The sequence below is a fragment of the Homo sapiens genome, chromosome 5 (assembly GCF_000001405.40).
Source record: "Homo sapiens chromosome 5, GRCh38.p14 Primary Assembly".
NCBI classification, from domain to species: domain Eukaryota; kingdom Metazoa; phylum Chordata; class Mammalia; order Primates; family Hominidae; genus Homo; species Homo sapiens.
Window position 1 is genome coordinate 98313037 of NC_000005.10, and position 72089 is coordinate 98385125.

Below are 72089 nucleotides of genomic sequence, written 5' to 3' on the forward strand. Positions count from 1 at the left end.
CCATTGAGAATAGACTGAAAGGAGTCTAGATGGAAGAAGGAATACCAGTCAGGAGATACAGTTATGATTCATGAGCAGGATGATGGCACTTGGGCCAGGGGATGTCAGTGGAGGTGGCAAGAAGTGTGATATGGTTTGCATCTGTGTCCCCACCCAAAACTCATGTTCAGTTGTAATCCTCAGTGTTGTAAGTGGGGCCTGGTAAGAAGAGATTGGATCATGGGGGCAGTTTCTAATGATTTCACACCACACCACTGGGGACTGTTCTCATGATATTGAGTGAGAAGTTATCCCCAGATCTGGTTGTTTAAAAGTGTGCAGCACCTCCCCACTCTCTCTCTTGCTCCTGCTCCCAGCCATGTGAAGTGCCAGTCCTCCTTCACCTTCCCCCATGATTGAAAGTTTCCAGAGGCCTCCCCAGCCATGCTACCTGTACAGCCTGAGGAATTGTGAGCCCATTAAACCTCTTTTCTTCATAAATTACCCACTCTCTGGCGTTTCTTTATAGCAATGTGAGAACCAGACATATTTTGTAGGCACCGATGGCACATTCAATGTGAAAAATGAGTGCCAGAGAAAGTTCAAGAATGACACCAAGATTATCTGAGAATACATGGGAACCTAAAACTTATTTTGATTGACATTAAATGGTCAATCACCTGCCCAGGCCCAAGGATCTCACCAAACAGAATCATCCAAAATACATGTTAGCATGTTACATGTTTTAATTTATGAAGAAGCACAAAGCAGAACCAGGTAATGCTATGGGCAGTACAAACTCAACGCACACAAATAGAGAAGATAATGGCTACAGAGAGGATTTGTGATGAAGCAGCATGATTAGTAATCTTTGCCTCTAAATGCAATTTCCAACACTGCCACCTTGACAGGCTAAACATCTGGCTAAAATTAACTCTTCTACTTCTAATTATTTCCCCTCAGATTGGACTTTCTCTACTCTCCTCTTCCCAGCAGTCCATAACTATGCCTAGCAATTATTAACAAAATATGCTTTATTGAAACTTTGTACATGTTCCAGCCCATATTATGCAAAAAACAAAAAAATCTCACTATGCTTGTTCTAGACTGAGTGTTAACCTTAAGGAGAGCTTATAACTAAAATAGTCACTTTTTCAATTGTATGATTTAGGCCAATCATTTAAATGGTATATGTAAAATAAAATAAAATGACTTGTAAAGTGGTTTAGACTACAATTGAGTGGTAGGAAGTATTCAGACAGGTTGGGTTTAAAGGTATTTTAGGGGGGCAAATTTTATGCTCCTTTTATCCTAACTGCTTGAGTAAACTCACCAACATCTTATAATAACATTCTATTTCCTGTCTCCATGTGAAGATTTATCACAATGAATCTGGTGAGATAATCCCTGTAATAGTAGAAGTCATTATGAAGTAATTGCATTGAAATGTGCTATGGAATGATGAGTACATATTTCTCTTTCTTGCCAACAAGTATATGAGTCTGTCATTGACTGAAAGACAGTAAAGCAATTCTCCTTTCTCCCCTCAACACAGCCTCTTTTGATTGGGAAAAAAAATTACAAAAAAAATGTGGTTCAGACTTCCCTGGCACATAATGCTGGCAGCATTGAGATGCAGAACTCTTTCCCATAGTAGGAGATGTACCATCTCCTTTACACTGCTTTTGCCTGTTTAACACTCTGCTGGTTATTAATGACATATTTGAGATCATAGTGACCTCTTTCAGCCTCCTCAAGCAGATGTAGCCCGGCGATGATAAAAACAAAATATCAAGTATAGCAGTATAATTCTATTTTGCAAACAAAATAGCTGGGTATTAACTACTTCAAAAGACTCTGTAGCCAGAACCCTCTCTCTGAAAAAAATAATGCCTTCATGTGGTATGATTAGTGAAAAAGTAGCATTGCTCTAAAATGAGATTAATTCCTAATTTCAACATCATTCACAACTTTCTTTTCAAGCTGCCTGAGGCCTGAAATTTTGTTTTTTTTAATCAATCTGTTGTTACTTTTTGTTATTATTCTTGAATGTTCACTCCTGAAGCCAGAATTACATTTGTGTCTCTGGGGTTTGAAATTGATTCAAAATTGACTGAAAGACAGCAACACAATTCTCCTTTCTCCCCTCGACACAGCCTCTTCTGATTGGGAAAAAAAAAAAATTACAAAAAAAATTTGGTTCAAACTTCCCTGGCACACAATGCTGGCAGTATTGAGATACAGGACTCTTTCCCATAGTAGGAGATGTACCATCTCCTTTACACTGCTTTTGCCTGTTTAACACTCTGCTGTTTAACACTCAATTCAAAATAGCTCTTTTCTACCATTTCCAAGCATGTTTTACTAAAACACGATATTGATATTCTCCTTGAGGGTATTGAATCTCTCCTCTCCAAGTTAAAGTGAAAATGGGGAATGGGACTGATGTTGACCCACTGATTCCTCTTAATGTCCATCTGTCTCACTTTTATTTACAAACATGAATCATGAATCAAAAACATTTGTGAAATAACAGTTTCTATATATGTTCCCTGGTTTGAAGTTCCCAAATAAAATATTTAATAGATATGCACTGGGCTCTTATTAAATGTATGACATTATGCTACATACTGTGGGGAGTGCTAAAAATTATTAAACTGTCCCCTGTCTCCTGCCAATCTGCTGGGAAGCCTGAGAAAGATAAGTCAACAATTATATTGCAAAGGATATCTACAGGTAAAAGTCTATCTACAGGTATAAGTGGGATGAAATCCAGAAAGAATGTTACAAGGGTGCTTTCATTATGCTGCATTAATCTATAACTTACTTATTCATGAAGAGTATGGTGGTGGTGGTGGTGGTGGTGGTGGTGATGATGATGATTACATTAAAGCATTATTATTATTCTAACCCAGTAGAATCATAGCTTATTTAAAAAGCATTATAATATTTGATCCACTTTCACATTTGATGGACAAAATAGTTCTTTGACCCCCTCAGCACATATGTTACTATCTTTATTTGGCAGATGAAGAAACTGAGTCACAGTAAATTATTTGAGAAAAATGTCTACTAGCAGAAACTAAGTTTCCTGAATCCTAGTCTCTATATTTTTTAGGTAGATGGCTACAAAAATCCCCCAGGACTCAAACTGCTCCCCTTTTACATTTCTTCTGTAAATTTTTTTAAGATACTTTTTCATAATTTATTAGGTTATTTATATCTATATATATTTTTTATTTTACTTTCAGTTCTAGGGTACATGTGCACAACGTGCAGGTTTGTTACATATGTATACATGTGCCATGTTGGTGTGCCGCACCCATTAACTTGTCATTTACATTAGGTACATCTCCTAATGCTTTCCCTCCCCACTCCCCCCACCCCACAACAGGCCCCAGTGTGTGATGTTCCCCTTCCTGTGTCCAAGTGTTCTCATTGTTCAATTCCCTAGGGAACCAGAACAAAGATTAAAAATTCTTCTGTAAATTTTTAATCTTTGTTATGGTTCCCTGGAAAACAGACTGAGGTAGATATACACATACAAAAGGGCTGGTGGGGGGTGCCCTTGGGAACAACATCCGTAAGGGAGGGAGAGAAGCAGAATTAGGCAGGGGGAAATATTGATTTTAAATGCAGTTGCCCCAAGGAGTCTTGACATTCTTTCTTCAGTTATCTCTGTTGAAGCAAGAGGATTGTACCTTGAATACAGCATGTCTTATACGGACAGTGTAACCTTGGACCTGGAAACTCGCTTTAGCTAGTGCAATTCCCAAAGAGGTATTCAGCTGTCTATAGCCTGCAGCCAGTTAGCAACTTAGCTGAGAAGTGAGTGATCCTTCCAAAGTGGCAGTCTAGGTGGTACATCACAGCCTCTGATACATGTGTCTTCACCATTTCCACACATGGCCCCCACAGTTATGCAGGGGCTTCTCATTGCCTCAGTATGAGAATCTGAAAATGACACATTACTTCTACTCACAGCTTATTGGCCAGAATTCGTCACATGTCTCCACAAAACAACTGGGAAGTGTGTGCTCCCATGTGCCCTGGAAAGAGGGTAGAACTTCTCATCATTACCAGAAGTATATCCACTTACTGTTTTAGAATACCAGGATAAATTACACTAAAACATCAAAATATCAGCCAATCAATCAAAAAGTACTTGCTGATTACATTCTATGTAACAGTGCTACATTAGGAGTTTTGATAAGTAGTATTTAGCAGAATGACAAAGTATTAAAAATCCAGATGGGAGAAAAGAAGATCAAATCTGTAACCCAAGGTAGTACATACTTGAGAGTTAAATTGTGACTATTGATGCTAAATTCTATAAAAATGCAGGAAAGAAGAACAAAAAGGGGAGAAGTTGGAAGAGACTTCATGAAAAAGATGAAAATTGAGTTGTGTCCTGAAATTTTAAAATCCTATGGAAAGAAGAGAAATTTGCCTCCACAATTACAATCAGATATTACCTCACGACCACTCTCGGAAATTTTTAGAAGGTCCTTCTTTCTGAAAGTCTCACATTCTCAAGAATATGCTGCCACAATTAATGCAAAGTAGCTCTTTAACATGAGGGAGGGCTGATAAATCAGGAAACATTCTCTCACAAACTGAGAAACAGTTTGCTGAATAGTACAGATGAGTGAGGTGAAAATGTGCCCAGGGCAGAAAGCACTGTGCTAGAATGGCCTGCTGAACTGTGCTCCTCCTGTTTCAAGACCTACACTAAATGGCCTAACTTCATCGCTGCCTGTAGCTCACCTCCCCAGTTAGCACACCTCCATGATTTTACCTATGGTGTAATTTCTGACATTGCTATAATTCCTCCTTTCCACTTTCCCAAAAACCCCAAAAGAATGAGCAATTTGAACTTTTTAATATAATTGACTCAGTATATGTAGTAAACTTTCACTTACCTACTTTTGTTGATTCAAGAAGTGAAAATATAAACCCACTGTTTCAGGTGTGTCACCTGTTCTCTAACTTAAGCTTCACAATCACCAAAGGTGGACAATTTTATCCCAATTTTATATATTAGGACATAGAGGTTTAGTGAAGTTAAATCACTTTTTCCAAAGTTACAGTTTGTTAAATTGCTTCCCCTAAGTGTAACTCAAACCTCATCTGTCTGATTCTAAAATTCATCATCTTTTCACTACAACTTTTCACTTTGCTTAAAGTCAATAATTATGTTAAGGTCAGCCCCTACACAGAATTCCAGCTTTATTTTTTACATAAGGTGAATCCCTTTTTGAATTTTAAAGTAATACAATTGCCAAAGTTTCTTACACAGAATTTCCTAATGTGTCTGCACTATATGGTCCTAAACCACAGACTCTCAGAAACTGCATTATGGAAGCTCAAACATAATTCACTCTGTGGTTGTCAACATTTGCTCCACACTGGTAATCTGTAAGAAATTAAGCTAAGACCACCCAATTTGTTGAACTGATCCTTCAGTTGTTTCTGACCTGGGCCATCTCCACAGCAAGAGCCATAAGGTAAAACATGTTGTGTTCCATTCTCACCCTGCTAGACAATGCTGTGCCTTTTGAACATTTTAAAAAACATGTGTTCTAAAAGCATCTGTCAGCATTGCTATGCAACAGCAGTTTCCAATGGACCATGCTTGAGATGAATGGAAACTCAGGATATGTCTATCACATATAGCAAGGCACTAGAGATTAATGAGACCAGATGTTCCTGGAAGTCTTGGGGAAGAAACAATGGAATGCTTCTCTGCTCTTGGTATTGATTTATTTTTCCCTCCCATGTTTTCTGGAATAAACTGAATAATGTAATCTAATATATAAGCAAAGCTACAATATATAATTCAGAATGTGTTACATTTGAGTTTCTAGGTGACCATATAGAAACTCTGGGACCCCAGTGGGAAATTTCAGTAACCTCTTTTATCAGTTCAATAAATAGATAGATAAATAAATAAATAAATAAATAAAATGAATACTGAACAGTAAATAAAAGGGTTTAAGAAGAGAAATGACCCATGCTACACTCCGCGAAAATGTAAAATTTTAGAAGAAGTTCTCTATTTGTGGGTGAAGTATTAAAAAAAAAAAAAAAGGACTACAAAGGAATTTGAATTTTAACCTAAAGTAAAAAATTACCAACTCAAGTCCTGAGCTTTGCTTTTGCTTGGAGAGCTGCTTTGGTAAATGCCCTTGGATGAGAGCTTGTCTTTGAGAAGATGGTGTTTCATGAAATCAGTGAGAAGCATCTCATTCCTAAAGTCCCAGTTCTATCCAAAGTAAAGAGGTACCCAAAGGGCTGAGTCAGGGAAGCCATCACTTCGCTTGCCTTTCAGTCCTCTGCATATCTCAAAAGCCAAAGGGAAGACTGAGTGGATGCGGAGGAAATGCAATCACTCCTCTCACCATGCTGATCGAAATCCCCTCTGTGGTAATCACCAGGTAGCTGCTGGGGAAAAGAGCATTTAATCTAAATGTAAAACAGAATGTACTGTTGATGGTCCAGGTTTCAGTCCACTGATGAGAAACATATCATCTTCTTACCTTTTTCTTCCCTGGAAATGAATCAATGTGTTCAGCTTTGAAACTCATCAGCACACTCCTGTGTTCACTTTCCCCACAAATAGGTAAGAAGTCTGTAATTTTGACTGAGAATGAAAACCCTGCTGACATGATGATTTGTGGCAGATAATGCAACTGATTCCATAGAGATCGCTTGAGATCACAAGTGATGTGAACAATCAATCTGAAAAATAAAATTTATTCAGGTACAGTACTACTAATCAAATCCATACTCAAAACAGCTCATGCACAAGACGACCCTAACCACAGGTAACCAGTTCAAACAACGTCACTCTTTTGTTGATAGTGTCATTATGATAGTTGCATCAAAATGGAGAAGTGGGCCTAGGAAAAAGCTAAATTTTCAATGTGAAAAGGTTTGGGGGAACTATTAGGTATTCGAAAGAGAAACATAATCTGCAATTCAGAAAGCAGCTTCATAGGAACTCCACATTCACAACAATGCTAAGAAATTAATCTACTTTTTCGGGAAACTTAATTTCATATCTAAAATGTTGCTTTATCATGATATCATGAGAATTAAGCCAGTAGAAACCTTTTATATTCCCTCTCATCTTAATAATTGCAGTTTTCTTTGGAGGAACTCTTCTCCAGTCATGACACTTCCTTTCACAGAGCTTCATTGCTACAAGCCTGGCCCCTTTCTATCTATTTGAGATGTACTGACTGGTACAGTTAAAAAGAATAAACTAGGCACACTCTGCTCAGCACTTGCTTTCTCTTGAGTTGAATGGCCTATGGATGGCTGATGATTTCTTCTGATTCTGATGCTAGTACTCTTATCTGGGCCAAGCCCTCTAAGTGCAAGGGACTAACCTGAACAAAAACAGTTTGCATGACTGTGAAAACACTCCTTTCTGTGCATCATGTTCTGTCTCTCTCTCTCCCACACCACACGCACACACACACACACACACACACACAGAGTGTCTATTGTCTCTGTTTCTCTGTGTGTGTGTTCATCCCTGATCTCACTGGTTTTCTCACAGGCAGCTGGAATTCTCTGCAACGGCTCCAGGGTGAGGGATGTCATGTAAAATGGAGAACCCTGTCCTGATCCAGCACTTCTGTGACTAATGAAAGCTATCCAGTCCTGGGGATCAGTATTAGGAAGCTCATTTTCTTTTCACACTAAGTTACATATTATAACTTACCTCTATCGATTATGTAGGTGATACTTAGATTTCTTGTCTGCCTTAGTTCTTGTCTTATTTCCCAATTCATTACCTGTTAGAAAAGAATACCTTTTCATTAGAAACTCCAAATCTCAGGAGCTACACCTTTGATTAAAAAAAATTATATAAAAATGTTCGATAAGAAATTTGAGCATTTGGTGCATGATACTTTATTATGTGTGGTCACATGCGTCAGTTCTCTAGATTTGCTTTGTTTTTCTGCACTTCAGGCCATCACTTCAAGAGAACACTATGAATAGGTGCTGGATCTAATGACCTTTCAATGGAATGGCCACTTAATTCAATCCAGGAAATGTTTGAGAGTCAAGTAGATCAAGGGAGACATTTAATGACATGGGGACAAGCATGGTACCCCAGGGATATTCCAGGAATTGAGACCCTATTGTACCTTCAAACCTGAGATTGTATGAATTCTCCACTATTTGTTGCTTTGTTTTCTCTTTCTCTCCTTCTAATAAAGTTCTAAACCATCTGCATAGCTTAAATGAAAAGCTCTATTAGCAAAGTTTGTAATTAACTCTTAAAGCTCTTTCAAGTAGATTAAAATAGCTGAACCATGTGTATGACCATGTTTTTGCTTATGTCTCTGTCTTTTCTTTATAAAAATTCCTAAAAGTGAGTATTTTACTTCCTAAGGGGAGCATTTGAAAGGTTGGAGTCCCTATGTGACATCAGGATAATTGAGGCCCAAATTTCCTTGTGATCAACACTATCTGGAAAGCTGCCTCAGTTCTCCAGTTCCTTTTGAAGTTGACATCACCGCTGTGTGTGGTATTTCGAACATCTGTTCCCATGATTCCCAAGGAACAAGTGTCATGAATCACTGCTTCCCAAAAGAGTTACATTTTGCTGAAAGTTGACTTCAATTTTACTTGTGGTCTTAAAAGTCTCAAAAGATATATTAAAAATTCACTTCCAGAGTGTTTGTAGCAAACAATTATTGCTTGTTTTGTGGTGCAAGACTGATACGTTACTTCAGGGAAGCAAAAACAATGGGGATTTTCTAGGCAGTGGCATATTCTTTTATTCTCTCTTCCCTCCCACAACACTCAATATTTCTTGGAAAATTCCCAGGGAGTCTGAAACTCCTAAAAGTTATCTTCTACTATCAATGAGGATACAATTATCCCCTCTAAAAAAAGTAAGATATCTTTTAAAAAGAAAAACTCATTATATTTTCATGTCCCTGAGAAAGTTTACCTCATTTCATGAAAATTAAGAGTTATAACCCTGCCTAAAGGTTGGGAATCTAATAATTTCCTCTACTTTTTACGTGAGACAGAAATATCTTGGATTAAAATGTTGTCTTTATATTGAATTAAAATAGCAAAACCAATGAACCAAGTTAGCTTGCTTAAGTTCTGAGGATCTGAAATGGTCTGGGATGAAACAGCAATACCTTCTTTAAAATTATATCCCTTTTCTCTGAAATAATTTATATTACAAATAAATTATAGGCAACATCATTTAAACTATCTAGCATCAAACTGTTATCTGACGCGTGAGTATATCAAAATTTAAAATAAGATATTAAAGAATTTGTTTCTGCTCATTGCTTTCCATATTTCTGTCTGGAACAGGATTATTATTTTTATTTGCTCATTGATACCACTTCATATTTTTCCTAATTTTTAAGGATAATTATAAATAGAAAGTAAAACTTACCAACTTAAGTTTCATATAAACCTTTTCATTTTAGAATAGTTTTATACTTATATAAAAGATGTAAAGATAGGACAAAATATTCCTGTATATGCTAACTCAATTTCCTCTGGTGTTATCATCTTACATTATTATGGTCCATTTGGCAATAATAACCCATATTGGCACATCATTAGTAACTAAACTCCATATTTTATTTGGATTTCATTAATTTTTCTCTAACGCCCTTTATTTCTGTTCCAGAATCTCATTTAGGATACTACGTGGCATTTGGTCCTCATGTCTCCTTATCCTCCTCTGATCTGTGACAGTCTCTCAGACAGTTTCCTTGATTTTGATGATGTTGACAGTTTGGAAGGGTATTGGTCACATACTTTGTAGAATGTTCCTCAATTTGGGGTTTGTCTAATATTTTTATTGACTATAGTTTTGGGTTTTTGAAAGGAAGACCACAAAAGTGAAATGCCATTCTCATCACATCATATTAATGTACATACCATCATCATAAGTTATCACTGATAACATGAGCCTTGATTACCATGCTGAGGTAGTATTTGTAAGGTTTCTATACTGTAAAGTTACCATTTCCTCTTTTCATACTCTACACTTTGGAAGTAAGTCACTAAGCATATCCTCCACTCAAGGGATGGAGAGTTAAGCTCCACCATCTTGGGGTGTGGTGTACATAGACAAATTATTTGAGGTTCTTTTCAGGAGATTTGTCTCTTTGCTTCATTTATTTATTCTTCAATTATTTATTTATGTAAGTGTGGACTCAGGCATATTTATTTTATAATTTGGGTTATAATCCAATAAAATATTATCTACTCTTTTTGCTCAAATTGTTTTTCATCTTTTACCATTGTAAGCTCCATCAGTTGTCTCTTGTGTCACTTTGGCATATCCTCATCATTTTGTTTAGAGCACTTCCTTACTTTCTCACACAACAAGATGCATCAGGCTCATCTTGTACATTCCCTACCACAGCCCTGGAATCAGCCATTTCTCCAAGGAGCCCTGGTTTCTTTTATTGGAGGATAACTTTAGAAACCAAGATCTTAGGATTTGGTGAGCTCAATACTAATGTCATGTCACTGTTTCCAGGCCCTCTTAGAAGACAGAGCTAAGACATGTACAGGTACGTGCAAAGCAATGCACACATGCATATCTATAATTACTTCTTTATTAATTTGTATCTATATTAAGCTAAAAATGAGTTCATACTAATCTCTTTGACTTTATTCCAGCACCATGTGGTTCATTCTAGTCTTATTCACTTACTTATCTGTAACTTCTCACTCCAGCAGTGAGAAACCTGGCTCCCACCATTATTATCCTGTTACATAGTTGATTATACATGTATGGCAGTTTCAGAATGGTTAACCTACAGCCCTTGAGAATGAAATTTTATCAACTACAGAACAGTGTTCATATATATTTCCTTTTGTATTTAGCCTTAAGGTTTTCAGTCAAACTACAGGTCTCCAAAGTTAGTTAGGCCACAGCCTTTTTCCTTTCCTTCAATAAGGTTGAATAATACATGCGTAATGCCATTAGAGTCTTCTGGCACAGTCTGCATTCCAACTTGGGATCCCTGGTAAATTTTGTTTTTGTTTTTGTTTTTGTTTGTAAAGATTCAGGTGCATTCTTATGTGCTGCAAAGTTCTAAGGGTCTTCAGATATGCACAGTGGCATTTAGCCATCACAATATTACCAGTCCCAATACCTTTAAAAAAATCCTGTGCTTCCTAATTATAAAGAAAAAGTAAAATTTTTATCTGTTTACATTTTTAACACTCTTATTTTTTCCATTTATTATAAGCTCTTTATTTATAACTAAATCAAATTAAAAGCAATTTGTGCACACTCTTAAGAGCTTTTATTACTCCATTTTCTTTATTTTGTTTTTATGTGACTTTAAATTCCAGGATACATGGCAAAATGTGTAGGTTTTTTACACAGATATACATACGCCATGGTGGTTTGTTACACCTATCAACCCATCATCTAAGTTTTAAGCCCCACATGCATTGGTATTTGTCCTAATGCTCTCCCTCCCCTTGGCCCCCACCCCACAACAGGCCCCATTGTGTGTTTTTCCCCTCCCTGTGTCCATGTATTCTCATTGTTAAACTCCCACTTATGAGTGAGAACATGTGGTGTTTGGTTTTCTGTTCCTGTGTTAATTTGCTGAGAATGATGGTTTCCAGCTTCATCCATGTCCCTGCAAAGGACATGAGTGTATTCTTTTTCCCTTTTTTTTTTTTTTTGTTGTTGAGATGGAGTCTCACTGTGTCACCCAGGCTAGATTGCAATGGCACAATCTTGGCCCACTGCAACCTCTGCCTCCCAAGTTCAAGTGATTCTCCTGCCTCAGCCTCCGGAGTACCTGGGATTACAGGTGCCCACCACCACATCCAGCTAATTTTTATATTTTTAGTAGAGACAGGGTTTCACCAGGTTGGCCAGGCTGGTCTCAAACTCCTGACCTCATGTGATCCACCCACCTTGGCCTCCCAAAGTGCTGGGATTACAGGTGTGAGCCACCGCACCCTGCCAGAGCTTATTCTTTTTTATGGCTGCATAATATTCCATGGTGAATATGTGTCACATTTTCTTTATCTAGTCTATCATTGATGGGGTTTTGGGTTGGTCCTAAGTCTTTGCTATTGTAAATAGTGCTGCAATAAACCTAAGTTTGCATGTGACTTTATAGCAGAATGATTTATAATCCTTTGGGTATACACCCAGTAATGGGATTGCTGGGTCAAATGGTATTTCTGGTTCTAGGTCCTTGAGGAATCACCACACTGTCTTCCACAGTGGTTGAACTAATTTACACTCCCACCAACAGTGTAAAAGCGTTCCAATTTCTCCACATCCTTGCCAGCATCTGTTTCCTGACTTTTTAATGATAGGCATTCCAACTGGGGTGAGATCTCATTGTGGTTTTTATTTGTGTTTCTCTAATGACCAGTGATGATGAGCTTTTTTTCATATGTTTGTTGGCAGCATAAATGTCTTCTTTTGAGAAGCATCTGTTCATATCCTTCGCCCACGTTTTAATGGGGTTTTTTTTTTCTCATAAATTTGTTTAAGTTCCTTGTAGATTCTAGATATTAGACTATTCCTATCAAGCTACCATTGATTTTCTTCACAGAATTAGAAAAAAAATTACTTTAAACTTCATATGGAACAAAAAAGAGCCCATATAGCCAAGACAATCCTAAGCACAAAGAACAAAACTGGTGGCATCATGCTACCTGACTTCAAACTATACTGCAAGGGTACAGCAACCAAAACAGCATTTACTGGAACAAAAACAGCTATATAGACCAATGGAACAGATCCAAGGCCTCAGAAATGACACCACACATCTACAGCCATCTGAACTTTGACAAACCTGACAAAAACAAACAATGGGGAAAGGATTCCCTATATGATAAATAGTGCTTGGAAAACTGGTAGCCATAAGCAGGAAACTGCTACTAGACCCCTTCCTTATACGTTATACAAAAATTAACTCAACATGGATTACAGACTTAAATGTAAAACCCAAAACCATAAAAATCCTAGAAGAAAACCTAGGCAATACCATTCAGGCCATAGGCATGGGAAAAGACTTCATGTCTAAAACACCAAAAGCAATTGCAACAAAAGCCAAAATTGACAAATTGGGTCTAATTAAACTAAAGAGCTTCTGCACAGCAAAAGAAACTATCATCAGAGTGAACAGGCAACCTACAGAATGGGAGCAAATTTTTTGCAATCTACCCATATTACTCAATTTTCATACAGCTATAAAGAAATCTCTGAGACTGAGTAATTTATTAAGAAAAAGAGGTTTAATGGACTCATAGTTCCATATGGCTGCAGAGGCCTCAAAATCATGGCAGAAGGTGAAGGTGAAGCAAAGGCACATCTTACATGACACCAGGCAAGACAGCATGTGCAGGGGACCTGCTCTTTATAAAACCATCAGAACTTGTGAGACTTATTCACTATCACAAGAACGTCATGGGAAAATCTGCCCCCATGATTCAGTTACCTTCTGCCAGGTCCCTCCCATGACACTTGGGGATTATGGGAGCTACAATTCAAAATAAGATTTGGGTGGTGACACAGCCAAAGCATATTAGAGCTATAGATATAAAAATATCATTGATACTTCACTGAAGAAAAAATTAGAAAATATTCCAAAAAGAAAGCAAAGATACAATAACAAGGGCATCCTATTCTCTTTTCCAACCTAACAAGAATGGAAAATGACTACAAGTGAAAATTGAGAGCTATCATCCCAATTTCCCATCTTTGTATCTTTGTCTTGACTTCCGTAATTTTTTTTTTTGACAGGGTCTCACCCTTGCTGAGGCTGAATGCAGTGGCATGATCAATGGCTCATTGCAGCCTCAGCTTCCCAGGCTCAAACCATCCTTCCACCCTCTGTCTTTGAGTAGCTGGGACCGCAGGCACCTGCCACCACACCTGGCAAGTTTTTGTATTTTTTGTAGGGGTTTCACCTTGTTGCCCAGGCTGGTCTTAAGTTCCTGTGCTCAAGTGATCTGCCCACCTTGGCCTCTTAAAGTACTGGGATTACAGGCATGAGTCACAAATGCTGGGATTACAGACATAGGCCACTGTGCCCCATTGCCTTCTGTATTTCTAATGCCAATCTTTTCTTCCATCTTCTTTACTACTAGAAAGCAGGCCATTAACTAATGGAAGCAGAGACAGAAAGGAGTCAGTATTTCTATAGATCTTTAGGCAGGAAAAGAAATGAGGCTGAAATGATGATATTGTTTGTTTTTGTGTCCCCACCTAAATCTCATCTCAAATTGTAATACATATAATCCCCACGTGTTGAGAGTCCTGCCCTCAAAACATGGGGATGATTGGATCATGGGGGCAGCTTCCCCCATGCTGTTCTTGTGATAGTGAGTGAGTTCTCAAAAGATCCGATGGTTTTATAAGGGGCTCATCCTCCTTTGCTCATTTGCTCTCTCTCATCTGCCACCATGTAAGACATGCCTTTGCTTCTCTCTCCTTCCACCATGATTGTAAGTTTCCTGAGGCCTCCTAAACCATGCGGAAGTGTGAGTCAATTAAACCTCTTTCCTTTATAAATTATGTAGTCGCAGGTACACCTTTATAGCAGTGTGAGAACTGACTAATACAAATGGAGTATAGGCACAGGGATGGCTTCTCTCATCTTCTGTTAAAGTCACCTGAAAACAAGAGAAACAGATATCACTTTGCACAATACTATTGACCTATCCAATTATGAATCTGCATCCCAAAGAGAGTTGAAACTAATCTGAAAACAACTTGCTTGATTTCTTTAGCATCCCCACAATCATATTCACAGCAAAAAGTCTTCTGTGTATAGATGTAAAGATATTTTCACGGATTCAGTGAAATTTGCTTTGGAGCACTGGAATTGTTTTACATTTACCACTGAGAAAGTTAGAGGAATAGCACATTTTACAATCAGTCTTTCAGTTCTCAGAGGGCCTCTTATCCTAAAAAAGTTCCCATGACTGACTCTCAACATGTTTTTAAAAACCTTTTACCTCTATATGTGGCTGTGGTCATGTAGTTGATTTTTTTTTTGAGATTAAAAACACATAAACACAATCAGTCAAGCAGATGGATTTATATTGCTGTTTGTATTCCTACCATCAATGCATGAAAGTTCAAGTTGCTCCATATGCTCATCAACACTTTTTATTGGCCTTTTTTCATTTTAGCCATTCCAGTGGGTATGTAGGGATAACTCATATTTCAATATTTGAATTTCTCTGATGACTAATGATGCTAAACACTTTTCTATGTCTATTGGTCAGTCATGTATTTTCTTTTCTGAAGTTTCTGTTTAAACATTTTTTTAAACTTTTAACTGACTTGTATTTCTATTAATGAGTTGTAAGAGTACTTTATATATTTTAAATATGAATAATTTATCAAATATATGTTTTGAAATATCTTCTCCCAACCTATGGCTTATCTTTTCATATTGTTAATGGTGTCTTTTGTGAGCAGAAGCCTTTTATTTTTATAAGTTTACAATATTTTGTAAAAGACATAGGCATAGAAACAAAAAAACAGATGAGTGGTTGCCAGAAGCTGTGGCTAGGGATGGGAAACTGATTGCATATGGACATAAGGGAACTTATTATTGTGATAAAAAATATTTCATATCTTAAATGAACTCAAACAAATTTACAAGAAAAAAACAAACAACCCCATCAAAAAGTGGGCAAAGGACATGAACAGACACTTCTCAAAAGAAGACACTTATGCAGCCAAAAAACACATGAAAAAATGCTCACCATCACTGGCCATCAGAGAAATGCAAATCAAAACCACAATGAGATACCATCTCACACCAGTTAGAATGGCGATCATTCAAAAGTCAGGAAACAACAGGTGCTGGAGAGGATGTGGAGAAATAGGAATACTTTTACACTGTTGGTGGGACTGTAAACTAGTTCAACCATTGTGGAAGTCAGTGTGGCGATTCCTCAGGGATCTAGAACTAGAAATACTATTTGACTCAGCCATCCCATTACTGGGTATATACCCAAAGGACTATAAATCATGCTGCTATAAAGACACATGCACACGTATGTTTACTGCGGCACTATTCACAATAGCAAAGACTTGGAACCAACCCAAATGTCCAACAATGACAGACTGGATTAAGAAAATGTGGCACATATACACCATGGAATACTATGCAGCCATAAAAAATGATGAGTTCATGTCCTTTGTAGGGACATTTATGAAATTGGAAATCATCACTCTCAGTAAACTATTGCAAGGACAAAAAACCAAACACTGCATATTCTCACTTATAGGTGGGAATTGAACAATGAGAACACATGGACACAGGAAGGGGAACATCACACTCTGGGGACTGTTGTGGGGTGGGGGGAGGGGGGAGGGACAGCATTAGCAGATATACCTAATGCTAAATGACGAGCTAATGGGTGCAGCACACCAGCATGGCACATGTATACATATGTAACTAACCTGCACATTGTGCACATGTACCCTAAAACTTAAAGTACAATAATAATAAAATAAAATAAATTTCATATCTTAATTATGATAATGGTCACACAACTATATATATTTGTCAAAACTCATCAACTGTAACCTTTAAAAAGGTGATCTTGTTTATTGTACGTAAAGCATAACTCTATAGGCCTAATTTAAAGTAAAATAAAATCGCTTTGAAATCCTCCCATGTAAACAGAATAGTCTCCCCTGATGTGCTCCTTACATTTGGGAATGAAAAACAGAAACATTTAAAAAATGAGAGTGGGGCAGGAATTTATTATCACAATCTTAGTACTGCCTTCCAAACATGGGACTCTAAGATAGAGGCAAGCAATTGAGGTCAGAGAATCCAATTTGAAGAAATTGAGAAAAAAAAAGAAGAAGAAAGAGAGAGACAGAGAGAAAAAAGAAAAAGAGAGAGAGAGGCAGGGAGGGTGGGAGGGAGGGAGGGAGGGAGGGAGGAAGGAAGGAAGGAAGGAAAGAAGGAAGGAAGGAAAAGAAAGACTGACTATATAAGTTAGCTGTTTAAATTCACAATATTATCACACATGTTCTTGTAATTCCTTACATTAAGTCACTTAACAAACTCAGACATTTTAACTGCTAAACTTCATTGTATGCTCTTTCATATCCTGTGATCCTAAGGGAAGTCTTTGTGCAGGAAATCTTTCTTATAGTTGATCTAAATAACTATTAGATTATAGCCTAAATAAATCATGTTTTTCAAATGCTGGATGCATTGTTTCTCTTATTTAGCGCCAGCCTTGGATGAACTGTATCTTCAACAAATGAAATTTTGTGCAAACTGTCACTTCACTGTCCAAAAGGATTTGGCTCTTTTAGAAAGCAGTTTCTGACCTCAAGATTACAGTCTACATTGCTTATATCCTTTTTTCCCTAAAATACAGAAGGCATCCGGGAGCATGAAAGGAGGTATTTTGTGTATATTGCTCAAACCAATCATTTTGGGTTATCAGCTTCTCATGTACTGCATACTGTACTGCATCTGAGCTAAGAATTTGAAGAGATCAGCCAGTATTCTGATGGAAACTTTGAAATGACAGAGATAAGATAAAGAACATACTGTATACTGTATAGGGAAAATATCATTGGACAAAAGAAAATTAGAAGTACAATATGGTACAAATAGTGCTAGTACTTAGTTATATCATTTTTACTTTTATACTCAATGCACCTGAAAAAATACTTTACCAAAAAAGTACCAACAGAAAAAGAAAGACATGGATGATTATCTAGATGAATCCATCAGGCAATTACATATGTAGAAGCTACACACTTAGCTTTGCCTAATAAACCTTATTTTACTCAGAGAAGTGCCTATGAGCCATAAACACTCCCTTTTCAGTTGGGCAGCTATCTCAGATAATTCCTTGTGATGATTGAGAAAGTATTAGATTAACCTGTGGTACTAAACATAGACAGATTCTCTCTCCAAAAACCTATGTTCCTATCCCAAGCATCAGAGTGGCTCTTGCCATTAGCCCCTTTCATTTCTGGCATTTCTTCCTCATACCAACGCTCACAGTCAGTACTTCCATCCCCCTGCCCCAGGCCTTCCAAACTTTACATTGCAGATATGGGACAGGAAACATGTTGATAAATCAGGAGTACTTTGCAGGGTGACTATCTTCTTCCTGCTAGAGGAAGAGCTGAAAAAAAAAATACTAATTTTCTTCCTCTTTATTTCTTCTAAAAAAAATGGGCTACATGTGCAGAATGTGCAGCTTTGTTACATAGGTATACATGTGCCATGGTGGTTTGCTGCACCTATTGAATCATCCTCTAAGTTCCCTCCCCTAACCCCCAACAGGCCCTGGTGTGTCTGTTCCCCTCTCAGTGTCCGTGTGTTCTCAATGTTCAACTCCCACTTATGAGTGAGAACAGGCGGTGTTTGGTTTTCTGTTCCTGTGTTATTTTGCTGAGGATGATGGCTTCCACCTTCACCCATGTCTCTGCAAAGGACATAATCTCATTCCATTTTGTGGCTGCAAAGTATTCCATGGTGTTTATGTACCACATTTTCTTTATCCAGTCTATCATTGATGGGCATGTGGGTTAGTTCTATGTCTTTGGTATTGTAAATAGTGCTGCAGTAAACATATGTGTGCATGTGTCTTTGTAGTAGAACGATTTATATTCCTTTGAGTATATACCCAGTAACGGGATTGCTGGGTCAAATGACACTTCTGGTTCTAGATCCTTGAGGAATTGCCATATTGTCTTCCACAATGGTTGAACTAATTTACACTCCCACCAACAGTGTAAAAGTGTTCCTATTTCCCACAGCCTCACTAGCAGAATCTATTGTTTCCTGACTTGTTAATAATCGTCCTTCTGACTGACATGAGATGGTATCTCATTGTGGTTTTGATTTGCATTTGTCTTTTGACCAGTGATGCTGAGCTATTTTTCATGTGTTTCTTGGCCACATAAATGTCTTCTTTTGAGAAGTGTCTGTTCATATCCTTCGCCCACTTTATGATGGGGTTGTTTGTGTTTGTCGTTTCCTTTTTTTTTTTTTTTTTTTTTTGATGGAGTTTCCCTCTGTCGCCCAGGCTGGAGCACAGTGGCGGGATGTTGGCTCACTGCAAGCTCCGCCTCCCCGGTTCACGCCAATTCTCCTGCCTCAGCCGCCGGAGTAGCTGGGACTACAGGCGCCCGCCACCACACCTGGCTAATTTTTTTGTATTTTTAGTAGAGATGGGGTTTCACCGTGTTAGCCAGGATGGTCTCCATCTCTTGACCTCGTGATCCACCCTTCTCGGCCTCCAAAAGTGCTGGGATTACAGGTGTGAGCCACTGAGTCCGGCCAAAGTTCCTTGTAAATTCTGGAAATTAGTCCTTTGTGAGATGGGTAGATTGCAAAAATTTTCTACCATTCTGTAGGTTGTCTGTTCACTCTGATGATAGTTTCTTTTGCTATGCAGAAGCTCTTTAATTCGATTTCATTTGTCAATATTTGCTTTTGTTGCAATTGCTTTTGGTGTTTTAGTTACAAAGTCTTTACCCATGCCTAGGAGCTGAAAGGTGTTGTCTAGGTTTTCTTCTAAGGTTTTAATGGTTTGGGTTTTACATTTAAGTCTTTAATCCATCTTGATTTAATTTTGTATAAGGTGTAAGGAAGGGGTCCAGTTTTACTTTTCTGCATATGGCTAGCCAGTTTTCACAGCACCATTTACTGAATAGGACATCCTTTCTCCATTGTTTGTTTTTGTCAGATTCATCAAAGATCAGATGGTTGTAGATGTGTGGTGGTATTTCTGAGGTCTGTGTTCTGTTGCATTGGTCTATATATCTGTTTTGGTACCAGTACCATGCTGTTTTGGTTACTGTAGCCTTGTAGTATAGCTTGAAGTCAGGTAGCATCATGTCTCCAGCTTTATTCTTTTGGCTTAGGATTGTCTTGGCTATGCAGGATTTTCTTTGATTCCATATGAAATTTAACATAGTTTTTTCTAATTCTGTGAAAAATGTCAATGGCAGTTTGATGGGAATAGCATTGTATCTATAAATTACTTTGGGTAGAATGGCCATTTTCACGATACTGATTCTTCCTATTCATAAAGATGGAATGCTTTTCCATTTTTTGTCTCCTCTCTTACTTCCTTGAGCAGTAGTTTGTAGTTCTCCTGAAAAGGTTCCTCGGATCCCTTGTTAGCTGTATTCCTAGGTATTTTATTCTCTTTGTAGCGATTGTTAATGGGAGTTCATTCATGATTTGGCTCTCTGCTTGCCTATTGTTGGTGTAAAGGAATGCTTGTGACTTTTGCGCATTGATTTTGTATCCTGAGACTTTCCTAAAGTTGCTTATTAGTTCAAGAAGTTTTGGGGCTGAAAAAATTACTAATTTAAGCACAAAAGAACATTTGACTGGATGTTAAAAGGCATTGGTCCAAGACCTCACTCTGCTCCAACCTGGTTAAGAAACTTGAAGCCAGTCACACAACATGAATGTACACTTTTTATCTTAAAAATGTAGGAGTTATACTAAACGATTATTAACTTCCTTTTAGCGCCAATATCCTAATATTATAATGTTTTTATATTATCAAATTATGAGAGTTGTGGAAGTTCAGAAGATATTTTCCCCAAATGTGTTATTTGTTGAAATAACACATGAGCCATGTTAACCTAATGTAATTCCTAGTATTCATAAAATGAAAAGCATTTGCCTTGCCTGTGTTCCTACTTCCCTATCATTTTCATTACAGCATGGCCCAAAGTATGCCCATTGCTCAGCAAGCAGTAATGAAGTGGAGCCCATTTGGTTAATAATTCAATTCTGGAAATCCCACCTAGAGTCATTTCCTTCTGCTCTGAATCCTTTCAAAGATCAGTTTGGCACTTTGAATTTTAATTTTCTAGGATATAAGTTTTTCTTAAGTAGAGGTGATTCACATAAAAAAGAAAATATTACTTGTTCCTTTTGAAATAACATAGTCTATAATGTTCAATATTCAAAAATGGCTTATTAGCAAATAATTTCAAAACATTATTTAAAAGTTTAAAATAGTAGGTTACTGTCTTCATGTGTCAGTCAGTGGGGAATTGCACATCCAAAAAAGCAATTGTCCTTGATGACTCAGAAACATGGCACAGGCTGGCTCTAAATACTGAGCCTAGAAGACAGCATAACAACTCACCAGATATCCTTAACTGCTGGAAGCCATGAGGCTACATGGGATTACCTGCCTCATCTCACATTGTCTTTTTCAGTGTGGCATCAGTGTACTAGGAGCCTTTCTTCCCAGATTGTACAGGTCACCAATATAATATTATATGACCACTCCTGGCCCTTACTGAGAAAGTCAAAAGGAATAATAAAAGAGTTGGGGACCAATATCTCCCAATTACTCCTTCTCTGCTAACCATATCAGCCTCTGGTAATAACCATCCTACTCTCTACAAATATGAGTTAAACTTTTTTAGAATCCACGTATAGGTGAAATCATGTGGCATTTGTCTTTCTGTGACTGGCTTATTTCACTTAACATATGTCCTCCAGGTTCATCTATGTTGTCAAAAGTGGCAGGATTTTCTTCTTTTTTATGGCTGAATAGTATTCCATTGTGTATATATACCACGTTTTCTTTATTCATTCATACATTGTTGGACCATTATGTTGATTCAATATCTTGGCTATTATGAGTACTACTATAGTAAATGTTGGAGTGCAGATATCTCTTTGACATACTGATTTTATTTCCTTTGGATATATACCCAGTTAGATAGGAGGAATAAATTCAACAGGTCTATTTTAGAGCATGGTGACTACAGTCATCATATATCATTAAAATATGATGATATATTGTATTCTTGAAAAGTGCAAAGAGAGTGGATATCAAGTGCTCTCACCATGGAAATGAAAACTCTGTGAGGTAATGCATTTGTTAATCAGCTAGATTTAACTCTTCCACTACACACACATACACATTTCAAAACATGTTGTACATAATAAATACAATTTTATCCGTAAACTAAAAACGTAAATTTAAAAAGAGTTGAGAAGCAAGTGAGCAGGAAGAAAACTAGTAGAACTTAGTCACTGCAGCGTCATAAATATAACTTCCACGTCCTCCAGAAAAGGAGACAATGGAATGACAGTTGGGCAACCAGAGTATAAATAGGGACCACTTGGCTGTTCAGCTCAAATGGATGACTGAGACAAAAAGCTACCGAAGGCAATGGCATGCTGCAATTTCCTTGAAATAGGATTATGATCTGTGTGAATCTTAAAAGAAGATGAGTTTAATATATAAAAAAACCAAATAGCATTGTGAAAAATATAAAACTTTTCATCCGCAAACTCTAAAAATGTGTCATCAAACACAAGATTCTTTTAAGCTATCAAAAATGATTCAGAAATAAATCATTTAGGCAAGAGAAGTAAGATTACTGAGTTTAATATAGCTATCAGTAAATTGTTTTTTTATTATCTCAACACTAAATTCTGTGTGACACAAACTTACAGTGAATGAAAATACACTGAATGAAAAATGTACAATCAAATGAAAATGCTATAGCTTCACAGAATATTCTTGTTGATATACATATCTTTTCCATCCTGCATTCAATCAGCTGGAATTATTTTTAAGGAAATAATTTATTTCAGTGAATGGATCTCTTAAAAGTTTAAATCTCAGGGTTGGGTTGAAGACACTAGTTCCTGGGCATCAGCTTTTTGAATTAATGTATAGCCTACCAATGAGGCGTGAGCCGCCGCGCCCGGCTGTTGCTTTACACTTTTAAAGATGTTTCTTAAAGTTCCAAAGGCAAAAAAAATAAAAATCAGTAAATAAAGTAAGTGTTATAACCAATCTTTAAAATCCTAGTGGTAATGGGCCGGGTGCGGTGGCTCGCGCCTGTAATCCCAGCACTTTGGGAGGCCGAGGCGGGCGGATCACGAGGTCATGGGATCCAGACCATCCTGGCTAACACGGTGAAACCCCGTCTCTACCAAAAAATACAAAAAACTAGCCGGGCGTGGTGGCAGGCGCCTGTAGTCTCAGCTATTAGGGAGGCTGAGGCAGGAGAATGGCGTGAACCTGGGAGGCGGAGCTTTCAGTGAGCCGAGATGGCGCCACTGCACTCCAGCCTGGGCCACAGGCGAGACTACGTTAAAAAAAAAAAAAAAGAATCCTAGTGGTAATGGTCCCTGGATTCCACATGAATGAGAATGAAGCATGGTGGACTCTTGAAGTTCTTTCTTGACCATTTACTTATTTCCTTTGTAGATGTTGCTGCTCAGACGTTAACCCAGTCCGGACTGAAATTGGCTCCAGCTCAAGGCACTGACTCAACTCAAAAGAGTTCTAGTCTTTCCATTTAGTCTTCTTTTTTTGTTTCAGTCCAGGGAAACCTCTGGCCTGGGCTATGCTGCATGTTTATTTCACAAGTTCTTTGCCACCCTTAGCTCCTGCTTTATTTCTTGAGTTCTTGAGGGAAAAGACAATAGTTCCTCAAGAATCAACTAACTAAGTTTTCTACCTTGATTTTGAAGTTACCTCCTCTGTCCTTTCTGAGAATGAGTGGGGTCCTGCAAACCCTAGCTCTTTCCCTGGTCCAGTGTATTCCACCCCCATTCAGTTTACTTGAATCACTAGCCAGTTATTAAGATAGCACATTTGCCTATTTAACATTTGTTTATTTAGCAAATACAGTCCTTATTGAGCTGTTTGTGTGCCAGACACTATGCTAGGCATGGAGCACACTATAGTGAATAAAAAGATATTGTGCCTGTCGTGGTGGAGCCTAATATGAAAAAAATAATTTTAATAATATTACAAAATTAGTATAATGAAAGATAAAAAAAATCCTGAGAGAGATTATAAGGGATCTACTTTAAATTGAATGATTAGGGGAAGCCTACCTGAAAAGATAAGGTTGTAACTGAAATATTAAGGACAAGAGTGGGGAGTGAAAGCATTAGAGACAGTGATGATCTGAGATAGTCCTAAACTATATCAGGTTAGCCTCATACAGTTGCTCAGGGTATGCAGTAGCACTAGTTGCTGGGGTCTACTCTGAGATCTTGACATAGCGTATTCTGCAGTCCTATTATCTTGTACTGGGTCTTAACCTCTACTCTAAGTTAGAGTCTGGGTCTCTCTCCTGTATAGACTTTTTGCCTGATGCCTTTATCCACGATATCAGGCTCCCATAGACCTTTCAAAATACCGGTCTGTTACTCTACTTCTCTCTAATCCCAAGTTCATGTCTCGAGTACACCTTCCACTGAGCTTTGTTTCTAAACAGTGAGGAACTTCTAGGCTTCAGTGCATTTTCAGGGAAGAAGTTTTCAAGCCCTTCTTGCTCAGATTGACAACTCTGCTCACTCCTCCAGGCCCTTTCAGAAGGCCATCTACACTCTCAGCCAAATATCAGAAATCTCTTGGGAAAAACTTATCACCACAGAATGATAGGAGAAAAAGTATTATTTTATTAAGTAGAAGCAATACCTTAAAAAGCAAAATATTTGTTGAAGAAAATTGTATATTACCTTTTTAAAAGTTAGTTTTCATAACTCCTTTAGAGAAAGTCTCTTAATGCCACGTGTTTGTAACATACTAAGAGAGTTTAAAGGACAGCAGCCACATTTCAGAAACAATAATCTAAGGACTCAGTTTTAAATACATGCAGACATAATTATCTTCCTTTAAAATATAAAAGTCATAATAAAATTTCGAGTGTCAAAAAGAGAACTGCAGATTGATAGATAAGCTTAGAAAAAACCTAGAATGAGTACTTAGTATAATTAGAGTTGTTGGTTCAATTCGAAAATACAAAAGAATAAAAGATTTAAACAATAAATAGGCACAGTGAAGTACTTTTCTAATTCTTGCTTGTTTGTGAAAACTTTAAAGACTATTTCAAATATATAGAAAATTTGAAATTAAAACAATTAATAAAAGCATACTTATACATTTGTTCTAGAAGTAGAAGTGAATCTCATATCTGGAACTACTGGTAGATTGCTTAAAAATCCTGTTAATGATGATGTCAATAAAGCTGCCATATTTGCAATTAGAAGTGACACTTCTCAGCACAAAACCATACATTTTTACATTTCATGTTTATGAGTATTAATTGTGCTATTTCCTCATGCCCTACACCATGATGAATATATTGGTGCTGTCAAAACACAGAGTAAAACCCCAAGGACCTTATTGATTAATTAGCTTTTCCAGATAATCTGGAAATATAAATTTTGTTTCCAAAAGAGAATTAGGTTTAGTATGTTTGCTACATCTCTGAAATTAGAGAAATATGATTTATAAAATATCTGCCGTTGTATACATGTTTATTTTTTAATTCCATTCTTGAAATATTTATTTCCTACAAAATTGAGCTAACAATAGGATTTAAGTAGAATATTCGTTTTTTGTTTTTAAAAAGGTTCTATCTCAACAAGACCATAAAGTTATTTTAAGTGGGTTAACAATGGGAAAGTAACACATTAGGAATGGGACAGGCATAACACTCTGATTGGTAGAGCAGAAAGATGATATTCTTGTCAAAACTGTAATTGGAAAATTTTCTAGACATGCTAAGCTAAGTGTATTAGTCCATTTTGACACTGCTGATAAAGACATACCTGAGACTGGGAAGAAAAATAGGGTTAATGGACAGCCGAGACCACGTCCGCCCCGCAAGCACAGAGCGTCGCCCTCCCCGCTCTGCCGGGCATCCATGCCCGCAGCTAGCTCACCATGGATGATGATATCAGCACGCTCCTCATCAACAAGGGCTCTGGCATGTGCAAGGCCGGCTTCACAGGTGACAATGCCCCCGGGCCATCTTCCCCTCTGTCATGGGTGCCAGGGAGTGATGGTGGGCATGGGTCAAAAGGACTCCTATGTGGGTGATGAGGCCCAGAGCAAGAGAGGCATCCTGACCCTGAAGTACCCTGTGGAGCACGGCACCAACTGGGACGACATGGAGAAGATCTGGCACCACACCTTCTACAACAAGCTGTGTATGACTCCTGAGGAGCACCCCATGCTGTTGACCCAGGCCCCCCTGAACCCCAAGGCCAATCATAAGATGACCCAGATCACGTTCGAGACCTTCAGCAATACCCCAGCCATATACATGGCCATCCAGGCTGTGGTGCTGTCCCTGTACGCCTCTGGCCTTACCACTGGCATTGTGATGGACTCTGGTAACGGGGTCACCCACACTGCCCATCTACGAGTGGTATGCCCTCCCCCACGCCATCCTGCGTCTGGACCTGGCTGGCCTGGACCTGACTGACTACCTCATGAAGATCCTCACCGAGTGGGCGCTACAGCTTCACCACCACGGCTGAGCAGGAAATCATGCATGACATCAAGGAGAAGCTGTGCTATGTCACCCTGGACTTTGAGCAGGAGATGGCCACAGTGGCCTCCAGCTCCTCCCTGGAGAAGATCTACGAGCTGCCCGACCTCCCGATAGCCAGGTCATCACCATCAGCAATGAGAGGTTCCACAGCCCCCAGGCCCTCTTCCAGCCTTCCTTCCTGGGCATGGAATCCTGTGGCATCCTACTGTCAACTCCATCATGAAGTGTGACATGGACATCCGCAAAGACCTGCATGCCAACACAGGGCTGTCTGGCGGCACCACCATGTACCCTGGCATGGCAGGACAGGATGCAGAAGGAGATCACCACCCTGGTGCCGTTGCTCCTCTGGAGAGTTAGTACTCCGTGTGGATCAGCGACTCCATCCTGGCCTCGCTTTCCACCTTCCAGCAGATGTGGATCAGCAAGGAATACGACGAGCCTGACCCCTTCCTCATCCACCGCAAGTGTTCTAGGCGGATTGTAACTTAGTTGCATTATACCCTTTCTTGACAAAACCTAACTTGCGCAGAAAACAAGATGAGATTGGCATGGCTTTATTTGTTTTTTTGTTTTGTTTTGTTTTTGGCTTGACTCGGGATTTAAAAACTGGAATAGTGAAGGTGACAGCAGTTGGCTGGAGGAAGCATCCCCCAAAGTTCTGCAATGTGGCCGAGGACTTTGATTGTACATTGTACATTTTTAAATAGTCATCCCAAATATCATGAGATGCATTGTTACAGGAAGTCCGTTGCCCTCTTAAAAGCCACCCCACTACTCTCTAAGGAGAATGGCCCAGTCCTCTTCTGAGCCCACAAAGGGGAGGTGATAGCATTGCTTTCGTGTAAATTATGTAATGCAAAAAATTTTTAATCTTCACCTTAATACTTTTTAATTTTGTTTTATTTTGAGTGATCAGCCTTTGTGGCCCCCCTCTTTTGTCCCCCAACTTGAGATGTATGAAGGCTTTTGGTCCCCCTGGGAGTGGGTGGAGGCAGCCAGGACTTACCTATACACTGACTTGAGACCAGTTGAATAAAAGTGCACACCAAAAAAAAAAAAAAGAGAGAGAAAAAGAAAAAGAAAAATAGGTTTAATGGCAGGGGAGGCTTCACAATAAAGGCAGAAGGCAAAGGCACTTCTTACATGGTTTTGGCAAGAACTAAAGAGAGAGAGAGAGAACTGAATGCGGAAACCCCTTATAAAACCATCAGATCTCATGAGACTTATTCACTACCAAGAAAACAGTATGGGGGAAACTGCCCCCATGATTTAATTATTTCCCACCGAGTCCCTCCCACAACACATGGGAATTATGGGAGTACAATTCAAGATGAGATTTGGGTGGGGACACAGAGCCAAACCATATCACTAAGTAACTGTCTCTTGTATGCATTTAAGCTGCATTCAACTGTATGTATTTCTCCTATATGTGTTGCTCTGGAAGCCTAAGTCTTGAAACTAGAACCCTTGCCCTGAAATTGAGAAACTCATTGACTACCTCAAGTGCTGGTGCTAACCCCAAATTACACTGGAGGTGATTTCTATCTTTACAAGTTCCATCTGAGCTCTGTTACCATCTTGGGCTGCTTTCTCTTCTGCTTTTCATTTCCTTGTTTGTTTCCTTCGCCCCATACACCATTTCTTTAAATTCTCCTTAACTCCAAAGGCCTGGACAGAAAACAGAAATGCATAAGACTTGATAACTCAGTAGGAGCTCTGATTTTACCCTGATAACATCTGGACATAGAAAACAGGGAGGAAGTGAACAAGATGCAAATTGCACTCTTCTCCCCACCCAAAGCCATGAGCCCTTCTCCGGATCCCACTCACATTCCTGAAGCCAACAGACTGCGTGCTCAAGAGGTTTAGGCCTTGAGAACTTCACAGGGGAAAGCCAAGGAAAATGACACTGCTGAAGCTGATACAGCACATCTGCTTGCCTCATGGCATTAGTCATTGGATTTCTGAAGCACTAAATAATAACTCACAAATTCAAAGCAAGTTATTCATTAAATGAACTTTGTGCAAAGATAAATAGGATAGATTAATGAAGACTCTGATGTCTAAGTTTTCAAATTAATTGCATGATTGAGACTGATTAGCAACAAATATTTAGTTAGAAAAGCAAGTCACACCCTATAGGGTGAAGAGTTCTACCCATTGTCTATTTCCAGAATGGTGAAAAGACTACACCAGTGAACTGCACCAGAGCAAAGTCCTGGCAGTAACAGAGCCTAGAATTGCCTTTATAGCTGCTGTCAAAAGAGTGGATATCCACGTTAACTATTCTGGATCCTCATTCTGGTCATAGTTTCACAGCCAGACTTGTTTATCTGCAGCACAATCATCTCTGATCCCAGAACTTACCAGCTTTCTTACTTTCCTCCATACTAACATTTATTTACCAATTATATTATCATCATACAAGTACTGTGTCACAGCTTCTAACATTGCCTAACACACAATTTGGGGAATTAGAAATAGTTACAACAGCTCTAGAGACAAGGTTTTTGACTTTATACTATTTTAGATATGTTGTAACAAGTCCTTAAAATTTGAGAGTGCCTATTCTTAGGCTGAATCAGCAAAAATGTATGCCACATAGCAACAGCATTGTAATTCTAGACCTACTATATTTGGTATGATTACAACTTACGAATTCCAGCATTATAAATTTTAAAGGGTTATATGAAATTGGTTAATTTCATCAATTAGATATTGTCTCACTACTCCCTTGTTTTTTCTTTATAGCTTTTTTTTTTTTTTTTTTTAGGAGAGAGGATAAATATTTGTGAAACCTCTGGGATACCATTCTATGCTAAGTTGCTCCAGAGCCAGATTGCCTATGTGGGAAAACAGGCTTCATCATTTATTAACTGAATAACTTTAGTTAAGTATTGAATCTTTGCATTCTTTGGATTTTCATCTATAAAACAGGAATAATAAAGGTGTTCATTTCTAAAAAATTTAATGAGTTAATACATGTAGAGAACTAAGAAGAGTACTAGGCTCATAACATACATACAACAAATGTTACACATTATTAGTATCAGTGTTTGGAAATACACGATACTATATTTCAGCTTTTAAATGGCAAAACAGTGTAAGAAGCAGGGAAATTTTAAAATGCAAACTGTGACTGCTATCTGTAAGAATAAGTTAAAGATGGGAATCAGGAATATCAGACTTTAGATAATTTTTATAGAAATTTCCAATTCAAAGCAATAGCTAAAGTACACAGTATAGAATTTAACAAATGAAGGGCATATTAATGTTGAGAAAAGAAACATTTTGCAAATCTCTAACCTTAATTTCCCTGCATTTAACACATTTTGACTTTTATATAAACTTCTTATTCAAAGGAAACTTGCTGAAATGTTTGCCCAATGCATCTTCACTTTTTAAATTATAGGATCTGGTAGTATCTCTATCATTCCTTTCGCCTTGCCTTGACCTATCACCTCTCCTTCTGAATTAAATTTCCACAGTAAAGCATATACTCTCCTTGATTAGCAAGTCTCTCACATTTTAAATTCAGGAACCTTTTATACTCTTAGAAATTATCAGCTAAGCACAGTGGCATGAGACTGTATTCTAGCAATTTGGAAGGTTGAAACAAGAAGATCACTTGAGGAGGGCAGCCAAGATGGCCGAATAGGAACAGCTCCGGTCTACAGCTCCCAGCATGAGTGACGCAGAAGACGGGTGATTTCTGCATTTCCATCTGAGGTACCAGGTTCATCTCACTAGGGACTGCCAGACAGCGGGCACAGGACAGTGGATGCAGCGCACCGTGTGCGAACCGAAGCAGGGCGAGGCATTGCCTCCCTCGGGAAGCCCAAGGGGTCAGGGAGTTCCCTTACCTAGTCAAAGAAAGGGGTGACAGACGGCACCTGGAAAATCAGGTCACTCCCACCCTAATACCGCGCTTTTCCGATGGGCTTAAAAAACAGCGCACCAGGAGGTTATATCCTGTGCCTGGCTCGGAGGGTCCCATACCCATGGAGTCTCGCTGATTGCTAGCACAGCAGTCTGAGATCAAACTGCAAGGTGGCAGCGAGGCTGGGGGAGGGGCGCCTGCCATTGCCCAGGCTTGCTTAGGTAAACAAAGCAGCCGGAAAGCTTGAACTGGGTGGAGCCCACCACAGTGCAAGGAGGCCTGCCTGCCTCTGTAGGCTCCACCTCTGGGGGCAGGGCACAGACAAACAAAAAGACAGCAGTAACCTCTGCAGACTTAAATGTCCCTGTCTGACAGCTTTGAAGAGAGTAGTGGTTCTCCCAGCACGCAGCTGGAGATCTGAGAACGGGCAGACTGACTTCTCAAGTGGGTCCCAGACCCCTGGCCCCCGAGCAGCCTAACTGGGAGGCACCCCCAGTAGTGGCAGACTGACACCGCACACAGCCGGGTACTCCTCTGAGACAAAACTTCCAGAGGAACGATCAGATAGCAGCATTCGCGGTACATGAAAATCCGCTGTTCTGCAGCCACTGCTGCTGTTACCCAGGCAAAGAGGGTCTGGAGTGGACCTCTACCAAACTCCAACAGACCTGCAGCTGAGGGTCCTGTCTGTTAGAAGGAAAACTAACAAACAGAAAGGACATCCATACCAAAAACACATCTGTACATCACCATCATCAAAGACCAAAGGTAGATAAAACCACAAAGATAGGGAAAAAACAGAGCAGAAAAACTGGAATCTCTAAAAAGCAGAGCGCCACTCCTCCTCCAAAGGAATGCAGTTCCTCACCAGCAACGGAACAAAGCTGGATGGAGAATGACTTTGACGAGCTGAGAGAAGAAGGCTTCAGACGATCAAACTACTCCGAGCTACAAGAGGAAATTCAAACCAAAGGCAAAGAAGTTAAAAACTTTGAAAAAAATTTAGACAAATGTATAACTAGAATAACCAATACAGAGAAGTCCTTAAAGGAGCTGACGGAGCTGAAAGCCAAGGCTCGAGAACTACGTGAAGAATGCAGAAGCCTTAGGAGTCGATGCAATCAACTGGAAGAAAGGGTGTCAGTGATGGAAGATGAAATGAATGAAATGAAGCGAGAAGGGAAGTTTAGAGAAAAAAGAATAAAAAGAAACAAACAAAGCCTCCAAGAAATATGGGACTATGTGAAAAGACCAAATCTACGTCTGATTGGTGTACCTGAAAGTGACGGGGAGAATGGAACCAAGTTGGAAAACACTCTGCAGGATAATATCCACAAGAACTTCCCCAATCTAGCAAGGCAGGCCAACATTCAAATTCAGGAAATACAGAGAACTCCACAAAGATACTCCTCAAGAAGAGCAACTCCAAGACACATAATTGTCAGATTCTCCAAAGTTGAAATGAAGGAAAAAATGTTAAGGGCAGCCAGAGAGAAAGGTCAGGTTACCCTCAAAGGGAAGCCCATCAGACTAACAGCGGATCTCTCGACAGAAACTCTACAAGCCAGAAGAGAGTGGGGGCCAATATTCAACATTCTTAAAGAAAAGAATTTTCAACCCAGAATTTCATATCCAGCCAAACTAAGCTTCATAAATGAAGGAGAAATAAAATCCTTTACAGACAAGCAAATGCTGAGAGATTTTGTCACCACCAGGCCTGCCCTAAAAGAGCTCCTGAAGGAAGCGCTAAACATGGAAAGGAACAACCGGTACCAGCCACTGAAAAACCATGCCAAACTGTAAAGACCATCGAGGCTAGGAAGAAACTGCATCAACTAACGAGCAAAATCACCAGCTAACATCATAATGACAGGATCAAATTCACACATAACAATATTAACTTTAACTGTAATGGACTAAATGCTCCAATTAAAAGACACAGACTGGCAAATTGGATAAACAGTCAAGATCCGTCAGTGTGTTGTATTCAGGAAACCCATCTCACGTGCAGAGACACACATAGGCTCAAAATAAAAGGATGGAGGAAGATCTACCAAGCAAATAGAAAACAAAAAAAGGCAGGGGTTGCAATCCTAGTCTCTGATAAAACAGACTTTAAACCAACAAAGATCAAAAGAGACAAAGAAGGCCATTACATAATGGTAAAGGGATCAATTCAACAAGAAGAGCTAACTATCCTAAATATATATGCACCCAATACAGGAGCACCCAGATTCATAAAGCAAGTCCTGAATGACCTACAAAGAGACTTAGACTCCCACACAATAATAATGGGAGCCTTTAACACCCCACTGTCAACATTAGACAGATCAACGAGACAGAAAGTTAAAAAGGATACCCAGGAATTGAACTCAGCTCTGCACCAAGCAAACCTAATAGACATCTACAGAACTCTCCACCCCAAATCAACAGAATATATATTTTTTTCAGCACCACACCACACCTATTCCAAAATTGACCACATACTTGGAAGTAAAGCTCTCCTCAGCAAATGTAAAAGAACAGAAATTATAACAAACTGTCTCTCAGACCACAGTGCAATCAAACTAGAATTCAGGATTAAGAAACTCACTCAAAACCACTCAACTACATGGAAACTGAACAATCTGCTCCTGAATGACTACGGGGTACCTGATGAAATGAAGGCAGAAATAAAGATGGTCTTTGAAACCAACGAGAACAAAGACACAACATACCAGAATCTATGGGACACATTCAAAGCAGTGTGTAGAGGGAAATTTACAGCACTAAATGCCCACAAGAGAAAGCAGGAAAAATCCAAAATTGGCACCCTAACATCACAATTAAAAGAACTAGAAAAGCAAGAGCAAACACATTCAAAAGCTAGCAGAAGGCAAGAAATAACTAAAATCAGAGCAGAACTGAAGGAAACAGAGACACAAAAAACCCTTCAAAAAATTAATGAATCCAGGAGCTGCTTTTTGAAAGGATCAACAAAATGGATAGACTGCTAGCAAGACTAATAAAGAAGAAAAGAGAGAAAAATCAAATAGACGCAATAAAAAATGATAAAGGGGATATCACCACCGATCCCACAGAAATACAAACTACCATCAGAGAATACTACAAACACCTCTACGCAAATAAACTAGAAAATCTAGAAGAAATGGATAAATTTCTCGACACATACACCCTCCCAAGACTAAACCAAGAAGAAGTTGAATCTCTGAATAGACCAATAACAGGCTCTGAAATTGTGGCAATAATCAACAGCTTACCAACCAAAAAGAGTCCAGGACCAGATGGATTCACAGCCGAATTCTACCAGAGGTACAAGGAGGAACTGGTACCATTCCTTCTGAAACTATCCCAATCAATAGAAAAAGAGGGAATCCTCCCTAACTCATTTTATGAGGCCAGCATCATCCTGATACCAAAGCCGGGCAGAGATACAACCAAAAAAGAGAGTTTTAGACCAATATCCTTGATGAACATTGATGCAAAAATCCTCAATAAAATACTGGCAAAACGAATCCAGCAGCACATCAAAAAGCTTATCCACCATGATCAAGTGGGTTTCATCCCTGGGATGCAAGGCTGGTTCAACATATGCAAATCAATAAATGTAATCCAGCATATAAACAGAACCAAAGACAAAAACCACATGATTATCTCAATAGATGCAGGAAAGGCCTTTGACAAAATTCAACAACCCTTCATGCTAAAAACTCTCAATAAATTAGGTATTGATGGGACGTATCTCAAAATAATAAGAGCTATCTATGACAAACCCACAGCCAATATCATACTGAATGGGCAAAAACTGGAAGCATTCCCTTGGAAAACTGACACAAGACAGGGATGCCCTCTCTCACCACTCCTATTCAACATAGTGTTGGAAGTTCTGGCCAGGGCAATTAGGCAGGAGAAGGAAATAAAGGGTATTCAATTAGGAAAAGAGGAAGTCAAATTGTCCCTGTTGGCAGATGACATGATTGTACATCTAGAAAACCCCATTGTCTCAGCCCAAATCTCCTTAAGCTGATAAGCAACTTCAGCAAAGTCTCAGGATACAAAATCAATGTACAAAAATCACAAGTATTCTTATACACCAATAACAGACAAACAGAGAGCCAAATCAGGAGTGAACTCCCATTCACAATTGCTTCAAAGAGAATAAAATACCTAGGAATCCAACTTACAAGGGACATGAAGGATCTCTTCAAGGAGAACTACAAACCACTGCTCAATGAAATAAAAGAGGATACAAAGAAATGGAAGAACATTCCATGCTCATGGGTAGGAAGAGTCAATATCATGAAAATGGCCATACTGCCCAAGGGAATTTATAGATTCAATGCCATCCCCATCAAGATACCAATGACTTTCTTCACAGAACTGGAAAAAACTACTTTAAAGTTCATATGGAACCAAAAAGCAGCCCGCATCACCAAGTCAATCCTAAGCCAAAAGAACAAAGCTGGAGGCATCACACTACCTGACTTCAAACTATACTACAAGGCTACAGTAAGCAAAACAGCATGATACTGGTAACAAAACAGAGATATAGATCAATGGAACAGAACAGAGCACCCAGAAATAACACCACATATCTACAACTATCTGATCTTTGACAAACCTGAGAAAAACAAACAATGGGGAAAGGATTCCCTATTTAATAAATGGTGCTGGGAAAACTGGCTAGCCATATGTAGAAAGCTGAAACTGGATCCCTTCCTTACACCTTATACAAAAATTAATTCAAGAAGGATTAAAGACTTACATGTTAGACCTAAAACCACAAAAACCCTAGAAGAAAACCTAGGCATTACCATTCAGAACATAGGCATGGGTAAGGACTTCATGTCTAAAACACCAAAAGCAATGGCAACAAAAGCCAAAATTGACAAATGGGATCTAATTAAATTAAAGAGCCTCTGCACAGCAAAAGAAACTACCATCAGAGTGAACAGGCAACCTACAAAATGGGAGAAAATTTTCGCAACCTACTCATCTGACAAAGGGCTAATATCCAGAATCTACGATGAACTCAAACAAATTTATAAGGGAAAAAGCAAACAACCCCATCAAAAAATGGGCAAAGGACATGAACAGACACTTCTCAAAAGAAGACATTTATGCAGCCAAAAAACACATGAAAAAATGCTCACCATCACCGGCCATCAGAGAAATGCAAATTAAAACCACAATGAGATATCATCTCACACCAGTTAGAATGGCGATCATTCAAAAGTCAGGAAACAACAGGTGCTGGAGAGGATGTGGAGAAATAGGAACACTTTTACACTGTTGGTGGGACTGTAAACTAGTTCAACCATTGTGGAAGTCAGTGTGGCGATTTCTCAGAGATCTAGAACTAGAAATACCATTTGACCCAGCCATCCCATTACTGGGTATATACCCAAAAGACTATAAATCATGCTGCTATAAGGACTCATGCACACGTATGTTTATTGCGGCACTATTCACAATAGGAAAGACTTGGAACCAACCCAAATGTCCAACAATGATAGGCTAGATTAAGAAAATGTGGCACATATACACCATGGAATACTATGCAGCCATAAAAAATGATGAGTTCATGTCCTTTGTAGGGACATGGATGAAATTGGAAATCATCATTCTCAGTAAACTATCGCAGGAACAAAAAACCAAACACCACATGTTCTCACTCATAGGTGGGAATTGAACAATGAGAACACATGGACACAGGAAGGGGAACATCACACACCGGGGACTGTTGTGGGGTAGGGTGAAGGGGGTGGGATAGCATTAGGAGATATACCTAATGCTAAATGACGAGTTAATGGGTGCAGCACACCAGCATGGCACATGTATACATATGTAACTAACCTGCACATTGTGCACATGTACCCTAAAACTTAAAGTGTAATAATAATAAAATAAAAAATTTTTTAAAATATATCAGACAAAAAAAAAAAAAGATCACTTGAGCCCAGGAGTTCAAGACTGTGGTGCCCTATAGTCATAATTCCAATTCGAAAATGGTGGCATAGAAACAAGCTGGCTTCGCTCCCTTTTACAGAAAACCAAAAACAAATATATAGCACCAAGATGATCACCAGCAATATCCTAGAACACAAATATGAGGATGAATCAGTTCCTGGAGCCAAAGAGAAGTAAAAAAAACTCCAGCAGACGGTAAGAGAGCCATATATTCATGACAATGACACCCCTCCCTGGAATCTGCCCTGCCCCAAGTATGTGGAAAATGTTGATTGACTCTCAGTTTCCACACTGGAGAAAGTGAGACTGAGGTTGACAGTCAGCTTCTCTACTTTCTTATGTTCCCTGACAGGAGACCTGTCCCTACCTCAAACTGTGGGAAGCATGGTGAGTGCCTAAAAGGAGAAACATCTCTGAGGACAGCCAAAGACAAAGTAGAGAGGCAGGACTAACATCCTGAATGCTAGAAACTGCTCTGTAATTCAGCCAAATGACATGCCAAATCGGAGTGGCTGCTTAGCAGTACCATGCTGTAGGAGGTACATTCCACGGGGCCCCTGAGCACAAATTACAGCCAGCCGTTCCACACTGCCAGGATATCCCCTTTGGGACCTCCCCTATTTCTGATGATCAGTCTCTGATAATTTGCTAGAGCAAAGGCAAACATGGGCTTAAAGTGCCATCTAGTGCTGAAAAGGAGGCACTGACCTAGCGGAAAAAAGTATAAGAAATTCAACAGGTAAATTATGAAGAATCTCTAAGTAAACATAGCCAATAAAAACCAAAACAAGCCAGGCAGAGAAAACTGGAATGAATAACTGTTAAATGCAAAGACATAGATGTACATTCACACACACACACACAAAAAAAAAACAGCGAAAAGGAAACCATGACCTCTCCAAACAGACAAAGCAAGGAACCAGTGACTGACCCTAACAAGACTGTTACATGAGCTCTCTGTCCAATAATTCAAAATAGGAGTTTGAAAGAAACTTAGTGCTCTCCAAGATAACACATAAAAGCAATTTATAAATTTATCAGATAAATTTTACAAGGAGATTGAAATAATAACAAAAGATCAAACAAAAATCTTGGAACTGAGAAACACATTTGCTGAATTCAAAAATTCATTGAAGGCTCTTTACAGCAGAATGTACCAAGCAGAGGAAAGAATCAGTGCTCCCAAAGACAGGCTGTTTAGAAGTACACAGTCACAGGAGAAATAACAAAAAAATAAAGTCAAAAGGAATAAAGACTACCTATAAGATATAGAAAATTACCTCAAAAGACAAAATCTAAGAATTACTAGTATTCAAAAGGCAGCTGAGCAAAAGAACAAGGTAGAACACTTACTCAAAAAATAATAACAGAAAAGTTTCCAAAACTTGAGAAAGAAATAAAAGTTCACGTATAGGAAGGACAGAGAACATCAAATAGGACTACGCCAAGACATATAATAATTAAACTCTCGAAGGCCAAAGACAATGAGAGGATCCTAAAAAGCAGCAGGAGAAAAAAAGCAAACAACATGTAAAGAAATGCCAATCATCTGATGACAGACTTCTCAGTGGAAACCACACAGGCCAGGAGGGAGCAGAATATTTTCAAAGTGTTGAAAAGAAAACAAAAAACAAAAAACAAAAAACAAAACCTGCCATTCAAAAACACTTTATCCAGCAAAGCTATCATTCAAATAAGGAGTCACAAAGTCTTTCCTAGGCAAACAAAAGCTAAGAGAATTCATCACCACCAGACTTACCTCACAAAAAATGGTAAAGGGAACTCTTCAATCTGAACAAAAAAAAAATACTAATGCGAAAAAAGAAAATATTTAAAGGTACAAAATCCACTGGTAAAATTAAGTACAAAATCATCCCCAGAATACTCCAATTCTGTAATTTTAGTGTGCAATCCACCCATAACTCTAGCATGAAGCCTAAAAGATAAATACATATAAAATAATATTAGCTCCAGAAACTTAAGAGATAGGCAATAAAAAATGTAAATTGAGACAACCAAAATCAAAATGTGGGATGATAGAGTCAAAATATAAAGATTGTTTTTAGTTTTTTATTTGTTTGCTTGTTTTTACTCTTTTTTGTGTTATCTAATACAAGTTGTCATCTCTTTAAAATAATTTGTTATATCTATAAGATATTTCACATAAGCTTCATGGTAACCACAATGCAAAAACCTATAATAGATACATTAAAAGTAAAAATCAACAAATTAAAACATACTACAAGTAAAAAAATCAATTAACAACAAAAGATGACAGGAAGAAAGAGAGAGAGGAGCTACAACACAACCAGAAAACAAGCAATGAAATGGCAGTAGTAAGGCCTTACTTATCAATAATAATGCTGAATGTAAATGGACTCAATTTTCCAATTAAAAATATAGAGTGACTAAATGAATAAAAAAGCAAGATCCAACTAAATTCTGCCTATAGGAAACCTCACCTATAAAATCACACCTAGATTGAAAGTGTAGGAAAAAAAAGATATTTCATGTGAATGGAAACCAAAAAGAGCAGCAGTTGCTATACTTACATGAGATAAAATAGATGACCAGAAAAGACTGTAAAAAGAGACAAAGAAGGTCTTATAAAGATAAAAGAGTCAATACAGAATGGAAGATAACAATTGTAAATATCTATGCACTCAACAGCAGAGTACCCAAGTATATAAAGCAAACATTAATATATCTAAAGGGATAGATAGACTGCAATATAATAATATACTAGTAGGAAACTTTAACACCCCTACTCTTAGTAATGAACAGATCATCTAGAAAGAAAATCCAAAAAACCATTGACATTAAACTATACTAAAATAAAAAGGCCTAACTGACATTTACAGAACAGTTGATCCAACTGCTGATGAATATACATTATTTTCATCAGCACATGGGATATTCTCCAGAATAGATGATATTTTAGGCCACAAAACAAGTTTCAACAAGTTCAAAAAGTTAGAAACAAAATCAAATATCTTTCTGACCACAGTGGAATAATACTAGAAATCAATAAAAAGAGGAAGCTCAGATAGTACACAAACACATGGATATTGACATGCTCCTAAATGACCAATATGGTCAGTGAATAAACTAAGAAGAAAATATAAAACTCTTTTGAAACAAATAAAAATGTAAGTACATTTCAAAATCTATGGGATACAGCAAAAGCGTACTAAGAGCAAAGTTTGTAGCAATAAATGCCTATATCAAAAAGAAGTTGAAAAAACTCAAGTAAACTAATGATGCACCTTGAAGGACTAGAAAAGCAAGAACAAAGCAAACATAAAATTAGTAGGAGAAAAGAAATAATAAAGATCAGGACAGAAATAAATAACATTGCAACTAAAAAAAAACAAAATCAATGAAACAAAAAGTTAGATCAAAGAAACAGAAGATGGATGAAACACATAGATTTTTGGAAAAAAAATAGGCAAAACTTTAGCTCAGCTAAGAATAAAAGAGAAGACCCAAATAAATAAAATTAGAAATTAAAAGGGGACATAACCACTGAGATTATAGAAATATAAAGAATTATTACAGACTATTATGAAAAACAGTATACCAATACGTTGAAAAACCTAGAAGAATTGAATGTATTCCTGGACACATATAAACTACCAAAACTAAACCATGAAGAAATAGAAAACCTCAACAAATCAATAAATTGAAGTCATAAGAAAATGTCACCCATCAAAGAAAATCCCAGGACTTGTTGTCTTCACTGCTGAATTCTACCAAATGTTTAAAGGATAACTAATATCAATTCTACTCAAACTCTTCAAAAAAAAAAAAAAAAGTGAGGAGGAATGAATACTTTCAGACTCATTCTGTGAGGCCAGCATTACCCTGATACCAAAACCAGACAAAGACACAACAAAAAGAAAAATACAGGCCAATATCACTGATGAACACAGATGCAAAAGTCCTCAATAAACTACTAGCTAACTGAATTCAGAAATACATTAAAAAGGTCTTTCAATATGATCAAATAGGATTCATCCCAGGGATGCAAGGATGTTTCAACATAGGCAAATCAATAAATATGACACATTGCATTAAAAGAACAAAGAACAAAAACCATATGATCATTTCTGTAGAATGCTGAGAAAGCATTTGATAAAATTTAGCTCCCTGCTTTATGATAAAAACCCTCAACAAAGGAATATACCTTAGAAGGAATATATTCTTCTGTGCAAAAGTAATTGCAGTTTTGCAATTACTTACCTTTAGTTACCTTTAATAGTAGAAACCACAATTACTTTTGCAGCAAATACCCTAAAATAATATAGATATAGCATATATAGTGTGTACATGTATGTATATATAAATACATATGTAAAATATAGTATAGAAGAAATATATCTTAAAATAATAAAGGCCATATATGTGACAAACCCACATCCAGCATCATACTGAATGGGGAAATATTGAAAGCCTTATCTCTAAGATCTCGAATAAGACAAGGATGCCTACCGACTTTCACCACTTTTATTCAACATAATACCAGAAGTTTGGGACAGAACAATTAAAAAGTGGGGAGGGGCATCCAAGTCAGAAAGAGAAGAATTCAAATTAGCCTTGCATACAGGTGGCATGATCTTACATTTGGAAAAATCTGAAGACTCCACCAAGAAATTGTTAGAACTGACCAATGAATTTAGTAAAGTTTCAGGATAAAATAATCAACAAACAAAAATCACTGACATTTATATACACCAACAGCAAATAATCCACAAAAGAAATAATGCAAGCAATCTTAATTACAATAGATACAAAAATATATAATACCCAGGAATCAATTTAACTGGAGATGAAAGATTTATTTTTATAAATAAGTTTTTCCTCTTGGAAAACTATAGAATACTGATAAAAGAAATTGAAAAAAACACAAAAAAATGGAAAGATATGCCCAGCTTATGAAATGGAAGAACTAATATTGCTAAAACAACAATTCTACCCAAAACAATTGCAGATTCTATGTAATCCCTATCAAAATACAAATAACACTCTTCACAGAAATAGATAAACTAAAATTTATATGAAACTACAAAAGACCCCATGTAGCCGCAGTAATCCTAAGCAAAAAGAACAAAAGAACATCACACTACCTGACTTTATTTTATAAAATACACTACTAAGCTATGGTAACCAAATTAGCATGCTACTGGCACAAAATCAGAAACGTGGACTGGCATAAAATCAGAAACAATGGAACAGAATAGAGGGCCCAAATATAATTCCATGCATTTACAGCTAACTCATTTTTTATGAAGACATCACAAACATACATCAAGGAAAAGACAGTAGCTTTAATAAATTGTGTTGGGAAATCTGTATATCCATACTCAGAAGAATGAAACTAGACCCCTATCTCTCACCACATACAAAAAAATCAAATCAAAATGGATTAAAGACTGAAATCTAAGATCTGAAACTATGAAACTACTAGATGAAAACAATGCTAGTGGACATTGGTCTGGGTGAATTATTTTGTGTAAGACCTCAAAAGCACAGGCAACCAAAGCAAAAATAGACAAATGGGATTACATCAAGCTAAAAGCTTCTGCATAGCAGAAGGAAACAATAAACAAAGTGAAGAGAGAACGCACACAATGTGAAATAAAATTTGCAAAGTATCCATCTGAAAATTGATTAATAACTAGAATATATCAGGAACTCAACTCAATAACAAAAAAAGTAATTATTTAATTTTAAAATGGGCAAAAAATCTGAATAGATGTTGCTCAAAAGAAGACAAATGGCTAACAAGTATATGAAAAAATGCCCCAAATCACCAATCATCAAAGAAATGCAAATTGAAACCACAATGAGATACCATCTCACCCCATTCAGAATAACTTTGATCGAAAAGAAAGGAAATAACAGAAGCTAGTCAGGATATGGAGAAAGGAGAATCTTCATATGCTGTTGGAGGGGATGTAAATTAATACAGTCACTGTGGAGAACAGTATGGAGATTCTTCAAAAAACTATAAACAGAACTGCCATATGATCCAGCTATTCCGATCCTGGGTTTATATCCAAAAGAAAATAAATCAAAAAATTGCAGAGATATCTGCACTCCCATATTTATTGCAGCACTGTTCATAATATCCAAGATATGGAATCTACCTAACTGTTCATCAACAACAGGCAAATGGATAAAGAAAATGTGGTACATGCACAGTGAAATACTATTTTAGCCATAAGAAAGAATTAAATTCTGAGCTTATTTTGTTAAGTGATAATAAGCCAAGCACAGAAAGACAAATATTGAATGTTCTCACTCATATGTAGGGGAAGGATACAAAGGAGGAAAGGATGTAGAAAGATTGATTTCAAAAGTTTTTCGAAAAGAAATGACAAGGGTCTCTGAAGAACTTTTATGGATATGGATTATATCTGCCAATATTTACTATAATTTATATTGATTAAATTGAAAAATTAAACAATATTTACTTACTCATTTTAAAATAACCATAATAAACCATTACCTGTTCACTATTAATGACATATTTTATTTAAAACCAAAAATTTAGGGAGAAAGTAGTATTTTCCATTTTTACCAATCTCTTAAATGTTTAGCTAATAGAAAGAAGACAATGAGCTTCTCATATTTGCTTATACCTTTAATCTTCTACAACATCTCTGGTTATGTAGCCTCTGGAAAAACTCCACAATAATACACTTGTTATAAGTATGAAGGGCATTGATATTTCAGCATTATTATGAAAATAATTTTGAACTTTCAGATCTCTCAGAAGTATTCTCAAGAGATCCCAGAAAACCATGTGAATAACCACTATCCTTGAGTGTTCATGTGTTATCTAGCAAATATGTATCCCACAGTATTGTGCACTATGAGGTACAGGAGAAAAACGAGATAATAAAACCTCTTTAAAAAAATTTATATTCTCACTAAAGAGATTCAAAATATACATATTCAAAATTTCATGACATTTTAAGGCAGTTCCTTTTTTTTCTTTCCTTTCCTATACTATGTTAAGAAGCGTATATGCATTAGCTTCTTAGGTGAGGTTATATAGATCATAAAATTAGGGGGAAAGCCAAAATAGTTCAAAAAAGGAAAAAAACCACTGTAGCCTGAGAATATTTCAAGAGTGGAGAAGTGACTCAAATTGAACCCAAAATAATCAGTAAGACATAAATGGAAATTAAGTATTTGAGAAGGAGATTTCAAACAGCATGACATAGCAGGTGCACTCATGGTTCTTTCAGAAGTTGCAGAGGAAACACATGTAAAGGCAAAATGAAAGATAGAATTAGACTGGGACTTAATTGTGGAAATATCTGAATTATAAATTGAGGATGTCAGAGTCCTTATGTAAGTAATGGGAATCACAAATGCTTTGGACATTGGAGTAAAGTGAAAAGTGTAGTCTAGATAAAAAAGAAAGAGGATTGGAAAGTGGGAGAAGAAGTTGGGAAAGGATGAAATCATATAGGCATTGCGCAGCCAATCAAAAACATTTTAAGGAATTTTAGATTTTGTGGACTAGAGCTAGATGATATATTCCACTGCCACTAACCACTTTAACAGCATCAGTAGCCAGGCCCCCTCACCACACAAAATTGAGAAAGATTGGATAGCATATATCACAAACACCCACATAAATTCTGAACAGCAACAATTTGAAAAATCTGTAAACCATCACATAATTCAGTCCTCTGGGTTTCACCACTGTCCAAATATCCTATAATTAATAGCTTTAATCCTTGCCATGAAACACCTACCTCTGAGAGGGACCAACCATTCACTTGGGGGCTTGCAATGTGACAAGTTACCATTGGCACTTTCTGCTAGCTTCTAGGGCATGCTATCATCTAGATTTATCTGACCATTATAGTTTCCATTCTAGCCAATACTTTTTAAACCAGGGAATAAGTAGGAAATGGGAAATTAATATCAGCAGTCATCATTTTGTTCTACGTTATGATCTTTTTGTGGTCAAAATTATTATTGCTATTATTATTATTACTATTATTTATAGCGTGCTTACCATGGGTCAGCTATTTTCCTAAGCAAAGGGAACATTTTAATCACTTGTAAAATGGTTTTTCAGAGGTGCTACTTAGTGAGTTGTTTTTCTGTCTTACTAGCTGGAACTGGATATATGCCATTCTGTTTGTTTGTTTGCTTGTTTGTTTGTTTTGAGATGGAGTTTCGCTTTTGCTGCCCAGGCTGGAGTGTAATGACACAATCTCGGCTCACTGCAACCTCTGCTTCCCAGGTTCAAACGACTCTCCTGCCTCAGCCTCCCGAGGAGCTGGGATTACAGGCATGCACCACCACGCCCAGCTAATTTTTTGTATTTTTAGTAGAGACGGGGTTTCTCCATGTTGGTCAGGCTGGTCTCAAACTCCCGACCTCAGGTGATCCACCCACCTCGGCCTCCCAAATTGCTGGGATTACAGGTGTGAGCCACTGCACCCGGCCAGGATATATGCCATTCCTAACTGCAATCTGGAAAGATGAATCTTCTAGTTTTCCAGCATTTCTAGTAGAGGAAATCAGGGAAAAGGTGGCTGTAAATGGCCTTGGTGCTAACAGTTACAGAATCTGTCATAATACCAAAGCATGGCAGCATTATTGCTTTTGTGGGCCCTTGGTACTTTTACCTTTGTGAGTCTCTTTCTCTGTGAAAATATCAATATACATCTTTATTGTGACAAAATAATATTTTGTGTCTATCTTGATATAAAGATGAATGTATTAAAATAATTATTTCAACCTAAAAGCTTATTTTTTCTTCTGGTTTTAAAAAAGTTTAAAATTTCTTGTGGGCTCCTAAAAGTATTGTTGGCTATAACCCTATTGTGTCTAATGATTGATATTTAGCACTCTAAACTTTCCTCTTGAAACTGTTTTAGCTGTGTCCCAGAGATTCTGGTAGGTTGTATATTTGTTTTCATTATTTTTAAAGAATTTCTTCATTTCTGTCTTAATTTCATTGTTTACCTAGAAGTCATTCAGGAGCAGATTGTTTAACGTCCATGTAGTTGTATGGTTTTGAGAGACTTTCTTAGTATTAATGTCTATTTTTATTGCCCTGCAGTGCAAGAGTGTCATTGGTATGATTTTTTTTTAAATTTGTTGAGTATTGCTTTGTGGTTTACTATGTAGTTAATTTTAGAGTATGTGCCATATGTAAACGAGAAGAATGTATATTCTGTTGTTGTTGGGTGGAGTGTTCTGTAGATGTCTGTTAAGTCCATTTCATCAAATGTCAAGTTTAGGTCCCAAATATCTTTGTTAGTGTTCTGCCTCAATGATTCTTAGTATGATTAATACTTGGTATTTGTATTAATACTGTCTTGGTATTCGTGTTAATACTGTTTTAGTATTAATATTGTCAGTGGGCTGTTGAAGTCTCCCACTATTATTGTGTGGTTATCTAAATCTCTTTGCAGGTCTCTAAGACTCCCTCTTTGTCTTTTATTATCACTGTTGTTTTCAAAAGGTTTAAAGTCTCTTTTGCCTGAAATTAAAAGAGCAACCCCTGCTTTTTTGTTTACCATTTGCTTGGTAGATTTTTTTCCATCCCTTTACTTTGAGCCTATGAGCATCATTGCATGTGAAATGGATCTCTTGAAGACAACATACAGTTGGGTGTTTCTTCTTTATACAACTTTCCACTCCGCTCCACTCCTTGCCTTTTAAGTGGAGTGTTAAGCTTATTTACATTCAAGGTTAATATGGATATGTTCAAATTTTATCCTGTCATCACATTGTTAGCTAGTGTTTATGCAGACTTGATTAGGTAGTTGCTTTAGTGTCAATGGTCTATATACATAAGAGTGTTTTGTGGTGGCCAGTAATGGTCTTTTGTTTCCATGTTTAGCATTCCCTTAAGGACCTCTTGTTAGGCAGGTCTGGTAGTGACAAATTCCCTTAGCATTTGCTTGTCTGAAAAGGATTTTATTTCTCCTTCACTTATTAAGCTTAGTTTGGCTGGATATGAAATTCTTGGTTGGAATTTATTTTCTTTAAGAATGCTGAATATGGGCCCCCATTCCCTTCTGGCTTGTAAAGTTTCTGCTGAAAGGTCCACTGTTAGTCTGATGAGGTTCCCTTTGTAGGTGGCCTGCCCCTTCCCTCTAGCTGCCTTTAATGTTTATTCTTTTATGTTGACCTTGGAGAATCTGATAATTATGTGTATTGGGAATGGTCATCTTGTAAGTATCATGCTGGGGTTCTCTGAATTCCCTCAATTTGAATGTTGACCTCTCCAGTGAGATTGGGGAAGTTTCCAAGGACAACATCCTCAAATATATTTTCAAAGTTGCTTGTTTTCTTTCCCTCTCTTTCAGGGATGACAATAAGTTACAAGTTTAATCAGTCTCTCTACATAATCTCATATTTCTTGGAGATTTTGTTCATTCTTACTTTTCTTTCTTCATTTTTGTCTGACTGAGTTGATTCAAAGAACCCATCTTCAAGCTCTGAGATGCTTTCCTCAGCTTGGCCTGTTCTGCTGTTAATACTTCCAGAGTCGTATTATGAAATTCTTGTAGTGAGTTTTTCAGCTATATCAGTTTAGTTAGGTTCTTTCCTAAAATGGCTATTTCATCTTTCACCTCTTGTATCATTTTACTGGATTCCTCAAATCCCTTGGATTGGGTTTCAACTTTCTCCTGAATCTCGATGATTTTCGTTGCCATCCAAATTCTGAATTCTAAATATATCATTTCAACCATTTCAGCCTGGTTAATAACCATTACTGGGGTGCTAGTGCAGTTGTTTAGAGGAAAGAAGACACTGGCTTTTTGAGTTGCCAGATTTCTTGCCCTGGTTCTTTCTCATCTGTGTAAACTGATATTTCTTTAATCTTTGAAGTTGTTGTCCTCTGGAAGGGGATCTTTGCTTTTATATTATTTTATGCCATTGGGGTTTGATTTTAGTTTCAGTCTACTGGCTTCATTTCTGGATGATATTGGGGGGCCCAGACTCAGCTCAGTACTCCCGGGCTGCATGCTGTAACTCCTGGGCTGCATGCTAGGGGGCTGGGTCCAGGCCCACAGCTTTGTTCTCTTGTCCCTCAAGGTTAAGCAGCTGCTGCAGTGGAGAGACTGAGATATTCCTGATCAATTGGCAACAACACTCTAGTAGGGAATGCCAGCAAAGCACTTCACTGGGCCTTGGCAGCAGGGGGTCAATGCTTATGTGCATGTGCCAGCAGCAGCCAGGCAGTGGCATGGCAGGATCTGTGCACACACTTACACCACTGGCAGCAGGGCAGTAGGGTTTGTGCACATGTACATTCCACTGACAGTGAGGCAGCAAAGTCCAGGCATGTGCATGCCAGCAAAGTGGTAGGGGGAGGCCACAGGTGAGTTCATGTGAGCAAAGTGGTGATGGAGGCTGTGAGTGGGTGTGCGGTGATGAGGTCTGTCTGCTGGAGCTCTCTGATGGTAAATTGGGGTCTGCCAGTGACAGAACAATGACGGCAGCTGCTGGGATGTGGCCTGGTTGGGCATCCAAGGCCACGCAGCCAGAAAGGGACCCTGGAAGGGGCCGGCAGACAGCAGGGCACTCAGATCAGACTGGCCCCATCCCAAGGCAAGACAGCCCTGCTCTGTCCAGGTCTACTGGATAAGAAAGGCCAAAACCACCTGGAGGAGCATGGCAGGCCTTGGTAGATGGGCATACATAGCTGTGCTACATTGCAGCCATTCCCACATCAAACTCTCTGGGCTCCACACAGGCTAGAGTCCAGTTCCTGCCACTTCTCCAAGCAGTTTTTCCTGCGAGCCCAAATGTCCATGGGGGTCGTGGGGTCTCCTGCAGTGAGGATTTCAGAAGTCTGCGGTAAGAGTGGGCCATTCCTCCCCTATTCAACTCAGTCTTTCCCTAAGAGGCACTGGGGGCTGGGAATGAGTCCTTGTACTCAGCAGCCCCATATAGGATCCCCAGTTTCCTCCCTCTTTGGCCCAGGGTCTGCATCCTCTCTCTGTCAGCTCTCAAGGACTTAGTTATGAAGACCTGCTCAACGTGTGCCAATCTTCTTGATGGTCCAGTCTCTTGGTCAGTATTTTAATATAAATTGATAAAACTCCATTTCCTGGAATTCTCCTTATGGATCTTCTGGCACCTGCAGGTCACCAAGCAACAGAGCTATGGCAGAGCCACCTGTCCTCACCAAGCAGAGGGGATGGAGCAGTGGAGATCCACCAGAACCCTGTGGGCGGAAATAATCCACATATATTTCTTATGTTCTCTTCGGTGATAACCAAACTGAGCATCAGGAAGCCTGATTGCCTTGACCAAAGTAACACACCTTCATTGTTCTCTCGGCCATGAGAGAAGCTTGAGCTGAGTGGAGGGCAAATCCCAAGAGTTCCAGCACCTGGCTGTGTAGTCTGGGTTGGGGCTGGAGAGCACCATCTTGGATGCAGCAAGATCTAGGGAAGTGCCTGACATGGTAGCAGCCACATGTCATGGGCTGGGTTGGAGACTGGCCTTCTCAGAGTAAAGACAATGCACTGTCCTGCACACCACACTAGCAGCTAGTCATTTTGGAATAGAAAAATAATATAAGGTCTTTATTTTTTTTATAAAAGGGCTCAAATTATTTTTGTCTCCAATGTCTTTTGAGAAACAGTCAAGGTCTTCTGTGAAAGAGAATATAAAGTCTTTATATTGTTTATAAAAGGGCTCAAATTATTTTTGTCTCCAAAGTCTTTTGAGAAACAGTCAAGGTCTTCTATGACTTCAAATTCACTTCTTGCCACCAGGCCAAGCCTATGATGCAATCTAGATGTACTAAGGAGTTTAAAGTTTCCAAATATACCGTGTTAACTGGTTCATGTTTCTATAACTCTGTGCAGATTAATTTCAATTTTCCCTTTTTGTGTATTATAAAGTGTATTACAAAAATTATTTATCATTAGTATATCATGATATCAGAGAATATCTGGAGCTTTAGGGAAGAGAAGAAATTCAACTTTAGGGAAGAGAAGAGAATTTCAACTTGCAATAAACACAGTGACAGAGAGAGGCACCGGAATGCATGTTCCACGAAGAGACAGAAATTTTTTCTATCATTCATCAGTGTACCCAGGACCTTGCCAGATAAACAGTGGAGACTACATGCATCTGCTGAAATCTGCATGCAAAGTCCTATAAGGTATTCAAAGAGGTATACAAATTGTGGCTTCCTAGAACACTTATTGTTCTATGTGACCCTTGATTCAACCTTTAATATAAATGTTAAATCTCAGAAAGTCAAAATGAGCTTCAAGAAGATATTTGTGAATAATTTGTACTAGTCACATTAACCAAACAAAAGTTTATATTTACAATGCATAAATGCTTAGTACTCAAGTAACGAAATAATCTGTATGCCAAACCCCCAAGCCACAAGTTTACCCATATAACAAACCTGCACATGTATCCCTGAACCCAAAATAAAAGTTAAAATATTTTTTAAATGCCTAAATTGTGTATAGTAAATTTTGAAAAGATTTTAGAATAAATAATAAAGAAAATATGTTCAATAAATAATCCATGTAAAAGCAACTAAAATAAAAACTTCTCTATAAGCTAAGCATATGCCAAATTGAGAACAGACTTGTGGTAGTAGAAAGTGTAATATGAATACCAAATGGATTGTGTACATCGCATTATTTCATCACAAGATAATTCAGGCAAAATTGTTGGTTGCAATTCTAGTCCCACAATCTATGGATGATTCAGTGTCCTCTAATCAGGACTCAAACCCAGTTCATCTAATACTGAATAATGATATCTTTATAGAAATTTAAACCTAATTCCTAATCCCAAATGACTAAAATATTGTGTATTATTTCTTATTCTCAAAAAGTCTGTGGCTATAAAAGAAGTTTAGCGTCATGTACAGACATGGCTATAGCATGGGCCAATAGACACATGTAAGGTGCTCATATGCAGGGGCGATTTGTACTTCTTTGTGCCACTGGTGCTTAGCAGTGTTTGGAATATACATATGTTCAATAAATGAACAAAGAATAAATGAAGCATGGATGAATTAAGTAACCCCTAGGCAATGACTGTTAACGGTTGCTGAAACAATTGGATCAAAAGCCGTTGAGAGGCTCTACAATATATGAATCGGGCTGAAAACACCTGATCCTACTTATCAATCTTAATATCACAAGCTAGAGACAATGAGACAGTATGGGCCTCCTGATGTGATGCAAAGGAAAGCACATAACATGAAATAGTGTGCTGAAAAGTTAACCTGAATCTGCTCACCCCCTATGCCTTTCTATCAGTTTACAAGATACGCAAGGACAGAGAAATGTTACCTGCCACTTAGAATGCTATCAGCAAAATCCAAAATGTGGGAATAGCTATGATATGAACAAGCAAGTTTCTTCAACAAATAACTTATAAGGAAAATAAAAGGGAAAGATAACCTATGGATCAGACTGTGAGATGTGGAGGGGGAAATACTGTCAAAAGAACAGAAAATTAGGGAAAATTAAATATTGAATATGGATAACACTAAAGAATTACTGTTATTTTTCAGCCTGATACTATTTTGCTTAAGTTAAAAATAAATTAAACAGAATCACTTTTCTTTTAGAGTCTCGTACTGAAGTATTTGCAAATAAAATGATATGTAGTCTTGAATTTCCTTAAAAATAATATAATGGGACAGAAGTGAGTGCAGGCAAGTTCAGCTATGTGTTACTAATTATTAAAGCTGCTTGACTGATACATAGAGATGCTTTTTACTTGTTTTTCTACTGTAAATGTGTGCTAATTTTTAAAAATATAATTCAGTAATAGTAAAGCTCCATACACACTATCTAGCACAAAGTAAGCACTTAATGAATGTTAGCTAATATAATTTTTTTTAAAAAGTGCTGTGTGGATAGTGCTTACATGCATCTGTTTACTTTGTGCAAGTGTATGTATAATGTAATTCTGTTATGGTAATGACAGAATAGCTTATTTCAGACTAACTCTCCCACTGATAATTAATATAAACTCTGGGCAAAATATTTTCTAAAAAAAAAGTTTGAATGCACTGAAATAAAACAAAAGAAGGCATATACAAAAGAGGATATGCTATGTGAAAGAAGGGAAGCAAACTAGATGACTGCCACCTTTAATCACTGTTCCCCGGAGGGCCTGTCCTAATTTGCTAAGGAGTCTAGTGAAATACATCTCAGATGCAAAGAGGTAGCCTTAGTGGGCTACTAAAAAATACATTGGGTTGTCAGAAAAATCCTAGAAAGGAGAAATTCACAGAAAAGGAAGAACAAAATCAGCATTAAAATTTTATTCAAATTGTTGGTTGACTAGTAAACTGTTCATGTATAAGAATATGACCCATGACTTAGAAGAAAGCAGCAGCTGAAAGGCAGGAATTTTACCAGCCACCTAGTTCAGGGGATGCATAGTTTGGCTTTTAAGTCTTATCAAGTTAGAGGAGCCTGATGAAGACATCAGGCTTTCCAACAAAACCCAAGAAGGACCACACCTTAGAAACAAGGCCAGTACTAAGGACTATGCTCTCTAGGACTAAGGACAGAACAAAAAGCAGCCCACACTACACCAGCCTAAAACCATCTATCCACAGGTCAAGATGTTTAGTCAATAATTTAACAGCCCAAAAGAACAAAACGCAACAACTTTAGAGGAAGAAACAAAATGCAGAGTTTCTACAACATGTCAATCATCGTGTCCCATATACAGTCAAATAATACAGGACAAAGAAGCAGGAAAATCTGACCCATAATCAAGAGAAAAGGAATACCAACAGAAGCTACCCCATAAGTGGCCCAGCTGTTTTTATTAGCAGATAAGAACTTTAAAACAGCTGTTACAAATACATTATGGGTTTATAGAAAAAAAAATGACAACGGGGGATCTTGGCAGAGTAATGGAAAGTTTAAAAAAATTTAAAGTTTATTTTAAAAAGAAGGAATTGTTTAGCTACAAATTCATCAACCAGTAAATAAATAAAGAGCACAATGCATCTGGGTACGTCCTGCGTGGCAGCACATTCAGTCATAGGGTGGGAGAGAGGCTGTGCTGCTACCCTTCAGCCAGAGCAGTGTCTATTCCCTCCTTTCTTCCTGCCTTGCAGGCCTAGCCTTGGGACAGATCCAAGTAGATAATAGCTCATGGGCTCCATACCAGGCAGGTGGCTTCCATGCTTCCATAAGTGACTGAAATTAAATATTAACTACAGCCTGTCAAATTATAACAATAGACCCTTGTATTTTGTATTTTTATGAAACTTTATATTTAGTAAAGGCTTCCACATATCTTTCCAATGTTCCTGGCAATAACTAGAAGCTAGTGTGATATGAATGCCATGGTCTCTTCATAAAATAACTGTCTCTCAGATAAGGTTTCAAAAGATGCCGTTGCCTTCAGTATCTTAAAAAGGATTGCTATACAATTAATTGGTAAAAAGCTCAAGCCTCATTAGAAAGAATGGCATCAACTCTGAGCTAGGGGACCCTGAGCATATGGGGGTACCAGGTGATGTATTTACTTTGCAATTATCCAAGAGTGCTTGACTGAAAGGTAATTGACAATCCCCTAGATACTAGATGTTGATTCAGTTCACAGCTTCATCTTGAGAATCTGGTCTATACCCAGCTCTGATCTCAGAAATCACCACAAAAATACATCATTGTAAACTGATCTACAAATCCCCACATATCTGAATCTGAATTCTATCATCTTCCAGAATTTCTAAGACTGTCTTAAAATACATTTAAAAATCACTAAATGCTTTTTACTAAAGTATTCTTCAAAGTTTCTTTTGCAAAAAAATACACAGTTCAAAAGATAGCATCTCTGGTGAGGCCTTGCCTTGCCACTATGAGATGGGAGGATATTCGGGGTAAAGTATCTAATAACAGTGATAGCAGGTGAGGAGATCTGAAAGGCAGAATGTCACATAAGCTGATCAGGTCATTTTGACTGAATGCAGAGGCAATCAAAGTTAAAAGTCCTCCTTCAAATGCCACTTAAGTTAATCACTGAACAATTCATTTAAGTCCCCTTTTGACACATCAGGCTACTGAAAAGCTTTTATTTGAGTCTGTATTGAAATTTTCAACTCAGGCCAGGTGTAACTGCACATGCCTTTAATCCCAAAGGTTTGGGAGGCCGAAGTGGGAGGGCTGCTTGAGTCCAGAAGTTCAAGACCAGCCTGGGCAACATAGCCAGACCCTCTCTGAATAAATTTTTTTTAATTAGCTTGGTGTAGTGGTGCCTGCCTGTAGTTGTAGCTACTCAGGAGGCTGAGGCAGGAGGATCGCTTCAGCCCAGAAGTTCAAGCCTGCCCTGAGCTATCAATGCACCACTGTAGTCTAGCCTGGGTGACAGAATGAGACTCCATCTCTAAAATAAAAATTTGTAAAATCAGTTGCTATGGTGCAAAAAATGTATATTATGATTTTCAGAAAAAAACACAAATAAACATTTTTCAAAACTCTTTCAAGGGAAAGAGTTCTATTTCTAGGATGTTTATAAAATGTCATATATGAATATCCTAGTGGGTACACTGTAGATTGTTTGGGTGATGGATACCCTAAAAGCCCTGACTTCACCACTACACAATCTAACCATGTAACAAAATTACACTAGTACCCAAGACATTTACACAAATAAAATTGTTTTTTAAAAATCACTTAAAGATATTTTCTTCAACTTGTTACTTGAAAAGATATTTTAAAAAGTAATTAACCCTTTCTTCATAGACTATATACCAACTTAAAAATCCAATTTCAGTATTCAAGCTCATAGAGAGTAAACCTTACACCCTAGGGCAAGTGATGAAATCTGGGGAAAACCTACTGAAATTTTATATAGCCTCACAATATATTTACTGACTTAAAATGAAGCCTAGTTATCAAGAATTTGACATCTTTTCAAAAACATTTATTGATTAAAAACTTAAGAATGCAAAGTTCTGCTTAATGCTGGCCTTGATGTTTAGAAACATATCATTGCTATGTTTACACAATGTCAAATACATTATTTATTTTATTTCTAAAACTAAATCAGGGGATGACATTCATTGATCCACCTGACTTTTATCCAGGATAAGATTCCATTCCTCTACCCTAATCAGTATGCACCTTACTAGGGAACTCTAAATTGAGTTACTTCCTAAAATAAAGAAAGGTCCAGGAAATCATTTGCCGTAAGTTTCCAGGAAGGTTATTGACCCTTTAGGATGAGACTTCTGGTTGCCATAAATTCAGTGTGCACTTAGGTCTAGGAGTTGCAAGTAGTCTCTCAAGGTATTAAAAAAAAAAAGAGGTGGGGAGCATCTTTCCCAGTCAGAACTACTGGTGTAAGAAATTCACTAGGTCCACTGCCTAAGAGTTTGCAGGGCCAGCTATTCTGTTTGGCCTGCAAACTTTCAGACGAGCCTACAAGCAAGTTGACAGTATTTTAAAATACATGGACAAAATAATTATCAGGTAATGTCAGGATAGCAACAATTATATGAATCAGTTTCAAAATGAATAATGAAAAAGCACTGTGTTCCAAAACAAAGAAGTGATTTACAATATATAAGAAGAGTAAATTAGTTTTTGCATGTGTGTGTGTTTTTGTTCCAAGTTTCAATGCAGAAGTCTGGCATCCCTGAGTTTTCCCTCATGCTTCAGTGTTAAGAAAAAAATGCAGGTCATGATAGTTGATCTTTTCATAGTAGGAAAGGCTCAAATAAATTACAATTAAGAAAAATAATGTGCAATAAAAACCACATTAGAATAACAAAAAAGCATTGCCTGAGAAAGATCTTGTTCTTTTGTGTGGCATTTGTAACTGGCTAGATACAGTTTATTTGTTCTTTTTGTAATGGGGCCAGATGTCACTCATTCCACATGTAGTATCCAGATTGAAATGAAATGAGGTAGAACTGACCCAGGCTGGACAAGGAAGGACTATGGAAGAGGTAAGGCAGGATCTACATAAAGTAATAATGGCAGAATTATTGATCATGTCTCTTTGGGTTTGTGTTGTTTTCAAAAAGGAAGATATAAAATTAAGTAAGGGGGGAAACGTAAGATATAGATATGGTTGATCTCATCTGCACTGAGTCATGTTTGGAAGGTTAAGTCCAGGAAGTAGTAGGAAACTGACTGAGCAGGCAACAGAAGAGAAGAAAGTACTCTGACTGAGAGGTTACTTACTTGGCCCTGGAAATAGAAAAGTATTTAAAAGTTTACATCTCCCAGAAAATTGGAAAGCAAAAGAAAGAATAATAGGTGGTAACAAAATAAAAATAATCATATCTAACATGTGGGTGGCTTTATTTACTTTTAATTTAATTCTTATTATGAATCTAAAGGGTATTAGTTGCCCACTGTAAAGATGAGGAAACTGGAGCTCAAAGCTATTAAATGATGGTCACGGTGACACAGAGGTCATAAACAAAAGGCCCAAAACCAGAACTTCTGTTTCCAAGTTCATATTCTGTGCTCCGTAGCTCAGCTGGCTCTATAGCGGGGGGAGAAATGACTCAAAACAGTTTTTCTTCTCCTCTTCAATTGAATACAATTTTATTCAACAACTATGTATTGAACACCTATGTTTTGAATGCTTTGGATGTACTTATAAAACATAGTATCTTCCTTGTTTCAAAGACCTTCAAAAATAATACTGGGAAAAGGAAAGTAAAGATAAATAAAGTCATAGATGTAGAAATAAATACTAAAATATATGTGTGGAATATATACATGTACATTAAATATTGAGATTTATTTTTATAAACTTTACAATTTGTGAAAAATCAGCAGTTATGTATTGGTTGTAGGGAAATTTCAAAACATTTCCTAAGCTTATCTGGTGATAATAATAACAACAGCAATAATAATAGTTAATATTTATTAAATGCTAACCGTGAATCAAGCATTCTTCTAAGTACATTTATCTATTAACTCATTCAATCCTCATAACTCTCTAAGATAGATAGCATTAGACCTATTTTATAAGTAAAGAGGTAAAATAGTTTAACCAAGATCATATGGCTAATAAATTGTAGTCAAGATTCAAACACAGAAAAATGGTCTCATAGATAAAGCCACTTTATATTAAGCCCTAAATATCCATGAACCTCAAAAGTTTATTAGCTTTCCTCCTCTTACTAAATTAGCCATGAAGGTAAACAACTGTACTTCCGTATTTAATGAAGATTAAATGCTTGCCAGGCCCCAACCTGCAGCTGAGAAAATCAGTCACATTAGTTTCTTTTCTGTAGGTGACTATGCTTTCTAATTTGGGATTTCACATTATAACGTATGATCTCAACTAATGGACCACAATTGGTGCCTGTGTCAATAGTAGCTGTCCACTGGCAAACCAATGGCAAGAATGTTTTGAGCACATTCTCTGATGTACTCAAGATACATGTCCAGTACTCGGTAGTAACAATGGTGCTTAAACTAGAGACATTACAAGAAAGATGTCTGTAGAGCAATAGATACTCTATCTTGGATCAACTTACCCAAGAAGTGAGAGCTATTCTTTTGCTGGAGACAACTCATGGGATGTCTACGTATTTCCGTGGCATTAAAAAATTTTAGCTGTTGAAATATCTATAATTGTGACTTCAGTGAGCTAAGTTTAGTATTTCTTAAGTGCCACAATAGTGATATTCCCTCGATACAGGGCACATCCTCAAGTATCAGGTAAATTGAGCTAATTAACATATGCATTAGCTCATAAACTTACGTTTTGTAGTGAGAACACTTAAAATCTACTGTCTTAGCTATTTTCAAGAATATAATATATTGTTATTAATATACTCAACATGTACAATAGATTTCTTGAATTTATTCATCCTATCTAACTGAAATTGTAAATACTTTGACCAACATCTGCCCAAATCCCACCTCCAACCCTCAGTCCCTAGGAACCACCACTCTATTATCTAGTTCTATGAGTTCAACTTTTAAAAATTCCACATATGAATGAGATTATGCAGCATTTGTCTTTCTCTGTCTGGGTTATTTACTTAACATAATGTCCTTTGTATATGGTATAAGGTTCATCCATATTGTCACAAGTGACATGATTTTCTTTTTTATGCCTGAATAGTATTCCATTGTGCGCGCGCGCGTGTGTGTGTGTGTATATATAAACACTTTCTTTCTCCATTTATTTGCTGGACACTTAGGTTGATTCCAGATCTTGGCTATTGTGAATAATGCTAGGAACGTCGGAATGCAAATATCTCTTCCACATACTGATTTCATTTCCTTTGGATATTTGGATATTTGCACAGTTGTGGGGTTGCTGGATCATATCATAGTTCTAGTTTTAATTTTTTAATCAAATTTTAAAAACTAATTTAAATATAATTTTTGAAATTATGTTTTCTGTAATGCCTACGCTAATTTACGTTCCCACCAACAGGATACAATGGTTTCCTGTTCTCCACATCTTTGCCAACACCTGTGATTTTTCATCTTTTTGATAATAGCCATTCTTACAGGTGTGAAGTGATATCTTGTGGTTTTCATTTGCATTTCTGTGATAATTAATGATACTGAGAGTTTTTTCATCTATGTGTTAGCCATTTGCATGTCATCTTTGAAAAAATATCTAGCCAGGTCCTTTGCCCATTTTTAAATCAGGTTATGTGTTTTCCTGCTATTGAGTTGACTTTCTTATATATTTTAAATACTAACCCCTTATCAGATGTATGATTTGCAGATAGTTTATCTCATTTAGTTGATTGTCTCTTCACTCTGTTGATTGTTGCCTTGGTTCTACAGAAACTTAATAATTTGATGCAATCTCATTTGTCTATTTTTGCTCTTGTCTATTTTGCTATTTGTCTATTTTGCTCTTGTCTATTTTGCTTGGGATCATATCCAAAAAATCATTCCCTAGATCAGTATCACAATGCTCTTTTTACTATTTTTTTAGTAATTTTATATTCACAAGTTTTACATTTAAGTCTTTAACCCATTTTGAGTTGAATTTTGTATATAGTGTGAGATAAAAGTCTGAATGTGGATATCCAGTTTTCCCAACATCACTTGTTAAAGAGACGGTTCTTTTCTCATTGTATGTTCTTGGCAACTTTGTTGAAAATCATTTGGTTGTTACCTGTGGGTTTATTTCTGGGCTCTCTATTCTGTTCCATTGGTATATATGTCTGTTTTTATGCCAGCAGCATGCTGTTTTGATTACCATATCTTTGTAGTGTATGTTAAAATAAGGTAAGGTGATGCTTTCAGCTTTGTTCTTTCTGCTCAAGGTTGCTTTGGCTATTTGGGGTCTTTTGTGGTTTCATACAAATTTTAGAATTGTCTTTCTCTTTTCATGAAAAATGTCATTGCATTGAATCTATAGACCACTTGGGGTAGTATGAATATTTTAACAATATTAATTCTTCCCATCCATGAACACAGAATATCTTTCCATTGAATTGTGTCCCCTTCAATTTCTTCAATCAGTGTTTTGGAGTTTTCAAGGTATATGTCCTTAACCTCCTTGATTAATTTTATTCCTATTTTATTTGTGACTGTTGTAATTTGTTTCTTTTTTTGCATCCTATTTCAGGTTCCTATATATGTATATGTGTCTGTGCATGCACATGTGCACACACACACACATATATGAGGCATTGTACTTCTTATTTCTAGAAGTTTAATTTCAATCTTTTTTATGTATTCCATATCTCTACTTAAATTTTTTAACTGTATGGAATATCATTATATAAAACATTTAAAATGTTCTTGTCAGCTAATTTTAACACCTGTATCAGTCCCAGGATGGTTTTAATTGATTTGTTTTTCTCCTCACTATGGATCCTATTTTTCTGCTTCTTTTTATGTCTAGTAATATTTGGTTAGACACCAGACGTTATAATTTTACCTTATCGAACTAGCCATGTTGTATTTCTATAAATATTTTGCTTTGGGACACAATTAAATAATTTGAAAATAGTTTGATCTTTATACATCTTGTTTTTAAGATTTGACAGATGAGAGCAGAACAGTTTCAGTCTAGGGCTAATTATTTCCCCAAAACAAGGCAAGACCATTTTGAGTACTCTCTTCATTGCTCATGTATTATGAGGTTTTTCCATTGTGGCTGATAGGACAAAGCAATATTCCAAGCCCTACCTCGGCATTAGGCACTGTTCCCTCTAATTCTTTCTGAATTCTCTCCTCACTCTTGGGCTGTTTCTTCACAGGCATAAGCTGGCCAGTAAATATTAACAGTTTTTAGAATATATTTTATAGCAGATTACAGAGTCTCAAATGTCCAAGATACAATCCAAACTTACTCAACATTCACAGACCAGAAAAATGTTACCACATCACAAAGAAAGGCAATCAACAGAGCCCAACTCTGAGATAACCCAGATGTTGGAATTGTTACAAAGACTTAAAGCAACTATAATTAAGCTCAATGAGAACAAGGAAAATATTCATATAATGAACTAATGGATGGAAAATAGCACAGAAATAGGCAACCTAATAAAAACAAGTGGAAATTTCAGAAATGAAAAAAATCTAACAGGTGAAAATTTAAAATTCAGTTTCATGGCAGAATAAAGATGACAAGAGAAGGAATCTGTGTACATAATAGATCAAAATAAATTATCAATTCTGATAAACAGAAAAAAATTATAAAATAAATTTTAAAAGTCTCAAGATTATGTAAGACAATATCAAAGGGGTAATTGGAGTCCCAGAAGGAGAATAGTGAGACATGAGTTTTATATATATATATATATATATATATATATATATATATACACACATACATACATACACACATATATATACATTATTTCTTTGAATCTTTGACTATATGTATATGTGTATATACATATATACACATATAAACATATATATTCAAAGAAATAATGTCTATAAATATATAAAACTCATGTCTCACTATTAAATATATATATATATAAATTTATATATTTACCTAGTTTTACCAAATTAGGTAAATATATGAATATATAAATCCGAGATGTCCAAATCCCCAAACAGCAGAAATGTTAAGAAAGCCAAGCCTAGACACATCAAATTATTGAAAACTAAAGGCAAAGAGAAAATTTCAAAAGCAAAAGAGAATAAGAAACAACATTACATACACAGGAAGAAAGACTTGAATGGTCAGAAGCTTTCTCCAATCACATAGCATGAAGGCTAGAAGACAGGGAACAACATCTTTAAAGTAGTGAAAGAACAAAACTGCCAACTCAGAATTCTACAAGTGAAAATATCTTTTGAGAATAAAGAAGTGATGAAGACATTTTCAGAAAAACTGAAAAAAAATTAAAAAATATGTATGTACACCAGACCTATGCTGTTAGAAATGCTAAACAAAGTTAAAGAAAATGATGTCAGAGGGAAACCTTCAGCCACAAATAAAAATAATTAGAATGCTTATTGTAAGTAAATTATACCTCAATAAAGTTATTTTTAATTTTTTAAAGTAAATTAGTCTAGCTAACATCATGGTTCAAATGAGAAAAATGACAAAACTTAGAAAAATGAGGTAGGAGTATATTAGCTGTTTTGCACCAAAAAGCCCAATGAGGGTGAACCTAAGAACAGATTCTAAGCTTTCATTCATTGCTTTTGAAAACAAAATTATTATTTTCTCTCTCTCTATGTCAAAAATAAATGTGTGGTTTTAAATGAGTTTTATATTCTAACTGGATGATAGATGCAATACATACCATCTTGGTTTTCAAATACTGGTAAAACTTAGCTCTGGAAGAGAATTAGAGAAAAGCTATGGCATTCTTTCACCCCTGAGCCAATTCTAGTTCTTCAGCCAGAATGCTTACTGAGGTTCAAGTGAGAATTACATGGATAAATAAGAGATTTAATGTATTACAAATTCACTGGAAGAGCAAAAAAACAATTGTGATGATCAAAACTTTAGAAATCAGATTTTGCAAACAAAGAGAAGCCTACAAGATTAATTAATGAGAGCATGGAAGAGAAAAATCAGAAATTAGAAACTGAAAATGCAATGGAAATGAAATAAATTGACTGAAGACATGCATCAACAAAGCCAGTGAAATTGGACCCAGTTTTTCTTTGCTATCAAAATTACCATTTAGTTAAAAAGCAAAAACTAAGTAGCTTTGTATTTCAGAAATTCTCCTTGAAATAATATTCAGTATTAATTTCAAGTGAAATTACAGAGCATTTCTGGATAGGAATGATTTACTTCCATTGTGTTTTAAATGAACTAATTCTAATATCTATTTGATTCTACGCATCTATGTGAAACAAACACTTCTAACTCCTTTGTTCATTTGTAAATCCCCACACCTCCCAAACAAACAAACAAAAATATGTTCATGGGAAGCAGGCTTTCACAATCGTGAATATGTATTGCCCTATAAATTAGTTGTTGATATGTGTGTCTCCTTTGTTATAATGAACTCCAATGTGTGTCTCCTTTGTTATAATAAAGAAGAGGAATTCCTTATTTACCTTTGAGCTGCCAGTGCCTAGTACATGAGAGATGTTCAACAAAGCACTGTTAAATACATTTAATTCTGCATTTGTTTCTGCAGGGCTAGATATACAATTTGAGAGCAAGAGTCCAGTGTATAATAATAATGTGGGGCCCCTTGTTAAAAACTTATTAGAAATTTCAGGGTGGTGACTACAGAGCTTGAAAACAAGCCCAGGTCCCTTCTGAGAATGAAGCCCTATGTGACTGCCCATGTCACTTGCCCAGGAACCCACACTATATTTATGCTGTCAAATGCCTACCAGCATTTACTTCTGCTCCTGAATAGGAAGTAATTTAGAAATGGCTCCATTCCAAAATGGTATAATAATAATAACAACAGCAGGATTTTTTTTTTTAAACAGGCTTCTGGCCTGTTACATACAACATAGTAGGGGGAAAAAAACTGGAGAATCAGAGGTATAACAATTGAAAAGTGACCAGTTTCCAAATAAGGTTAAGAATGCAAAACAGTGAAAAATATAGTGGGAAGGTGACAAGAATAAATGTTCAACATTTTATTAGTAAGCTTTGTAGCTTTGTTCTTTCTAAATGTACCTGTTTAATAAAAACTTCACAATTAACCACAGTATTTGATTAGCCAAACTAATTTTGGATAATTTCAAGTTCCTTATATTTACATGCAGTATTCTAATGTCAAATATTTAGATTATGATAAAATGTCACTGATGCTAAATATGTTTAGGAATTTTTTTTTCCATGATTCCAAAGGCTCTTCAAGGCATTGTTATGAGGTATCTTTTTCCTTTGACCTTCAGATGCAAAGGGTTGAGCTAATCAGGCTGTGTAGGTCAGGGCATGTTATTACATTGGACTATAAAAAAGTCTCTTTTCTTTATTTGGTTCCTCTTATTTCCTTTCCTACATGCTATTCACTACTCCCTCTCTAGGCAGCCATTTCTGTTCAATGTGTTTAGTTTTCATTATATATTTAACTATAAAAATGTGATTTTTTTGTTTTAAATGCATGAATTCCAATTGTGATTTCTAATATATGAATTCATTTAGGTAAATAGTGTTTTCATGTGTTTACTAAGCACTGTGTTTTTAAAATCCATCTATATTTGCTATATGAATATCATTTATTATTTCTAACCACTATATAGTATTCCATAATATGCACCCAACACATTCTATTATCTGCTCTGCCAGTGATGATTAGTTCAACTCCCACCACCACAAATAATACAGCAATAAACATCCTTGTACATGTCCCCTAATGAATCTGTGTGAGACTTTTCTTGGGATATATATTGAAGAAATAAATAATTTAGACATAAGGTATGAGAACATAGATTTGAATAAGTGAGCTCATATTGCCCTTCTGAGTGGATACATTAGTTTTATCTCCCACCAGCAATAAATATGGATACCTATACCTCTACAAACTTGTCAATAGTTGGCATTGTTTAGCTTTCTACTTAATGCCTGGAGCATAGGTATAAAATGATAGCTCATCATTCTTTTGATTTGCATTTTCAGCATTACAAATGAATTTGAGCATCTCTTTGCTTGTTAACCTCTTGAGATGCCACTTTGTAAGCTGCCTTTCAAATCTCATGCTCATTTTTTATTGAAGTTTCTGTCAGCTTCTTGTTAATTTGTAAGAATTCCTTTTCTAGTCTAGTTATTAATGCCTTATTACTTGTAGATACTACAAATGATTCCCACCTTTTGTCATCCTGTTCCCTATGCATTATCTTAGTCTCTGATGTCCTTCATTGAACAGATATTTAATTCTGATAAAAAATATGATCAGTTTTCTTCTTATGCTTTACAGTTTAAAGGTTGTGTTGAACAACTCCTTCCCTGCTCCTAAATCACAAACATATGCTCCTGAATTATCTTCTCTTACTTTATACTATCACTTTTCACATGTAGGTATTTAATTAGGTATACATTGTAAGGTACTCTGTATAGAGAACAAGTTTTCCTAACATCATCAACAATCTATTCTTTCCCATGGATTTGTGCTGCAACATCAAAATATCATTGTGCTAGCAAAAATTAAATGCTAAAGAGGTCGATTTTTGATAAATCATTTTATGATTTGCTTTCTGACACGCTGAGCAAAAAATAATGAAAAGTGAATTTTGTAAAAGGAAACTTTGTATAGGGAAATTTGCATAATAATTTGCATAACAATTTAAGACATTCAATACTGGGATAGTAGCCACAAGAAAAGTCACCTTTCTGTCACTGGAAGTGTTTAAGCCGAGGTTGAATGTCCACCTGATGAATCCCATATAATAAGTGTATGGTTGATGACTTGTCCTCAGTTCTTTCATGTGCAATATAAGAGGACCATGCTATCTACCATCTAGGCCCTACATCAGATTAAGTTCAATGATTCTTTAAATCTGTGCCATCTAAATTTCCTTTCAGCTTAAAGAAACTCTGATTTTTTTTAAACATTCAGTCTTCTCTCTTTTACAGAATATTCCTAAAATTGGATCAAATGTCATAGCCCTGGAACTTTATGAAGTAATTATGCATGTATCTTTATTCATAAAATATCCAGAGAGCCTTGACTGCAGCTCCTTGGTAAATGAGATGAACTGTCCCCAGTATTTTTGCTCACCTTAGAAAACTTCTGGACCAATTTTTCCCAATAAATAATGTATCTCCAGTAAGATTTGCCGAAGGATTGCAGAACTTTCCTTGTAGACATCAAAAGTGAAGTCATGCACACTGATTTATTTGAGGAACAGCTTTGTTTGTTTGTTCATAACTTACCAAGAGCTCATTACTCATATTAAGTGCCGAATAAATATTTCTACATTCTACTACTTTTTAGGGTTTTTAAAACCCCTGATTAAGTGTAAAAATTTGGGGTATGGTGGCAAAGTAAAAGTTCACAAGTCTTAATTTCAAATCTTATCCCTGGGCCAGAAGCAAAGAAAAAAGACATTCTCTTAAAAGTTGACATCACTAGCTGAAAGACCATGCCCAAGTCTTGCCCTAACTGCCTCTCCCAAAATAGCTTCTTAATATGTTACTGAAAAATTAACATCTAAATTAAACCTCTCATTATTTTGTGTCTGCCTGAGACCTTAGTGATATATCTCAAGTTAGAGAGGTGTCCATAGATTTCTAGTCAAATCTAAGCAGGAAATTCTAAAGACAATGAACCTATTACTTATGAATAAGTGCATTTGCACAATAATTGTGTTGAGAAGGTTGCATTATAGCGGTATATTACTCCCTGGCACTATTTGGGTCAAGGTTATTACATTACAGTCAAATGACTAGAATAACAGTAAGATGCTCTTTGATTTTCTAATTATTATTAAAGAATGCCTCCTGAGCCCAGCCTCAGAAGCTTCTCTTTTGAATCATCTGCAACTCACGCTGCTTTGCATGCATTATACATTAAACCCATATGGCCATTTGATGGAGGGTCTCTAGAGGGAAGTTTCATACTGCTTTTTTCACTGCAGGAGGGAGAAAGGTAGAAAAAACAAGAAAGAGAGGAAAAGGCTGGGGCTAGTGAGAAGGAAGAAAGAACACTACTGGGCAAAGATCAGGTTTCAAGCAAAGGTGAGTCCAATTAATAAACACTAAATAGACATGGGAGCCAATTCTAGAAGATATTGTTTACATTTTTGTTGCTAAACTTGAGGGAGCTCCTGAGCAAGGGTGCTGTTTTTATCTGTCAGTTTTTAGTAAGCACATCTACCCTATCATTTCCTAAAATGAGAAAGAGCTGCAGCTATTTGTCAAAAATGTATGTATACAGTTGAAGTTTGGCTTTAATGGAATCATGTTAAAAATTAATATTTAAAAGGCACCTATGCAATGTGGTACATCCAAAAATATTTCCCCAAGTTTGACAAAATACATGTAATTTTATTGAAAGATAATATATAGAAATTCTCCAATATGCCCAGAATTCCCCCACTTAAAGTCCTCCTTTGAGAACAGATAATAAAGCACTAATTCCTCAGAAATTAGGCACAGAAGTAATTCCTCATCCATTCTCAACAGAGTAATGCACTTGTACTTTAACTTACGCAAATCCTAAAAGTAACACCTATTTATTAGTCATATTCATTCTTATTTCCCTGCTCTGGAACAAGTTCTATTCTTCAGGTTCAGCAGATTATGAATATCACCTAATAATGTCAAATACAATTGAGCACTAATCATGTGTCAGGCATTATGCTAAGTATTAAAAATCCATTATTTTATTTATTTCTCATAACAATCTTATCCAATATGTATTCATATTATTGTAATTATTTTCACTTTACAGATGAGAAAACTGAGGCTCAGAAATATTTTACATTTACATCATGTTCAGCTCTATATGTTACATTTTATAATTTGAATATTAAAGTAGATAAAAGGCAATTTTTTATTTTTGTTCTTGCAATGTATAGATGGATTGATGCAACTTTCATCTTTAATTTGATTAGTCATCTTGCCCACAGAAATATATTTAGCCTTCAAACTTACAGGTCATTTTCTCAGTTTTTCTTAGGAGAAAAACAAAATTAAATGACAATGACAACAAAACTATGTGAGATAAAATATTAATGATATTTCAGCCAATGGGCTATTAAATGTCCTCCCACTCACATTTTCATTATCTAAACCTTCCTATAAATGGGGTTACATTTTTTTTGAATACCAATATTAATTTCTCGATTAAATATTTACCATTTAAAATATTTTTTAAAGAATCTGATATAGGTTAGTAGCACAGAGTTGATGGAAGAGAAGCATGCAAATAGCTCTGAACAGATTTTCTGTATTTAGTTTTAAATGAAGCAGGACTCCAAGAAAGCATTACATTTTACCATTCCCATAAAGGTGGTGTTGTTTTTTTTTCTCTTTACTATTCTGGCATCCTGTCCCTGCCCCTATGTAGTAAGGACCCTAAGTGAGCTCCAGATCTTATTTTCTCACCCTTGCTTCCATCAGTAGCAGAAAAGGTCTCTCTCTCATGGCCAGTCTATGACTCAACTCATATGTGGCACATCATCTATCCCTTACTAATCAGAATGAGATATGCATCTGTTTCCCCAAATTATCAAGCATGTGAATTGCTACATGTGAATAATAACTGAAAAGAACCAGTTAAAATACAAAATTACCCATTATGCAAAATCTTGAGCACTTCCCTTTTTGAAATAATACAATCATAAATTGTTCTATTTGTTTTCTTGAGGGCAAATGGTCCTCAGGAAATATTTATTCCATTACAATTAAAAAGGAAGTTTTAAATAAATGCCCATCAATATTCCATTGCTCCACTTTAAAAATTAGGAAAATAGGAACTTAAAACTTCCTTTATAAATACAATTGAATGCAATATACCTATTTGATTCTATCTGTGTTTTCCATTGGATTGAGTCAAAACCAAGAAATATTTCATTTATCTTTACAATTTCCCCCACTGATAAGTGCTTTCCACAAGACCTGATAAATAGAATATTCTCCATAAAATGTATTAAATGATGACTGAATAAACAGATAAGTAAAAGAAAAAAAATGCACAAAATAATACAAAGGGGAGTTTTAAAGTTTATGTAGGTCAACAAATGGGAAAATTAATGGCTTTAGGTATAAAAAGAAAATGTCTGAAATCTGGTTAGTGGCAGAACCAGAACTGAGTCCCACCTCCACTCACCACGCTTCCCACTATTCCACACTTAAACTCTAAAGTATGTCCACATAACCGTGAGATACAAAAAAGGGATTAGTGACTAGAAATGTATTTGTGTAGACAGAAAGAAACAGACAAATGGGAAAAAAACATAGGGAGAAGCACAGAAACACAGTAAAATAGACTCAAAACCACATGGAATATAAAGAATCAAACCCAGAGATAGACTTATGACCCAGTATTCCCACCTATGAAGCTCTGTTGCATTTTCTTAACCTTAAACAGTGTTGTTCACCAGTTGGTATGTCCATCGGTAAGAAGTCAGTTGAATCGTGGTGCAGGTATATAATGAAATACTATATAACTGTTACATGAAAGATATACATATCTGTATATGTGTGTACATATACACAGATATATATATCTATATGTGTATATATACTGTATATATATGTATATATATACATCTATGTAGATGTATAAATATACATATATGTATATGTATATACTGTATATATACTGAGATAGGCCAAGTTTTTTAAAAAAGTAAACATAAAAACAAAGTGCACAAAAGTAAGACTCAGATACTACTAAGTGGGAAAAAAGAAAGTATAAGATACAGATATTTACATACATGATGCTTGGAGAGACTAGAATATCTCTGAATATGTATACACAAGAATCCAAAATCTGGTTGACTTCAGAGAGGAAACTAAAGGACTAAAGATAAGAAGTGGGCATTTGTTTTGTTGTATGTATTCTCTTTGGCAGTGTTATAATTTCTTACTAGATACAGATGACTTTTTAAGAGACAAAAATGAAAATAAAGGATTCGTCTGGCTCATAATTTACTATAATACCATTATTGACACTGTTTTTTGAATTTCTCAAGTTTTACCATGATTTTTGAACCAATAGTTATCAACAAGAATTAAAATTAAAATTAAAATTATAGGCGATTATATTAGAGGTTATAGATGGAAAGAAACTATGCATTCTAGTTCAGAGCACAGTGCTAGACATCAAATAGACAATAAATTACAAAACCTGATGCTAATAATCAGTAAATTACAGAGAAGGATCACTTTCTTCCTTCTCCCTTCCAATCAAACCTCTCTCCAAGATCTAGCTATTACTTCTCAGAGATTCCAAGCCAAAAAACCAAAAGCCTTATGACTTATTTTCAGTTTTGAAAATACACTTTATCACCCTTTGATTAAGCCTCTGATTAGGAAACGTAGTAACACTGTTAAGCATATGGTTTGATATGGGCATTTGAATTAAACCATGGGACCAATTACCCTAAACACTTTTTCTCTAAGATGGCAGGCATAGTTCTTGAGAAAATGTATTTCTGACAGGGAGCAACTGGAATAATACAAATTTTATAGGTACGTAGTAGGTGTATATACTTATGGGGTACACGAGATATTTTGATACAGGCACATAATACATAAAAATCACCTCAGAGTAAATGGAGTACCCATCACCTCAAGCATTTATCATTTCTTTGTGTTAAAAACATTCCAATTATACTCATTTAGTAATCTGTAAATAGACAATACGTTTATGTTGACTTAAGTCACCTTGTTGTGTTATCAACTACTAGATTGTATGCATTCTATCTAAATACATTTTTGCACCCATTAACATGCTCCATTACCCCCCACTTCCATTTCCTGCCTCTGGTAATCATTATTCTATTCCCTACTCCCATGAGTTCAATTGTTTTAATTTTTAGCTACCACAAATGAGAAGAATATGCAAAGAAGAAATGCCTGGTTAATTGCACTTAATATGATGTCTTCCAGTTCCATCCATGTTGTTGCCACGACATAATTTTCTTCTTTTTTATAGCCAAATGGTACTGCATTGCGTGTATGTATCACATTTTCTTTATCCATTTGTCTGTTGATGGACACTTTGGTTGCTTCCAAAGCTTGGCTATGATAAATAGTGCTACAATAAACATAGGAGCATAGATATGTCTTCGATTTATTTATTTTCTTTCTTATGAACATATACCTACCAGTGGGATTGCTGGGTCATATGGTAGTTCTATCTTTAGTTTTTTGAGAAACCTCCATACTCTTTTCCATAGTGGCTGTACTAATTTACATTCCCAACAACTGTGTTCTATGGCTACTTTTTCTCCACATCCTTGCCATCGTTTCTCACTGCCTATCTTTTGGATAAAAACCATTTTAACTGAGGTGAGATGATTTCTCATCATGGTTCTGATTTGCATTTCTCTAATTAGCAGTGATGTTGAGCATCTTTTCATATACTATTAGTCATTTGTATATCTTCTTTGAGGAAAGTCTATTCAGATCTTTTTCCCATTTTTTGATCTAATTATTTGATTTTTTCCTATAGAGTGGTTTGAGCTCCTTATATATTCTGGTTTTTAATCCCTTGTCAGATTGGTAGTTTTCAAATATTTTCTTGGCTATTAGAGTTCTTTTTTGGTTCCATATGAATTTTTAAATAGTTATAATCCCTTTGAATAAACTTCCTACTCCTATCTCTTTCTCTACCTCCTCTTTAAGGCCAATAATTCTTAGATTTATCCTTTTGAGGGTATTTTCTAGGTCTTATAGATGATTTTTTTTTCTTTTGTATCCTCTGACTGTGTATTTTCAAATAATCTGTCTTCAAACTCACTAATTCTTTCTTCTGCTTAATCAATTCTGCTATTAAGATATTTTGATGCATTATTCAGTATGTCAGTTGCATTTTTCTAGAATTTCTGTTTGACTCTTTTCAATTGTTAATATTTCAATCTCTTTGTTAAATTTATCTGAGAGAATTCTGACTCATTCTCCACACCACACACCCACTGCTGGTGGACAGGAGAGTGGTAGTGTTGGCAAAACAAGACTGTCTCTCCTACCCAATTCAATGCCTCATTCAATGATGTGAAGTTAAATCCAGGTACTGTGATTACTGCACCTGATATTGATTCTTGTGATGGTGCTTTTCTCTGTGCAGATAGTTGTTGAAATGTGGTGCTCCTTTCAGGCAAACTCTGTAGGCTTCTATTCCACCATTTTGGTCTGCCACCCTCCTCTTGATACTGATTTCCAATTTTATTCCATTGTGGTTAGAGAAGATACTTGATATGATTTTTTTTTAATTTTTAAAGACTTGTTCCTTGGGCTAACATATGGTCTATCCTTAAATATGATCTGTGTGCTAAGTAGAAGAATGTACGTTCTGTAGCCATTGAATGAAATGTTCTGTAAATATTAATATCTATTAGAAACATGTTGTCTATAGTGTAGATTAAGTCCAATTTTTTTATTTCTTTTCTGTCTGGATGATCTGTCCATTACTGAAAGAAGGCTGTTGAAGTCTCCAGCTATTATTGTAATGAGGTCTTTCTCTCTCTTTAGCTCCAATAATATTTGGTTTATGTATCTAGGTGCTCCAGTGTTGAGTGCGTATATATTTACGATTGTTATACCCTCTTGCTGAAATGACTTATTTATCATATATAATGACTTTCTATGTCTCTTTTTATACTTTGTGTCTTGAAATCTATTTTGTCTGATGAAGTGTAGCTACTCTGCTCTTGTTTTGGTTTGCATTGGCATGGAATATCTTTTTCTATCCCTTTATTTTCAGTCTACATGTGTTTTTGTAGGTGAAGAGCTTCTTGTAGGCAACAGATCATTGGGTCTTTTTTTAAAATTCATTCAGCTACTCTATTTTTTAATTAGAGACTTTAGCTCATTTATATTTAATGTTATTATTGATAAGTAAGAACTTTCTATTGCCATTTCATTATTTGTTTTCTGATTGTTTTATGGTTTCCTCCTCTCTTTTTCTTTTTTTTTTGTGAAGAGGACTTTCTCTGATGGTGTGTTTTAATTTCTTGATTTTCATTTCTGTGTATCAGTTGTATTTTTTTTTTGTTTTGAAGTTGCCATGAAACTAGCAAATAACATCTTACAGCCCATTATTTTAAACTGATGACAATTTTACTCTAATTGCCAAAACAAACAAACAAGCAAATAGAAAAGTGATAAAAACTTTATACTTTAATTCATCCCCCTTTTTAACTTTTTGTTGTTTCTATCTATATGTTACTATACTGTCTATGTCTTGAAAAGTTGTTGTAGTTATTATTTTTCATAGGTTCATATTGTAGTCTTTTAACTCAAGATATGAGTAGTTTACACACCACAATTACAGTGTTATACTATTCTATGTTTTGCTGTGTGCTTACCATTAGCAGTGAGTTTTATACCTTTCAGATGACTTCTTATTGCTTATTAATGTCCTGTTCTTTCAGATTGAAGAATTCCCTTTAGTGTTTCTTATAGGAAAGTTCTGGTATTGATGTAATCCCTCACCTTTCATTTATCGGGAGAAATATTTATGTGTTTTTCATGTTTGAAGTATAGTTTCACTGGATATACTATTCTAGGATAAAAGGTTTCTTTTTTTTCTTTCAACACTTTAAATATTTCATGCCACTCTCTCCTGGTCTGTTAGGTTTCTACTCAGAAGTCTGCTGTCAGATGTATTGGAGGTCCTTTGTATCTTATTTGTTTCTTCTCTCTTGCTGCTTTTAGAATTCTTTCTTTATCCTTGAACTTTGGGAGTTTGATTATTAAAAGTATTAATGTAGTTTTATTTAGATTAAATCTACTTGGTATTCTATAAGCTTCTTGTGGTTGAATATTGATATCTTTTCGTGGGTTTTGAAAGTTCTCTGTTATTGCTTTGAATGAATTTTCTACTCCCATCTCTTTCTCTACCTTCTTGTTAAG

At 36.6% G+C, this 72089-nt stretch overlaps 1 pseudogene, besides 3 other annotated features; it reads left to right on the top strand.

Moving 5' to 3' along the window:
* Positions 25403 to 25904: an enhancer, noted in NCBI's record as "H3K4me1 hESC enhancer chr5:97674143-97674644 (GRCh37/hg19 assembly coordinates)". NCBI's record gives its function as "activates a minimal SCP1, AML or CMV promoter by ChIP-STARR-seq in naive H9 embryonic stem cells {active_cell/tissue: H9 hESC(naive)}" and the evidence as "EXISTENCE:reporter gene assay evidence [ECO:0000049][PMID:30033119]".
* LOC402221 (actin beta pseudogene) lies at positions 25624 to 27111 on the top strand (annotated as a pseudogene).
* Positions 29863 to 30364: an enhancer, noted in NCBI's record as "H3K4me1 hESC enhancer chr5:97678603-97679104 (GRCh37/hg19 assembly coordinates)". NCBI's record gives its function as "activates a minimal SCP1, AML or CMV promoter by ChIP-STARR-seq in primed H9 embryonic stem cells {active_cell/tissue: H9 hESC(primed)}" and the evidence as "EXISTENCE:reporter gene assay evidence [ECO:0000049][PMID:30033119]".
* Positions 36609 to 36903: a silencer, noted in NCBI's record as "tiled region #1674; K562 Repressive non-DNase unmatched - State 13:Ctcf". NCBI's record gives its function as "represses a minimal TATA promoter and a strong SV40 promoter by Sharpr-MPRA in K562 cells {active_cell/tissue: K562}" and the evidence as "EXISTENCE:reporter gene assay evidence [ECO:0000049][PMID:27701403]".